General features: G+C 35.5%; 2 protein-coding genes and 1 pseudogene across 6 annotated transcripts; 1 reads left to right on the forward strand and 2 right to left on the reverse strand.

Annotated features, from left to right (window-relative positions):
* Positions 1-7,767: 7,767 nt before the first annotated feature.
* Positions 7,768-11,226, forward strand: LOC141690675 (uncharacterized). The gene is made up of 3 exons (XM_074495454.1): positions 7,768-8,556; positions 8,767-9,547; positions 11,027-11,226. The coding sequence occupies exons 1-3, from the start codon at positions 7,768-7,770 to the stop codon at positions 11,224-11,226; spliced, it is 1,770 nt and encodes a 589-aa protein (XP_074351555.1).
* A 6,463-nt stretch (positions 11,227-17,689) lies between these two features.
* Positions 17,690-20,782, reverse strand: LOC141689249 (two-component response regulator ARR9-like). 5 transcript variants are annotated; one of them, XR_012562294.1, is made up of 5 exons: positions 20,467-20,782; positions 19,107-19,359; positions 18,627-18,823; positions 18,004-18,335; positions 17,690-17,912 (listed from the first exon to the last, which is right to left on the reverse strand). XR_012562294.1 is itself a non-coding variant. In XM_074493485.1 (5 exons), exons 2-5 carry the CDS (start codon positions 19,115-19,117, stop codon positions 17,832-17,834), a joined length of 354 nt encoding a protein of 117 aa, XP_074349586.1. In that variant the 5' UTR covers positions 19,118-19,359; positions 20,467-20,781; the 3' UTR covers positions 17,690-17,831. The 5 variants fall into 5 exon arrangements, 2 of the variants coding, with proteins under 2 accessions (XP_074349586.1, XP_074349585.1); XM_074493485.1 differs by having other exon boundaries at positions 18,004-18,110; positions 18,627-18,781; positions 20,467-20,781; XM_074493484.1 differs by having other exon boundaries at positions 18,004-18,110; positions 20,467-20,781.
* A 20,467-nt stretch (positions 20,783-41,249) lies between these two features.
* LOC141690676 (uncharacterized) lies at positions 41,250-42,342 on the reverse strand (annotated as a pseudogene).
* Between the last annotated feature and the right edge of the window lie 29,747 nt (positions 42,343-72,089).

Genomic DNA, 72,089 nt, shown 5'->3' on the forward strand with positions numbered 1-72,089 from the left:
TTCCGAGTTCGGTAACGCCTTCGTTTTCAGATTTGATTATCAAGAACGCGACATGAATTCGACATTTTCTCTGTATTTTACGGGATTTACTGACTGATTATGATTATACGAATAAAATGAAATAATAAAAGGGCTATATATATTTATGGAATATTGGTTCATGTTAGATCGTTTTGGATCGATAAATTAGTTACTTAGCCGCTAAGTAACTACAAAAATGATCCGATTTGATACCCATATTGGATAATTATCCAAACCGGGCTTCTTATAAAACACTTTATACGAAAATAATGTAATAATATCCCGTCTTTCGAGAATACGGGTTTTGTTGATTCACCGAAGTGATTATCGTATCGAAAATCTTGCGTCGGGTTGCGCACGGGTCAAACTGTAATCCGGATCGAAAAAGTCAAAACACGGAAAATGTCCGGAATTACCAGATTGGGTTAGGAAGGAGTTTTCGGAAGAGTTTCGGGTTGTAAAAATGTAAAAATAGTTGAAGTTGGACGATTCCCGGCTTTATAAAATAATTTTGTAATTATTTAGAAAATAATTAATAAATTCATAAATCAATATAAAAACATATAACAATCCAAAAATTACCAGAAAAAAATCATAATTATCTATATTTTATTCTGGTCATAATAAAATTAACATACTTATACTTTATCACATATAAGCATCCACATAACAACACCAATCGTCAAATAATTCACCAAAAATCACATAATAATCATATAATAATCATTTATCGATAAAAATAATTACATGCAATATCCCGGATATTACACATATTCTATTAAATGAGTAAATAAGAATTAGTAGCAAATTTATGAATATTAATTAAAATAGAGAATTCTAGAATTATGTGGGATGTTCTAGAATTTACTAGCTACTATGGTTAACTAAACTAATCAAAGATTAACCTTAGTTAAATTGTGTATATAAATATGGGATCAACCACCCCATTTCTCTTATTCATAGCTAAATCCCTAAAATTAGTGTTATAATAATAATTAGATAGAGTGTAGTTTGGGCAAAAAAAGGAGCAATTGTGGGAAGCATTAGCATTGATTTGGTGGCATAAGATATTTTATAAGATTTTGATCATCTATTCTCTCTTAAAGGTAATGACACTCTTATTGATTATATTTTTGTTTTATTTAATTTGTGGTATTGATTTTGTAATTTAATTACTTGATTATTTGAGTTATGACACTACTTTAATCAATGTGATGCTTAGTTAATTCTACTAAAAGAAAAAGGAATTCATGAGTATGTAAATATCTAAATTATTTTGGGTTTTACAAAATAATTGATTTTGGTATTTCTTAATTGTAATTAGGGGAATTAATTTGTTTGAGTAGAATTAGTGTTTGGGCTTGGGAGATTGTCCCAACAAATGAAACCCAACCGAAGACCCATGAATATATGTATATATGTTTGTATAATTAGAAAATAAAGAGAAGTGGAATTGATTTGTTGATGTTTGTTTGCAAGGAATGAGTTTTAATTGGGGTATGATTATTGGTTGAATTATATTGGGGTATGATTGTGATTTGTGGAGGAGGGGACCAAAGCACCATCGAGATGGTGGTGGTGATCGGCAAAAGCTGAGAGGGAGAAAGGAGAGGAGAGAAAGGAGAGAAGAGAAAGAGGAGAGAAAGAGAAGAGCAAAGGAGAGAGGCTGAGAGAGAGAGAGAAAGAGAGAGAGAGAGAGAGAGAGAGAGAGAGAGAGAGAGAGAGAGAGAGAGAGAGAGAGAGAGAGAGGGGGGGGCAGGAGAGGGGGAGAGAGAGAACCCGGGAGAGAGGGAGAGAAAGAGAGGCCGAGAGAGGGGGAGAGAAAGGGAGCAAAAAAAAAGAAAGAGAGAAACTGAGAGACAGAGGAGAAGGGGGAGAAAGTTATCCGAGTTGACCGAAAAACGGGTTCGAAGTAGAAATTAGAAAATCTGACTTGGGGAAGTGATAGATCGGGGCATGGATAATAGAAATCAGTAATAAGAATTATTTTTGGAGGTGGCCGGATTTTGGCCGGACCACCGCCGGCCGGTGACGGTCGCCGACAACCTCCATGGTTGCTAGTGACGAGGGAGGAGTGAGGAAGAAGGAGGAAGAAGGAGGAGGCAGTGGTAAAACAGTCCTTGATTAATTAATTTGTTTGAGATAAAAAGAAATAGATAAATGAATAGAAATAAAGTAAAATAAAAGGAGTGATTAAATGATTTATTAGATAATCAAATAAAGAGAATAGATTGTGTGATTATTAGTTAAGAGAATTATTGAATAATTAGTAGAGGATTAAAAGATTTAATAATCCCCTTGGATTTATTAGTGGATTCTATTTTTGTAAGAAATAAAATTAATTTTTAGAATTTTAGTAAATTGGAGTAACTAAAGGATTTAACCATAATTCCATTTAGAAATAAAATGGACTAAAAGGGGTCAAATTATGTTGACAAATTAAAAATTTCCTCAACGATTTATTTAAAAACGGGATCGTCGCGTGAATATCGATACTTGAGAAAACCACTACATAATAAATAACTAGTAGTAAATAACGATTCGTTAGAACACATTTATTAATAAATCTCATTATTAACGCCTAATTGACACGTGAGTAATTATAGGTGCCGAAGTAGAATTTACAACGGGGAGATAATTATATTCCTACCCTTTATCGCTAATTAAAATAGTATCATATGGAACTCAAATATCAAATTTATGAATGGTTATTATTTAATAAATTAGAATATTTTCTTCACCAAAAAGCAATAGAATCTTTAATCAATATATTTGGAATTGAGTACACCATTAAAATTTATTTGAGTATTTTCAAATCCTAAGTAATTCCTCGTGATAAATAATGTGAGTTACGAATTTCGAGAAAAGATATTTTTAAAATATTTATAATAAAGTGATTTTTATGTGATTTATTATTTTAGAAAATACTTGAAGTTGAATTGTTTAACCCGGAAAGGTGAATTTTCACTGTTATTATTGGAGACAAGGCAAGTTTTCTCTGCTCCATTCCTATTTATGACTTATATGTCTTACTCATTAATATTGAATATTATAAATTTAAACGTTGATGACCTCATTTATGATTATTTCCTTTCGCCAATAAATTTTAATTCCATTGACGAATTCCTTACCTAGATACCCGACTGATCCTATCGTTCTGAACAATTATTTTTTTTATATCAGACGAACCTAGAGACATTATAACCATCTAAACCATTTTTGAATCTGCATAGGTTTGTCAGTCAGGTTGATTAATTGAATTCCTTTATATCTTAATCTTCTTTTTTATCAATTCATTGAACCTTCCCAAATTTGCAATTTTCAAATCAATTATTATTTGTTCTCTTTATTCGCGTACTACTTCTTGGGATTATTAATTTGATGAGAAATTCGTTTGACATGTTTATTCTTATTATTCGAGATAACTCTTTCTTATTTTCTAAACAAATGTCGATATGTCATTCATATCGATGTGACTATAATATTATCAGCGTGAAAACTGGTTCATTAACAAAACCAGACTAAGTGATGAAATTCTGAGTAGTGTGACGTGAAGATTAAATCGGGGTGTGTACATCTATACTGGTCAACGTGGTATTTAATAACCACGGTATTTATAAAGTGACAAGTCCAATGTGTGGAAATGTTGTTCGGCTTGAATGTAGCCGAGGGTTAAGATGTTAACCCTTCTTTTATGCTAGCAAGTGTGTGTTGGGTGTTCTTATGACGAGCCGTGATTGGGTGAGCGTAAGGTTCACAGGAGGAGGGTACACGATGATAGTTGATCGCATCATTGATGTACCGAGGATGGAAAATGACCAGTTAATCTTAAATTTGTTGGCACTGTGCCAAATAAGAGCTTCCTTGATAATACCGTGATGTGTTGATATCTCTTCTTGCTTTAAAATATTGCTCTTGGCACTTATTGGTACCATCAACTTAAATTTTTGTTGAGTCATTTCTACTTGTTGAGCACCTAGTTGCTCACTCTTGCTATACTTGTATTCATCCAAAATAGTGAAGAATGAAGAGGACAGAGCATCTGATTATCCAAGGCAGAGGAAAGGGAAGGAACATGTTCGTGACGACAGTCTCTAAAGGATTGCTATATATATTATCTCTATTATGTAATAATGTTTAGCTATGAACTAGGCTTGTATTAGGTTCCTGTGGTTCATGTAATAATCAGATTGTGAAGGAGACTCTATCTTGGAACTGTGGAATGGTGTTCACTATAAATGACATATTTTGGTTATGTTTGTAATAATAATATAGGTGTGTGAAGCTTGATATTGTGGCGACCCGAATCTGCGAAAGGGTGGATTTCGGGCGTCACAGAGTTGGTATCAGAGATGTAGTTATATTTACTAGGAACGCGAACCCAAGAGATATTACCGTATATGAGAGAGTATTGATAGGAGTATTTTATAACTACCAAGAGTATATGTTACAAAGCTAAGATATGGCATCAGCACGGGACTGACCCTTTTGACTTATAAGACTTTTATATGAGAAAATATCTCTTATTATTATTATTATTATTATTATTATTATTATTATTATTGTAATTCAGATGTCAGGATGTAGAACTGCTCGAGACAGATCTCCTACTCCTTTTCCGGGAGAGAGTGTTGGATCCAGTTCGGATACAGACCCTTCTGAGGCCTATATGGTGATATCTAGTGATAGTGAGGATTTATCTGTCCAGGAGATTCCAGCACCACCTAGAGCTCCACCTATTCTTATTGATTTGACTGATTCCCCACTTGGAGTTGAGGCTTTTGGTTCCCCTGTCACAATGGATCAACCCACAGATGCCATTTAGACGTTCACCATCTTGTCGGACTTGACTCCGATACCTTCACCAGTCATTATAGCTATAGAGGAGATACTTGTTGTTTTGACCCCTCGTGAGGAGGATCATTTAGCTGCCGATTTAGAGACTCACTTCCATCCAGAGTTACCAGAGATCACCCCACTGAGTATTGGTACACCAGTTATGCCTACTGTTGACCTGTATCATTTCGAGACTATGGTTACTTCTGATTTGAAGCATGTATCTACACAGACCAGGGTACCTACTAGATTACTTGCTTTTGAGCCCCTAGATATGGACATAGATCCACCTTCTCCATTATTGGCACCTTTTTCTTTTGTGATGCCAGTATGTGATGCTGCACCCCCTGCTCCTACCATTCCTGTTACCCCTACCACTATAGGCCTAGGGGGATTGACTGAGGTTTTTTTGACACTAATTGATGGTTTGAGAGGCTATCCGGTGGCTACTATTCCAGCTTTTATGTATGAGGAGCTTCGCAGATGTATGATATAGTATATGCTAGATATCGAGAGGTGTTTGCTAACCAGGATGCTTTGATGAGATTGATTGCTGAGAGATCATCTGTGCCCGCACCTGAGGCAGATTCGGCTAGGATGAGTTTTTCTCGAGAGGTTATGCATCAGACCGCTACCATTGTTATTGCTAGCTTGCAGACATCGATTACTGAGATGCCATCTACTAGTTCAGGAGCTGTGGATAGGACTACTGTTACCAGGATGATTGATCAGACCAGAGAGGAGTTCTTACAGAGGGTGGACGAGCTGTTCGGTCCACATTGATATGACCCCGTAGATATGATTTTTTCTTTTGAGGAGTGGCATATATTTATCACTTGTACATTCCTACTTCTTTTGTTGACCCAGTGCATATTTTGATGCTGCTGACCCGAGTACAGTAGAGTTGATGACTTGGAGATGATGATGATGGGATTGCACCTTCTTTTTGATATGCTGCAGTTCTGAGTTTCTGGATATATATGGATATTGACTTTTGACTTATAGATCTTTGTATAGTAGGGACTTAATACGTATTATGCTTTCATGATCATTGTACTACTGGTATTTGGACATAAGGATCAAACTGGATATTATATTATTGTATCAATCTCATAATGATTATGGGATATATCTTAGGCGATGCTATATTTGTTTACTTTTTCGCACAATATTATGTGTGCTGCATTCTGATTTAAATATGTCTTAGTGAACTTGACAAATTAAAGAACGACCAAAAATATTTTACCAAACACTACTACATCAAATGTTTTCTTTGAACAACTTTATGTCAAACATTTCCTGTAGTTGACTAAAGGTTTTATATAAACATCTTTGAAACAAGTTTCGAACCGAATTCAACCAATTCTTTATAAACTCTTTTGGAACAACCCATAATTTATGCATAAAATTTTCTATATAATTTCAACTCAACTACGCAAATTTCAAAATGATCTATTTCCATTCAAATAAATGTTTTCTTATGACAATTTTGTAAGTGAAATGATTTACACCAGTGTTTCTTTCCAAACAACGCTCGATTTTCTAAAAAAAGCCTTAAGAAATAAGTATCATTAATATATTTTCTCAAAGGAATCCGTCAAGTTCAATAATATTCATTGAGATTTAATTGGTTCCTATATTTCAATGATACTGGAGTGTCGTGACTGTTTTAGACCCTGGTGGTCCAATTTGATTAAGCTTAATATTTTCTTCTTATTAGTGAAAAGATGCCGCCTAGGAAAAGAAGGGAAAGACCCCCAAGGAACTCAAGACTAACCCCTGAGGTGGAAGAGAGTGGAAAAACTCAGCCTCAACCAGCTGATGAACAAGGTCAAAATCTAGATGAAGGACAGAATTAAAATCAGAATCCACCCCCGGTTAATAATGACCCTACTACTCTTCTACTTGCGTTTCTACAACAACAAACCCAAAATCCACCTAAACCTAGAAGGCCCCGAGCAGAGCAAACTCAGTCTACTATAACTTTTAAATCCTTCAAATCCCTGAACCGACCTGAGTTCAAGGGAACAACTGATCCCATAGAAGCTAGGATTTGGCTCCGGGAAATTGAGAAAACCTTTGAGATCGTGGGAGTGGAAGAAGACAAGAAAACCATCTTTGATGCGTTTATGTTAAAGGGTGAAGCTAATTATTGGTGGGAAGCTAAGCGAGCCATCGAAGAGAACCTGGTAATTCCGTGGGAAAGATTTACTACTTTATTTCTTGAGAAATATTTCCCCAAACAATTGGAACAACAAATGGAATTAAAGTTTTTGGAGCTGAAGCAAGGAAGCATGATTGTCGCGGAATATGAGAATATGTTTTCAGAACTCTCCAGGTTCGTACTCTACCATGTTGACACCGAAGAAAAGAGAACTAGGCATTTTTTAACTAGGTTTACGACCATGGATTCAGAATCAAGTTGCAGTACTTGAGATCTCTAACTATGCGACTTTGGTACACAAGGCTTCAATTGTAGAGAGCGGGAACGATCTGTATCTCAAGGATAAGGGAGGTGTAAAAAGAAAGTTTTCGAATAATGCTGGGAATTTTGGAAGAAAGTTTGATGGAAATAAGAACAAGAAACCATTTGTGAAAAGGGAGGATAGGAGGATGGATAGACCAAGGCTTGGACATCAAGATAATCGAGGAAACGAGGCCAAGTTTAGGACTCCTCAAACTGCGAATCAACTTCAAGGAAGACCACCACTTCCAGACTGTAAAACCTGTGAATGAAAGCATAGTGGACAATGCCGTCAGGAGAACGTTACTTGCTATGTATGCGAAAAGAAAGGACATTATGCCAGTAATTACAAGAATAAAGCCATCATTTGCCACAATTGCGGAAGAAAAGGATACTACGCACGTGAATATCGTCAAACCAGGAAGAAAAGTGAAGTACCCAGAATTATGGCACCTCCAACTCAAGACAATCGCAATTCAAGCAATGCCAAGAACACCGACATCAAATCTACGACACACACTTTCAACATGACCTTAAAAGATGTTATCACTGATAATGATGTCATCGAAGGTACGCTTTTAGTAAATTCTGCAAATGCTTGTGTGTTAATTGACTCTCGCGCTACTAGATCCTTCATATTTGAGAATTTTGTGAATAAGTTGGGATTAGAATTAACAACGCTAGAGGAAGATATGATGGTAGAAATTGCAAATCAAAAAGTTCTACCTGTTAACCGAGTATGCCCTAATTGTACGATAGAGATTCAAGGAAAACCTTTTATTGTGGATCTTATTCCTTTTAAATTGGGAGAATTTAACGTATTACTGGGAATAGATTGGTTGATGCGATACAATACTCAGATTAATTGTAGGTTAAAGAGAGTTAGCTTAAAAAGTCTAGATAATAAGAAAGTAATTCTTCCTGGTCAGAAACAAACCTATCAATTTCTCACTATGTTACAAGCCAGAAGAATGCTACGCCAAGGATGTCAAGCATATCTCGCTCACGTCATAGATACAGTAAAGTCTACTCCTAGGCTGGAAGAAATCCCTGTCGTAAAGGAATTTGAGGATGTATTTCCCGAAGACCTACCCGGATTACCCCCTGATAAAGAAATCGAATTCACAATCGATCTCGCTCCAGGAACGACACCTGTTTCTAAAACCCCATATCGAATGTCCCCCGTAGAGATGAAGAAGTTGGCTACACAACTACATGAATTTCTAGATAAAGGAGTAATTCGACCTAGTGTATCACCGTGGGGAGCACCAGTTTTATTTATGAAAAAGAAAGATGGATCTATGAGATTATGTATAGATTATCGAGAATTAAATAGGCTTACCATCAAGAATAGGTACCCTCTACCAATAATTGACGATCTATTCGACCAACTGAAAGGAGCTGCATGTTTTTCAAAGATTGATTTAAGATCTGGCTACCACCAGTTAAAGATTAAACCCGATGATGTGCCAAAGATGGCGTGTAGGACAAGGTATGGACACTATGAGTTCTTAGTGATGCCATTTGGATTAACGAATGCCCCTGCTGTTTTCATGGATTTAATGAACCGATTATTCAAGAAATATCTGGATAAGTTTGTGATAGTTTTCACCGATGATATCCTGATTTATTCTAAGTCTCGCGAGGAACACACTGAACACCTTGGACTAGTACTGGAAACTCTGAGGAAGGAAAAGCTGTATGCAAAATTATCAAAATGTGAGTTTTGGCTAGACCAAGTACAATTCTTAGGACATATCATCAGTAGTGAAGGGATTTTAGTAGATCCTGCGAAGGTTGATGCTGTAGCAAATTGGGGACGACCAAAGACGCCAACCGAAGTTAAAAGCTTTCTGGGATTAGCCAGTTACTATTGGAGATTTGTACAAGATTTCTTAAAGATAGCTACGCCCTTGACCCGACTGACACAGAAGAGTAAAAAATTTGAATGGACCTCGAAATGCGAGGAGAGCTTCCAAGAGTTAAAGAAAAGATTAACTTCTGCCCCAGTACTAACCTTACCAGACCATTCGGGAAATTTCGTGACCTATAGTGACGCATCTCTCAAGGGAATAGGTTGTGTATTAATACAAAATGGAAAAGTCATTGCCTACGCCTCGAGACAATTGAAGGATTATGAGACTAGGTATCTCACGCATGATTTGGAGCTAGCAGCGATAGTTTTTGCGCTTAAAATGTGGAGACGCTACTTGTATGGAGAAAGATGTGAAATCTATACAGATCATAAAAGCTTGAAATACATATTTACCCAGAAAGAATTAAATATGAGGCAAAGGAGATGGCTAGAACTGATCAAGAATTATGACTGTGCCATAAATTACCACCCTGGAAAGGCAAATATGGTCACAGACGCTTTAAGCAGAAAAGAAAGGTTGAAGATACTCGTGACATCTAAGGAATTGATACGAGAAATTGATAAAATGGAAATGGAGATAAAGATTCCAGTCCAAGCGAATGAAAGGAATTATGAGATACAAGTACAACCCCAAATAATGGAAAAGATTCGAAGTTGTCAAGAAGTGATCATGAAAACTAATAAGGCCAACCTGACGTGACAAGATATTTTAAGTATAACAGATAACCAAAGAGTTCGAAGAGTTGCATCAAGGATTTGGATTCCCAATGTGTCAGAATTAAAGGAAGAGATTATGAATGATGCCCACAATTCAAGATACTCTATCCACCCTGGAAGCACAAAGATGTACCAAGACATAAAGAAAAATTTCTGATAGCCCCAATATGAAAAGAGAAATTGCTGAATGGGTAGGTACGTGTTTAACGTGTCGGAAAATAAAAGTTGAACATCAGAGGCCCAGTGGCCTGTTACAATCTTTAGAGAATCCTGAATGGAAATGAAAATATATCACCATGGACTTTATAGTCCGTTTGCCAAGAACTAAGACCAATCATGACTCCATTTGGGTTATAGTTGAACGACTCACCAAATCTGCAAATTTTTTTCCAATAAATGAAAGATACATTATAGAAAAATTGGTCAACTTATATTTAAAGGAAGTCATAGTTAGACATGGAGTACCAATATCAATTATGTCCAAAAAAAAGACGCGAGATTTACATCAAGATTCTGGAAAAGTTTCCAGGAATGCTTAGGCACAAAATTAAAAATGAGTACGGCATATCATCCCCAAACAGATGGACAGAGTGAAAGAACTATACAGACAATAGAAGATATGTTAAGAGCTTGTGTCTTAGACTTCAAAGGAAATTGGGATGCGCATCTGACATTGGTAGAATTCTCTTACAACAACAGCTACCATTCAAGCATAGGAATGGCTCCATTTGAGGCACTCTATTGTTGGAAATGCAGATCTCCAATATATTGGGGAGAAATGGGAGAAAGAAAGATTTCTGGACCTGAATTAGTTCTACAGACAACTCAATCTATCAGAATTATAAAGAAAAGGTTAATAGCCTCCCAGGATAGACAAAGAACATACGCTGATTTAAAACGAAGACATAAATAATTTGAGGTTGGAGATAAAGTATTAATTAAAGTATCTCCTTGGAAGGGAGTCATGAGATTCGGAAAGAAAGGGAAACTAAGTCCTAGATACATTGGTCCATTCGAGATTTTGAAGAAAGTAGGCACCATATCTTACCAGTTAGCATTACCACTAGATCTTCAATACATACATGATGTGTTTCACATATCTCTTTTAAAAGCTTACCATCTTGATAATCGTAACATACTCGCCTACGAGCCAATTGAAGTACAATCAGATTTGACGTACGAAGAACAACTTGTTCGAATTGTGGATAGAAAGGTCCGAAAGCTGAGAAATAAGGGAATCAAGTTGGTTAAGATAATTTGGAGAAATCATTCTGTAGAAGAAGCGACTTGGGAGCCTGAAGAGGATATGTAAAAGAATTACCCCTCATTATTCTCTGATTTCGCTGATTCCGAGGACGGAATCCTTTAGGGGGGGAGAATGTAACGCCCAAGAAATTTCAGGAATTATATTGTTAATATATTCTACTTCGTTAGACAAGGGATCATTAATTTATAGATGCTTTGTATTACTATTGGGATCGACTAATAAATAACGTTGCTTTCGATTCTATTTACCGAGAATCTATTTTTATTTTTCTAGCTTTATTATTTGTTATTTAAGAAACTCGACTAAATGTTTAAGTCGTATAGCTAATTTGATATTTGACTCGTGCTATTTAATAAATCGAATTAGTTTGCTAATTATTCTAATTTTATCTTTTGTGTAGTAGAATGTGTATATATATATATTTATATATTATATTTAATTTTTATTGAATGTTCCCTTAAGTAGTAAATGATTTCTTTAAAGAATGGTAAAGTACTCTACTATTTCTTTCAAGAAATAAATAAAAGAGGAATTATTTGGTATATATTTATATTAGCAACTTTTATCATTATTTTAATTTATCTTAATTATTTTATTTTATATTTAATTACTTTTTATTCGAATTATTCGATTTTTAATAAAAAACAAATAAATATTTCTTAAATATTTTGGGACTCTACAAAATTTTATTAGAAAAAGAGTATTTGATACTTTCTTAATTTTTATAATTCCTATTCTATTAAATGAGTAAATAAAAATTAATAGCTAATTTATGAATATTAATTAAAATAGAGAATTCTAGAATTAAGTGGGATGTTCTAGAATTTACTAGCTACTATGGTTAACTAAACTAATCAAAGATTAACCTTAGTTAAATTATGTATATAAATATGGGATCAACCACACCCATTTCTCTTCTTCATAGCTAAATCCTTAAATTAGTGCTATAATAATAATTAGATAGAGTGTAGTTTGGGCAAAAACATGAGCAATTGTGGGAAGCATTAGCATTGATTTGGTGGCATAAGATATTTTATAAGATTTTGATCATCTATTCTCTCTTAAAGGTAATGACACTCTTATTGATTATATTTTTGTTTTATTTAATTTATGGTATTGATTTTGCAATTTAATTACTTGATTGTTTGAGTTACGATACTACTTTAATCAATGTTATGCTTAGTTAATGCTACTAAAAGAAAGAGGAATTCATGAGTATGTAAATATCTTAATAATTTTGGATTTTACAAATTAATTGATTTTGGTATTTCTTAATTGTAATTAGGGGGAATTAATATGTTTGAGAAGAATTAGTGTTTGGGCTTGGAAGATTGGCCCAACAAATGAAACCCAACCCAAGGCCCATGAATATATGTATATATATTTGTATAATTAGAAAATAAATAGAAGTGCAATTTATTTGTTGATGTTTGTTTCTATAGAATGAGTTGTAATTGGGGTATGATTGTTGGTTGAATTATATTGTGGTATGATTGTGATTTGTGGAGGAAGATGGTGGAACCACCACTGAGATGATGGTGGTGGTGGTGATCGGCAAAAGCCGAGAGGGAAAAATGAGAGGAGAGAGAGAAAGAAGAGAAGGGAGAGATAGGAGAGAAAGAGGGGAGAGAAAGAGAAGAGGAAAGGAGAGAGGGAGAGAGAGGAGGGGGAGAAAAAACAGAGAGAAATAGAGAAACATAGAGAGAGAGAGAGAGAGAGGAGAAGGGATAGAAAGTTATCAGAGTTGACCGGAAAACGGGTTCGAAGTAGAAATTGGAAAATCTGACTTGGGGAAGTGATAGATCGGGCAATGCGTAATAGAAATTAGTAATCGAAATTATTTTTGGAGTTGGCCGGATTTTGGCCGGACCACTGCCGGCCGGTGACCGTCGCCGGCAACCTCCATGGTTGCTGGTGACGAGGGAGGAGTGAGGAAGAAGGATGAAGAAGAGGGGCAGGGGTAAAACAGTCCTTAATTAATTAATTTGTTTGAGATAAAAATAAATAGATAAATGAATAGAAATAAAGTAAAATAAAAGGAGTGATTAAATGATTTATTAGATAATCAAATAAAGAGAATATATTATGTGATTATTAGTTAAGAGAATTATTGAACAATTAGTGGATGATTAAAAGGTTTAAAAATCCCCTTGGATTTATTAGTGGATTCTATTTTTGTAAGAAATAAAATTAATTTTTAGAATTTTAGTAAATTGGAGTAACTAAAGGATTTAACGATAATTCCATTTAGAAATAAAATGGAGTAAAAAGGGGTCAAATGTTGTTGACAAATTAAAATTTTCATTTACGATTTATTTAAAAACGGGATCGTCGCGTTAATATCGATACTTGAGAAAACCACTACGTAATAAACAACTAGTAGTAAATAGCGATTCGTTAGAACACATTTATTAATAAATCTCGTTATTATCGCCTAATTGACGCGTGAGTAATTAATGATACCGAAGTAGAATTTACAACGGGGAGATAATTATATTCCTACCCTTTATCGCTAATTAAAATAGTATCATATGGAACTCTAGTTTCAAATTTATGAATGATTATTATTTAATAAATTAGGATATTTTCTTCACCAAAAAGCAATAGAATATTTAATCAATATATTTGGAAGTGAGTAAACCATTAAAATTTATTTGAGTATTTTCAAATTCTAAGTAATTCCTTGAGATAAATAATGTGAGTTACGAATTTCGAGAAAATATATTTTTAAAATATTTATACTAAAGTGATTTTGATGTGATTTATTATTTTAGAAAATACTTGAAGTGAAATTGTTTAACCCGGAAATGTGAATTTTCACTGCTATTATTGTAGACAAGGCAAATTTTCTCTACTTCATTCCTATTTATGACTTATATGTATTATTCATTAATATTAAATATTGTGGATTTAAACGTTGATGACCTCATTTATGATTATTTCCTTTCGCTGATAAATTTTAATTCCATTGACGAATTCCTTACCTAGATTCCCGACTGTTTCTATCGTTCTGAATAGTTAATTTATTTTATATCAGACGAACCTAGAGACATTATAACCATCTAAACCATTTTTAAATCTGCATAGGTTTGTCAGTCAGGTTGATTAATTGAATTCCTTTACATCTGAATCTTCTTTTATCAATTCATTGAACCTTCCCAAATTTTCGATTTTCAAATCAATTATTATTTGTTCTCTTTATTCGCGTATTATTTCTTGGGATTATTCATTTGATGAGAACTTCGTTTGACATGGTTATTCTTATTATTCGAGATAACCCTTTCTTTTTTTTCTAAACATATGTCGATATATCATTCATATCGATGTGACAATAATATTATGAGTGTGAAAACTGGTTCATTAACAAAACCATACTAACTGATGAAATTCTGAGTAGTGTGATGTGAAGATTAAATCGGGGTATGTACATCTATACTGGTCAACGTGATATTTAATAACCACGGTATTTATAAAGTGATAAGTCCAATGTGTGGACATGTTGTTCGGCTTGAATGTAGCTGATGGTTAAGACATTAACCCTTTTTTTATGCTAGCAAGTGTGTGTTGGGCATTCTTATGACGAGCCGTGATCGGGTGAGCGTAAGATTCGCAGAAGGACGGTACACGGTGATAGTTGATCGCATCATTGATGTACCGAGGATGGAAAATGACCAGTTAATCTTAAATTCGATGCCACTGTGCCAAATAAGAGCTTCCTTGATAATACCGTGATGTGTTGATATCTCTTCTTGCTTTAAAATATTGCTCTTGGCACTTATTATTACCATCACCTTAAATTTTTGTTGAGTCATTTCTACTTGTTGAGCATCTAGTTTCTCACTCTTGCTATACTTGTATTCATCCAAAATAGTGAAGAATGAAGAGGACAGAGCATCTGCTTATCCAAGGCAGAGGAAAGGGAAGGAACATATTTGCGACGACAACCTCTAAAGGATTGCTATATATATTATCTCTATTATGTAATAATGTTTAGCTATGAAATAGGCTGTTAGTAGGTTCCTGTGGTTCATGTAATAATCAGATTGTGAAGGAGACTCGATCTTGGAACTGTGGAATGGTGTTCACTATAAATATCATATTTTGGTTATGTTTGTAATAATACAGGTGTGTGAATCTTGATATCGTGGCGACCCAAATCTGTGACAGGGTGGATTTGGGGGCGTCACAGTTCTGATTTTGTAATAGGTTGTGTTGCTCCGCTTCTCTAAGCTCTCTTTTAATAGCGCAGAGTGAATCTTGCGCCAGTTAAAACATATAGTGACGATTCCTACGCAACAACATTCGATTATTTTCCTTTCTAATATGTACCACAGCGTTAATCACTTTTCACCTAAATTATGACCAAGTAGGACTTTCCCCAGCTTCAGAATATATTGTAAGGGATTGACGAACCAGAACCCTTACACCCATAGCAATCAGGTCATCTCTCAGCCGGTCGTATTCTTCATATCGATAAGCCTATTAGCGACGTACACCGGAAAAGTACTCATTTGCATCACTAACCCTAAGACTACGACAGTCATCATCTCTTTCTATGAGCAAGCAATTGCGATTTGTGTTATATAACATTGTAGTAATGTTATGAGCCATTTTTTATATGGCTTAATATTTTATATAGGAAACTTTGTTGGGTGAATAATTGTAAAAGTAACATTATTGAGAAGCATGTGAAAATTTTGAAGATAAGATAAAGTGGATAACATGTAAAAATATGGTAGAAAATGCAGTTGACATGAAATAAAGTTATGCAATAAATGACATACATTACTGTATGGTTGGACAAGTCATGTTTTTTTCATGTTCAACATATATGTCATTATTGAAAAGCATATGTGAACTGTTATAGATGATATAATGCAGAAGAAATAATGTGCAAGTAAATAATGTCTGATTAGGAAGTCATGATTCTTACTTCATTTAAAATATTGTCAAATTAAGTGGCTTATCAAGTCTTTTTATGTTATAAATAAAGTGTGTTGTCATCATTGGCACAATGTAGTAATTGAAGAATAAGGAGTTACACACCTGTTGATATTAACCGAGAAATTGGTAGGAAATGGTTTTGTGATGACGATTTTAGGTACTCAATAGATCTGAATGAACGTAATGCAAGAAGTTCAGTAAGCACGATGCATAGGGAGTGGGAATGGCGTGTTGGATGTCTCCAAAGTTGTATAGGACCATATGTTGAGGAAGGAGTACAAATACCAAAACAGCGCGCCATACACATACAACGAGACACCCCTCAAAAGTTGGAAATATCCTTGTTCCATGCTAGAGAGGAAGAGAATCAAATGAGGATGTGCTTAAATCGTAAAGAGCTACAAACAAGAAGTAAGGAGTATGCTGAAGACAACGACCTACACACTGTAATGATGTATCATCATTTTGCCATAGGTCCTTATTATTTTTCTCATTGTTCATTGTTCGACGATGAGTAAGAGAAATACAACCATAAGTTAATAAATTTTCCTTCAACAATGAGTTTAGTATTTCTGGTTGTTAATTTTGCGTTTAGTTTTATTATTTGCTAGTGATGTGATTATCGTAATGTTGTCATGCAGTACTTTAAATATTTTTGTCAATTCTACATATTGTTATGTTTTCTTGGTCAAATTATGTATTATTTTTCGTGTACACTTCGTTCAAACTGATTCGATTACTCAACCTTTTACTTTAATTAAGAATGTACAAGGACCTATAAACTGTGAAAGTAGTATAATCAAATCAACTTGAAAATGAAAATATGTTTAAAATTAGGGTCATTTTGCCCTATAAATAGCTCATACTTTCTAAGTTGAAACCATATGTGCAAAGTGTATACATCATATTAAACGTAAAATAGATAAGGGCAAGAGGCAAGCAACACCTACAAATGTTAAGAGAGGTATGCGTCAGCTAAGTTTTGCTAAATCCGTTGAACGTGGGAAGAAAAGAAAAGATTCTGAAACCGGGAAGAAATCAAATGGAAAGGTGAACCATAAAATCTTCACTACACCATAAAATGCCTATTGTAAAATTAAAAAAATGTTGTAATACGGGGTGAATATGTTTCTCTTGCCCCAGTAATAAGCCAAGGTAACATTTTATTAAAGATATGTTTTTCAATGTTGCCTTAGGGATATAAGGTAACATCTCTAGTACCTAAGGCAACATCACATTTTATGTTACTATAGCTTGCTAATGCAACTAAAGGAGAGATCAGTTGAAACTTAATTTTATGTTACCTTATATTTTAAAATGTTTTTAAAAAGTGGGCCCCACGGTAGGACCCACTAGCTGACGGGGCAAGTGTGGGGCCCACTGGTGGGCCCCACAGTGCTGACTTGTCTTGATAACGTGGCAAGTGGGCCCATAGAACCTAATGTAACACTTTGAAAAGTTGTTGTAACATTATAACTAACCTAATGAAATATTTTAAACATACTATGGTAACAGTTTAGGAGGCTATTGTAACACTTTAGTATTAAAAAATTGAAATGCTTATTCTGTAAACTAAAGAATCCCAATTATACAATTTCATAACTGCAAAATAATGCATCCGACCCAAACATTAAAAATCCAAATACATAACCAAATTAAACGCCCAAACTAACTATAATCACTACTGGTATGTCTCTAAAAGATGACTATTTTATTTTCTTGAGCAGATCATAGCCTGTCATTCGAGGCATAAAGTAGCCTGTTATAATAAGATTCACTGCCATTTCCTGAAATCAAGAAGACCAAGTTTTAACAATCCAGAAGTGCATATAACTGAGCCCTTTTGAAGTTGCAGCTTTAAACAAATAAAATGAGTACCTGTTGATTTATTGGAGATGTAAATGCTTTGTTGGGACTGATTTGTTCATCATCTTCATGCAATCCAAGAAATTCTAAAGCTTTACTACCAGAATCAACTGTTGTAACTGCCATAAAAAATAATTAGAACCAAAAAATATGGACAAACTACCTCCTTATGATTGGGGATGCAATCAAAGTTGCAACCAAACCAGACAGATATAAAGATGAAGTAAATGCTACAAGCCCTTCATTGTTGTACTTGCAGTAGTTACTTTCATGGGAATGTTGCTTCTTTTTGTATATTGTTATAAAGAATTTCTCAAGAAATTCATCCATTGATGTAACTCCACCTGTTGAATTATCATCAAGTTGTCTATAAGACTGATTTTTTTCTGCTTGAGCAAAACTACAACAGAAGTGACACCATTTCTTCCATAAACAAACAGTGATTAAATTTATTTTTAACTTCACAAGTAGAAATTAGAAAAATCTTCATAAATTTAAATATCTATCATTTTAAGATTTGTTTTTTAGAGACAAGTCAACACACTGTTCACTTGTGTAAGATGATGCAAATAAAATCTATAGATTTGATTGATTTGATGAAAACGTGAGGAGTTAGAAGAATGAAAGGGTAGTACCTGAAATACCACTATCATAGCCGAAAATTAAACCACTAACAGCAGCAACAATGCAAGAAATGATAACATATGATGTGACTCTCCCTTGGTATTGTTCAGCTCTTTCTTTCTCCATTCCTTCCGGACTAAATGGTGTAATGGATTTGTTGTACAAACTACAAACAGTATGAGAGTGATGGCTTGATAAGACAATCAACCTGGGCCAAGAGCAAGGCCCTTATCAAGCATTTTATGTGGTCACCATCTCACTGTTCTAACAAATCTCACCAAATATATGACCCCATAACATGCATACTAATATCTAATACACAACAATGCTCCTATAATTGTTTAAACTTTTTTCCTACTTTAAAAATTAATAATTGTGAGTTGTAACACATTGCTAGACCACTGACACTCTGTGAATTACAACATACAAGCAAATATAACAATTGAGAGCAGGCAGTTAAAAGAAAAACAAGACTGGTATAATGTACTTACCAAATCTCCATCTGGCTTGAACAAGTGCAATTTTAGAATTGTGCATGAGGAATGGGATGGATCATCGGAGAAAATCTGGTTCTGGTCGGAAATCAGCATCGAAAATCGCTACGTATTCACATTCTTTAACATAATCACGTTTTAAACCTTCTTTAAGTGCACCAGCTTTGTAGCCACCCCTGGTCTCTCTAATTTTCTAGGTTATATTTAATCATTTATCTTACCACCTCTTGCATTCTTTCTCAACCATTTCCTATAACATTTATTAAACCAGTTAAAGATCTAACCTTTCTACATAGATTTGATGAATCTGGGTATTTTCATGTTATCTATTGACAAAATTTGATACACTTTCACAGTGTTTGTACTTAAAAGCCAACAGGAACATCCTAAGAAAAATAAGACAAGTATAAGCACAAGGAAAGTGTCTCATGGCTATCTGGAGCAAGTGAAAACATGAATGAGTTACAAAACAAAAGAAGAGGGGTCAGGGTCAGGTCCAGGAGCATGACAAAAAGGAGTCATGGCCCTATGGATGACCTCCTAGGATTACTGTCATGCAATGAAAACCCTCTTCACAGATGCAGCTATATAGAGTCTAATGTTTAAGGAGCAAAGGCATAGCAGTGAATTGCCATAGCAGTGACACAAAGAAAAATTCAAATTGGGGCTTTGTTTAACATATCCATAGGACTTTCTCGTTCAAATAGCAAACAAAGAGTTACAATAAGGAAGAGGGATATGTACATGAAGATTAACATGAATCTATGCAGCAACTTGAGGATGTCATATTGTCATACATGTAGACTAATATAAATTCTAGTATAATAATGTACACATGATTAACATTAAGTGTACCAAGAACCAAAAACCACACTCTGTTAACATTGGAACTTCTTCATCTCTAAAAAGAAAACAGCAAACCAGAAAATAAGTTATGACTTTCTCATATTCTAAGACGTTAAAAGATAAATGACCATTAGACGAAAACCGCAGAATTAATAACCTTTCACTTAAAAGGCCTCTCTGGAATATATTCTTCATATTGGAGCTAATATTTCTTCTTATTTCAGATTCTGTGGAGCTTACAAGGTGTAAAGAAAAATCCGATGTAACAAAAAAATAAATTTTAAGAAGTTAAAACATACCGAGAAAAATACAACCCAAATTATATGTAAATAGTTAAAACCCTAATTGAAATTTATCGAAGAAACAAAGTCCTGATTGAAGAACCAAAGTCCAGATTAAATCTAAAAAAATACAAAAACACGCAACCGCAAACATATACACAAACACACACACAAACGCACAAGCAATAGCGCAGAGGGAGAGAGGGAGAGGGAAAGAGACAAGAACTCACTACAATCTTAATTTCAGGTTGTTTGTGCTCACTCCTGATCTGTTTGCTCGAAGGGGTCACTCGGACTAGCTCATGCTGCTCGTGTTTCATTCAATATTGGAAGTGGTTCGTTCTGTGTTTGTCTTCCAGTTGTTCAAGACTCTACTCTGTAATTTCTTCGATATCTTCATGTACCTGTAATAAATTAAAGCAAATCGAAAACCCCTAATTTGAAGAACCAAAACTATTTTAAAAGCCTAGATTTGAGTAGTCGATTAAACTATAAAACCAAAGCCTCAAAACCTAATTTGAAGAAAATTCTAAGAGAGACAAAAAAGATATCTAAAAAAGGGGGGCATAGATAGAAAAATATAGAAAAAAAAATTCCTACCCAATATCCCTCGAGACAATAATTAGCCCCGATTTAAAGTAATAAAATAGAATGAATGCAACTGTTACAACCGGCATTTTCGTATAATATTAATTGTAAATTTGGTGTAATTATAAAGCCAAATGCCAATATATTCAACTATTGTATGCTTGTGTGAATGAGAATTTCTACGTCTTAAATTTTGTTATGTGGTAAATGATTATTCAAATCAAAAGTTTATTTATTTCTTTCATTTTTGATTTATAAGGAATATCTTAAACCTTGAATAAATTTCTTTTTAAAAGTTATTTTGTTCACAAATTTCAAAAGTAGTTTTATAAAATTTCTAAAAATCCAAGTTATTTTATGGTATAAATTTTATAATTTTTGAACTTGTATTTTATTTTATAAAAATAAATCTTTATAAATTTTAATTGTCATAATTAGTAAATTACATAGTTGTCCTTGCATGCAAATCCTTTCTATTCAATCCAAAAGGGCTAAAGAGACAATTACCAACCCACTAACTCTTATATTTCTAGCCAAATTCCTTCTTTACCCTTGCATGCAAAATGATCCAAGTATAAGTGGAAGGGTAGTCATGTCAATTCCTATTCCCACTCACATTTGTCAAAACAAAAACCATAAAACAAGTAAAAGCCATGATCATCTCACACTCCACTCACCACCACACTCTTTCATCCCTCCCTCATCTCTCTCACTCTCGGCCTCCTCCCCCCCTCACTCTCGGGTTTTGCCGAGATCAACCCCCTCCCCATTTTCTTTCTTTCTCAATCAATTTTCCACCTTCTACACAAGTAAATGTTACTTCCCATACCATGATCATTTATATTTCAAAGAGTTTTGAGTAGAAAGTTTAAGTTTTAAGGTTGCATGTTAAGGTTTTAGTTGAAACTCAAAGTACAACCTTGATTCTTGTGGATTTAAGGTTGTTTTTGAGACGACTACAAGGAATGGAGAAGTGCCAAGTCTTGAGAAGGAAACTCTTGATATTAAACGGCCATTCCCTTCTATTTCATTCGGCCATGACCATAGGGGAGCCGAATGAATGGTCCTTGAGACCATTCTTGTTGCTTTGTTCAATTTTTGCATGTTTATGTGATAATGACTTGAATTTTGTAGTGAAAAATTTGATGAAACCCCTTGCATGCTAAGTGATCATCTAGATATAGCTCATGCTAGGCTTGCATGTAAATTTCTTGGTAAAACATATTTAGAAAACATGTTATTTGGCTTGCAAAACTTGAAGACATGTATACATGTGGATTTCACTTAGAATGTTATAAGATTTTGATCATTTGGAAAGATTTTATTAGTTAACTTTAATTTCAGTAGGAATAATGTGTTAATATTGATTAATGCTTCTTGATGCATGGTAATAAGTCGTGTATATCTTTTATAAAATGCATAACTTGTTGTTTCAAAACTTGATGATTTGTGAGTTATGAAATGTGGTTTCTTTTGTTTTGCCATGATTGCACCTTAGGTAAGGATGATCTCCACCAAGATTATTTTGAGTATAAGGGAGTTAGTTTAGTAGATTACCATGTTTAAGTCTTGGTTTGGGTATTGGGTTGTTGGTGGTTGAGTTGTCAAGTCAAAACCTTGGAGAAAGGAGAGTTATAATTTCTGCAAAAAATCAGTTTAGTACCCTGAGGTTTAGAGTGAGTTTTGACCATGTCATTGATGTGCACTTTGAGACCCAAGCCACTAGAAGTTAGTATTGGGAGTATATAAAAGGTTTTATGTGTTGGTTGGAGGTTTGCATGTCATTTGGTTAGGTGCACAAGTAGAATAACAAAATCTGTCCAGCAGGGGACAGTTTTGTTGCAACTTAGAAATAGGGAGATTTGACCATGTCATAGGTAGGCCCGCATTAGGCACTATTGGGACTTAGTTAGAGGGAGTGTCAGAGAAGTTTTTCCAGCCATGTTTCATAGGATATGATTTAGAACCATGTGTCACAAGTTAATTCAAGTCAGGGTGTTTTCTGCCCAAGAAAACAGGGGAACCATGGACTTTGAGCTTAGGCCCAAGAAGGCCCAAGCCAGGCCCTTGAGCCACATCAAGTTTGGGAGATGCCCTTAGGTCAGGAGAGTCTTGTGTAAGAGTTTTGAAGGAAAACCTATAGTTTAAGGGTGTCAAATGTACTCAAGAAACCATAGAGGTCATTCTGAAATTTGCACCAGTGAACACTTTCACTTAGCACATAGTTTTAGAACACTTAGGAGTGAGATTTAGGTTGACCACCATAGTTGTAAGATAGTATAAGGTCAGTAGAATAAAAGGCACAAGTGAGGATCAATAGGTCTTGGATAGTTTAGTAAAGGCACATCGAGTTAGGAAGCCAAAATTAGAAGACTTTGTCTAGTTTAGCGACCAAGTGACTTAAGTTGGGGGATCGAGATCATCCAAGCCTAGTGTTGCATTATGGTCTGTATGGTGTTATTTGGTATTAATATATGATATTTGATTATGTGGCTATGTGTGTGCAACTATAAATTAAAGGTGAATATAAATTAAGTGCATATAGGCCTAATTGCCATCCGTGTTTAAATTCAGGTTGTAAATCGGTTAAGTTGGTGAGAATATATTATAATGAGGATTATTGTTATTTATGTAGGATCTCGAGACGAGGGAAAACTTGCCATAAAGGTCGAGTGAAGCTCCAGTTGCTGCTACCATTCAGACCAGACCAGCCTTTCTCAAGGCAAGTGATTCAACTTGTCCTTCATATTCACTGCTAATAGTTCATAAATTGCTGCAACTATCCTGTGTCATTTGATATATTAAATCAAGCATATCTTATGTTTATTTTTGAATTATATAGAGATGCCATGAACCCTCGAGTACGTATTGCAAAGTAGTCTTATCATGATAGTATATTAAAGTAATTCGAATGCCATGATAAAAGAAAGGGTAGTTATAACTCTTGGTTGATTCTCTTGATTAACATGCTGATGATTCCTAAGTATTGATATCTCATCCTGATACTTGAACCCCTATAGAACCTTACCTTGAACCCCGAAAGTCAGATACTTATCAAAGTGATTCCTCATTGATTGATACCCCTCTTTCTTATCCTAAAGCTTGACAATTCTGATATATCCTGAGCTAAAGATCATTTTTGCATACCTTAACACCCTTAGTATTCATGAAGCTTACCTTCTTGATGATCCAGCACTTGAACCTTGATAAGAAACCATTGCTTTAAGCCCAATTTGGCATTACCCTTCATGATATCCAATAGCCTCACTAAATCCCCTTGTCCAAACTTTGATATATGAAAACCATTCAGTTACCCTAATAGAGTATAGTTTGGTGATTCATGGCCCTGAGATTTAGTACCATTTCCCCGTGTTTCGAGTTGATCTATAATTCCTTGATAAAAATGTTTACTATAAAAAGAGATATTGTTATAATTCGGCATCAGTTTTTGAAATAAATAAAATATGGTTTTTCAGTCCCAAAGGGGGATAAATGTTTTCTTTGAATGGTGGATCTGGACTGAGACGTGAGTCATTTCCATACTTATATTAGGCTTAAAAGTTGCCTAGGGATTCCCATTAATGTTTTAGAACCCAGCGAGGTTCGGGATTACTTCGCGGCTGATCACCGGCTGTAATCCGTAGCGTCATAAAATGATTTTGATTAAAAGTATGATTTTGAAATTGTTTTGATACAAACAAAATGATGCCACCACCCAAAAGTCTTATCTCTCGATATCATTGGTTATATCCTCTCACTGTCATTCCTTGATATATATTTCGATTTATGTTTGGTATCGTATTGTTTAGCACTTGTTGAGCATTTGGCTCACTCCTTGCTTTACCCTGATATTTCAGCTAGCAGCTATGGTTAGATTCAAGCAGACTGCCCGTAAGACCTGTGATGTTGATGCTTATGTTTGAGCTCAGGTAGAATAAGTGATAGTAGTTTTGTGTGAGGACTCGCTATTTTTAAAAATCAGATGTAATAGATGGTAGTGTTGGGCTGTTCCAAACCCTAAACTGTAAGATCTTGGATTTGGTTATGTTTACTTCTTTTAAAATGTTCTAATAGTTATATTTAAACTATTGGTAAAGTTGGGGTGTGACAGGTTTTGGTATCAGAGCTACGGTTTAGAGTCCCTGGACAACCCAAATAGGTTATAGGATATGTGTGTAGGTTATAGATATTATGCGAGAGAGTAGGTTAAGTAAATTTATTATTAATACTCCTCTTATTGGTTTGCCAGCAAAGGGCACATTCCTCGTCATCTTCTGGTTCAGACGACACTATTGCTTTCACCGTGTATGCTGAGTTGAGGCGCGAGTTTGACATGCTTCAGGGAAAGTATGACCGACTGATAGACCGACTGAAGAATGTGTACCCGGACAGCCGAAACTATGAAGGGAAGCCCAAGGAGAAGATGACTGCGAGACTTGAGACCTTGGTTCAGTACGTCAACACTAAGCTTGAGGAGATGCCAACGCACCGGGACCGCACCAGCCAGTATGTCATTCAGATGGTGGCGAATGAGCTCCAGAGCATTGTGAAGATGCTTCGAGAGGAAAAGACTACCAAGCTCCGTTCAGATGGAGTGGAGCCTTAGTTCTTTCCATTTACTTTTCATGATGTTGTACTATCAGACTCCGTAGAATTCCCAGTTGTTTCCGTTATTTCCTTTAAATAAGCCTGTTATTCCTCGAATCAGACTTTGTTCTAATCCTATGTATGGTGACCTTTAAATTTCAATAATTATACTCTATCGTTCCATTTGCTCTCAACTGTTATTATACGCTTTTATATGCATCACCATATCTGCTTAATTTGAAACTTGACCTCACATGTAAATAAGAATTCCATGCGATACCCTCGAATTGTTCATATCTGTTTTGACATAAATCTTATTTCAGGATCATGCCTCCCAAAAAGAAGAACCCAACAACCACATCCACCACAGACCCAAATATTCTTCGACTACTGGAAACTTTGCAACAGCAAACCAATGCTATAGCTCAACAACAACTAACTCTTCAACAACGAATTAAAAACTAAGATAACCATGAACCACACCAACCACCTGAACCACCAGTGCCACCTAGACAAATTGTCACTTTCAAGGCTTTTCAAAATGTGAATCCACCTGCATTTCATGATACCACTGATCCAGTAATAGCTAACACATGGATCAAGGAGATGGAAAGGGCTTTTGAGTTGGTATAGTTAGGAGACGATCAGAAGACGCCGTATGCTACTTACTTCTTGAAGGGCGAAGTCATCTATTGGTGGGAATCAGTAAAAGCTATGGAAGCAACTCAACAGGTTTCTTGGGAGAGATTTAAGAAGTTATTTATGGACAAGTATTACCCTAAGTACATGCAGAATCAGATGGAGCTTAAATTTTTGGAGCTGAAGCAAGGGAACATGACTGTACTGGAGTATGAGAAGAAGTTCACTGAGTTGTCAAGGTTTGTGACAAAGTATACCAGCACCGAGGAGGAAAAAGCGAAAAAATTTCAGCAAGGATTGGAGCCTTGGATCAGAGATAGAGTGGCTATGTTTGAGCTTGAAACTTATGCGGGAGTAGTTCAGAAAGCTGCTCTGATTGAGAATAATGGGATGCAGTCAAGGAAGGAAAGAGATAACAAGAAGAGGAAGGTTCCATTTTATGGAGAAAAGTCTGAAACTGGAAGTTCACAAGATCGGAATGTAAAGAGGATTGGATTCCAGAAGGGCGGAAATTTTCAAAAGAAGGGAAATTTGGGTAAAAGGCAAGAATCGAAGGGGAACAATCAGGCGAGCCAAGGGCAAGTTGGAGAAAATAAGTTCCCGAGACCGGAATGCAAGCACTGTGGAAGAAGGCACCCTGGATTATGTAATAAGCTGAGCATGACATGCTATAGGTGCAATCAGAAGGGACATTTGGCGAATGAGTGCAAGATGCCGAAGCCAGGAGTTACATGTTACAAGTGTGGGAAGACTGGACACATAGCTAGGGAGTGCAAGGCAACCGGACCAGTCAAAGCTCTGATGAACTTGGCAAGTACCAGTGCGAGCGTGCCAGTTGAGGTATTGGCATTACCTCCACCACCTACACCAACCCCGCAAGCAACAACAAGGACATTTGATCTGAAGATGAAGGATGCTGTTCAGAATTCTGAGGTGATAGCAGGTACACTTTTACTTAATAATGTCAAAGCTAAAGTATTTATTGATTCGGGAGCAACAAGATCTTTCATATCAGAATCTTTTGTTGATAAGCTTCAATGTGATAAAATGATTATGAGTGAGGTAGTAAATGTGGTAATTGCGAACCAAGAGAAAATTCATGTGAATCAATTCTGTCCTAAGTGTGAGATTGATATTACGGGGTATAAGTTTTCAGCCGACTTGATACTCTTCAAATTGGGAGAGTTTGACATAATTTTAGGCATGGATTGGTTAGGAGAAAATAGCGCTCAGATTAATTGTAAGACCAAGAAAGTGTATTTAAAGACGAAGAGTGGAGAGAAGGTAGTATTTAAGGGGCAGAGGCAAGAACAACTATTTCTTACAATCGTTCAGGCTAAGAAGCTACTTAGAAAAGGTTGTGAGTCGTTCCTAGTGTATGTAGTGGATTCAGAAAAGGGCAACCCCAACATAGAAGATATCCCTGTAGTTAACGAGTTTCTCGATGTGTTTCCAGACGAACTACCAGGCTTACCACCAGATCGACAAATCAAGTTCGAGATCAACCTTGCTCCAGGCACGGAACCAGTTTCAAATGCCCCATATAGGATGACACCAGCAGAAATGAAAGAGTTGGCGAGCCAGCTACATGAATTGTAAGATAAAGGAGTGTTACGGCCAAGTACGTCGCCATGGGGAGAACCTGTTCTGTTTGTCAAGAAGAAAGATGGGAGTATGCGTCTATGCATAGATTATTGAGAGTTGAATAAGGTAACGATCAAGAACCGCTACCCGCTACCAAGAATAGATGACCTTTTTGATCAGCTAAAAGGAGCAAAATGCTTTTCAAAGATCGATTTGAGATCGGGATACCATCAATTAAAGATCAAAGAAGAAGATATTCCCAAGAAAGCATTTAGGACCATATATAGGCATTATGAATTCCTAGTAATGCCGTTTGGATTGACCAACGCCCCGGCCGTATTTATGGATCTGATGAATCGAGTATTTAAGAAGTATTTGGACAAGTTTGTCGTGGTATTCATTGATGACATCCTTATTTATTTTAATTCGGAAGAAGAACATAAACAGAACCTCTGGATAGCATTGGAAATACTTCGTCAAGAGAAGTTGTATGCCAAGTTTACCAAATATGAGTTTTGGTCAAAGGAAGTTCAATTTTTGGGGCATGTCATTGGAAATGAAGGAGTTAAAGTGGATCAGGCAAAGATTGAGGCAGTTATGAGTTGGGAGAGGCCAAAGACTCCTACGGAAGTGCGAAGTTTTCTAGGGTTGGCAGGATACTATAGAAGGTTCGTCAAGGATTTTTCGAAAATCGCCACGCCATTGACCAAGTTAACCAGAAAGAATCAAAAGTTTGAATGGAGTGCAGAATGTGAGGATAGCTTTCAAGAGTTGAAGCAGAGGTTGGTAACAGCTCCGGTGTTAGTACTTCCAGATGACCAAGGAACTTTTGTGATATTCAGCGACGCTTCACATAAGGGATTGGGTTGTGTGTTAATGCAACACAGTAAGGTGATCGCTTATGCATCAAGACAGTTGAAACCGCATGAGTTGAAGTACCCGACGCATGACTTGGAACTAGCCGCCATAGTGTTCGCACTTAAGATTTGGAGACATTACCTCTACGGAGAAAAATGTGAAATCTACACGGATCACAAGAGTTTAAAGTACATTTTCACTCAGAAGGAGCTCAATATAAGGCATAAGAGATGGCTGGAATTGATCAAGGACTATGATTGCTCGATAAATTACCATCCTGGAAAGGTGAATGTTGTGGCTGATACTCTAAGTAGGAAGGAGAGATTGAATATGATGACAACATCAAAGGAATTATCTGAAGAAATCAAGAGATTTGAACTGGAACTTTGTGATTGTGGAAAAGTTGAAGAATTTTGTCGTGCAATGACTTTTCAGCCAACACTAGTGGAAAAGATAAAGAAATGTCAAGGAGAAGTAATGGAGAAAGAGAAGAATCAGTTATAAGGAGAGGAGATTAATACTCAAAGGGATGAGCAAGGGATACTAAGGTTTTCTTCCAGAATATGGATTCCTCATGTACCTGAATTAAAGAATGAGATCCTACACGAAGCCCACAATTCGAAATTTTCAATCCACCCGGGAAGTACCAAGATGTATCGGGACTTGAAGAAAAACTTTTGGTGGCCAAATATGAAGCAAGACGTAGCGGAATGGGTTGCGAAGTGTTATACTTGTCAGAAAGTGAAGGCAGAACATCAGCGACCAAGCGGATTAATTCAGCCCCTAAAGATTCCAGAATGGAAATGGGAAACTATCGCTATGGACTTTATAGTAGGACTACCGCGAACGAAATCCGGGCATGACGTTATATGGGTTATAGTTGACCGTCTTACAAAGTCAGCGCATTTCCTTCCAATTAACGAGAAGTCGTCATTAGACAAATTGGTTCATCTGTATGTGCGCGAAATCGTACTAAGGCATGGAGTACCTGTATCAATAGTTTCAGACAGAGATCCCCGATTTAACTCGAGATTTTGGAAGCAATTTCAAGAATGTCTTGGCACGAAATTGAATATGAGCACGGCATACCACCCGCAGACTGATGGACAAAGCGAAAGGAAAATTCAAACAATCGAAGACATGTTGCGCAGTTGTGCAATCGATTCTGCAGGAAGTTGGGACGACCACTTGCCGTTGATTGAATTCTCTTACAATAATAGCTATCATTCTAGTATCGGTACGCCACCATACGAAGCTTTGTACGGGATGAAGTAGGAGAAGGAAAGATTCTCGGCTCGAAATTGGTACAACAGTTGCATGACTCAGTCAAGTTAATTTAGAAAAGGTTGTTTGCTGCTCAAGATAGACAGAGGAAGTATGCGGATCCAGCGCGTAAAGATGTTCAATTCCAAATTGGCAAAGCTGTTTTGTTAAAGGTGTCACCTAGAAAAGGTTTGTCTAGATTTGGCAAGAAAGGGATGTTAGGACCTAGATACATAGGTCCTTTTGAAATTTTGAGTCAAGTGGGGAAGGTGGCCTACGAGTTGGCCTTACCACCTCAGTATCAGCATGTGCATAATGTGTTCCATGTGTCATTGCTTAAGAAGTACAATCCTGACACTAGCCATGTGATAGAATATGAACCAGTAGAAATTCAGGCAGACCTGTCATTTGTGGAGCAACCGATCAAAATACTCGACTGGCAAGAGAAGAGTCTTAGAAATAAGTCAGTAAAGTTAGTAAAAGTACTTTGGAGGAACCCTAAGGTCGAAGAATTGACTTGGGAGTTAGAGTCTGATATGCGCTCCCGGTATCCTCATCTGTTCTCTTAGATTCTGGGGACAGAATCCCTTAAGGGGGAGAGGGTGTTACAATCGGCATTTTCGTATAATATTAATTGTAAATTTGGTGTAATTATAAAGCCGAATGCCAATATATTCAACTATTGTATGCTTGTGTGAATGAGAATTTCTGCGTCTTAAATTTTGTTATGTGGTAAATGATTATTCAAATCAAAAGTTTATTTATTTCTTTCATTTTTGATTTATAAGGAATATCTTAAACCTTGAATAAATTTCTTTTTAAAAGTTATTTTGTTCACAAATTTCAAAAGTAGTTTTATAAAATTTCTAAAAATCCAAGTTATTTTATGGTATAAATTTTATAATTTTTGAACTTGTATTTTATTTTATAAAAATAAATCTTTATAAATGTTAATTGTCATAATTAGCAAATTACATAGTTGTCCTTGCATGCAAATCCTTTCTATTCAATCCAAAAGGGCTAAAGAAACAATTACCACCCCACTAACTCTTATATTTCTAGCCAAATTCCTTCTTTACCCTTGCATGCAAAATGATCCAAGTATAAGTGGAAGGGTAGTCATGTCAATTCCTATTCCCACTCACATTTGTCAAAACAAAAACCATAAAACAAGTAAAAGCCATGGTCATCTCACACTCCACTCACCACCACACTCTTTCTTCCCTCCCTCATCTCTCTCACTCTCGGCCTCCTCCCCCCTCACTCTCGGGTTTTGCCGAGATCAACCCCCTCCCCATTTTCTTTCTTTCTCAATCAAGTTTCCGCCTTCTACACAAGTAAATGTTACTTCCCATACCATGATCATTTATATTTCAAAGAGTTTTGAGTAGAAAGTTTAAGTTTTAAGGTTGCATGTTAAGGTTTTAGTTGAAACTCAAAGTACAACCTTGATTCTTGTGGATTTAAGGTTGTTTTTTAGAGGACTACAAGGAATGGAGAAGTGCCAAGTTTTGAGAAGGAAACTCTTGATATTAAACGGCCATTCCCTTCCATTTCATTCGGTCATGACCATAGGGGAGCCGAATGAATGGTCCTTGAGACCATTCTTGTTGCTTTGTTCAATTTTTGCATGTTTATGTGATAATGGCTTGAATTTTGTAGTGAAAAATTTGATGAAACCCCTTGCATGCTAAGTGATCATCTAGATATAGCTCATTCTAGGCTTGCATGTAAATTTCCTGGTAAAACATATTTAGAAAACATGTTGTTTGGCTTGCAAAACTCGAAGACATGCATACATGTGGATTTCACTTAGAATGTTATAAGATTTAGATCATTTGGAAAGATTTTATTAGTAAGCTATAATTTCAGTAGGAATAATGTGTTAATATTGATTAATGCTTCTTGATGCATGGTAATAAATCGTGTATATCTTTTATAAAATGAATAACTTGTTATTTCAAAACTTGATGATTTGTGAGTTGTGAAATGTGGTTTCTTTTGTTTTGCCATGATTGCACTTTAGGTAAGGATGATCTCTACCAAGATTATTTTGAGTATAAGGGAGTTAGTTTAGTAGATCACCATATTTAAGTCTTGGTTTGGGTATTGGGTTGTTGGTGGTTGAGTTGTCAAGTCAAAACCTTGGAGAAAGGAGAGATATAATTTCTGCAGAAAATCAGTTTAGTACCCTGAGGTTTAGAGTGAGTTTTGACCATGTCATTGATGTGCACTTTGAGACCCAAGCCACTAGAAGTTAGTATTGGGAGTATATAAAAGGTTTTATGTGTTGGTTGGAGGTTTGCATGTCATTTGGTTAGGTGCACAAGTAAAATAACAAAATCTGTCCAGCAGGGGACAGTTTTGTTGCAACTTAGAAATAGGGAGATTTGACCATGTCATGGGTAGGCCCGCATTAGGCACTATTGGGACTTAGTTAGAGGGAGTGTCAGAGAAGTTTTTCCAGCCATATTTCATAGGATATGATTTAGAACCATGTGTCACAAGTTAATTCAAGTCAGGGTGTTTTCTGCCCAAGAAAATAGGGGAACCATGGACTTTGAGCTTAGGCCCAAGAAGGCCCAAGCCAGGCCCTTGAGCCACATCAAGTTTGGGAGATGCCCTTAGGTCCTGAGCGTCTTGTGAAAGAGTTTTGAAGGAAAACCTATAGTTTAAGGGTGTCAAATGCACTTAAGAAACCATAGATGTCCTTCTGAAATTTGTACCAGTGAACACTTTCACTTAGCACATAGTTTTAGAACACTTAGGAGTGGGATTTAGGTTGACCACCATAGTTGTAAGATAGTATAAGGTCAGTAGAATAAAAGGCACAAGTGAGGGTCAATAGGTCTTGGATAGTTTAGTAAATGCACATCGAGTTAGGAAGCCAAAATTAGAAGACTTTGTCTAGTTTAGCGACCAAGTGACTTAAGTTGGGGGATCGAGATCATCCAAGCCTAGTGTTGCATTATGGTGTATATGGTGTTATTTGGTATTAATATATGATATGTGATTATGTGGCTATGTGTTTGCAACTATAAATTAAAGGAGAATATAAATTAAGTGCATATAGGCCTAAGTGCCATCCGTGTTTAAATTCGGGTTGTAAATCGGTTAAGTTGGTGAGAATATATTATAATGAGGATTATTATTATTTATGTAGGATCTCGAGACGAGGGAAAACTTGCCATAAAGGTCGAGTGGAGCTCCAGTTGCTGCTACCAGTCAGACCAGACCAGCCTTTCTCAAGGCAAGTGATTCAACTTGTCCTTCATATTCACTGCTAATAGTTCATAAATTGCTGCAACTATCCTGTGTCATTTGATATATTAAATCAAGCGTATATTATGTTTATCTTTGAATTATATAGAGATGCCATGAACCCTCGAGTACGTATTGCAAAGTAGTCTTATCATGATAGTATATTAAAGTAATTCGAATGCCATGATAAAAGAAAGGGTAGTTATAACTCTTGGTTGATTCTCTTGATTAACATGCTGATGATTCCTAAGTATTGATATCTCATCCTGATACTTGAACCCCTATAGAACCTTACCTTGAACCCTGAAAGTCAGATACTTATCAAAGTGATTCCTCATTGATTGATACCCCTCTTTCTTATCCTAAAGCTTGACAATTCTGATATATGCTGAGCTAAAGATCATTTCTGCATACCTTAACACCCTTAGTATTCATGAAGCTTACCTTCTTGATGATCCAGCACTTGAACCTTGATAAGAAACCATTGCTTTAAGCCCAATTTGGCATTACCCTTCATGATATCCAATAGCCTCACTAAATCCCCTTGTCCAAACTTTGATATATGAAAACCATTCAGTTACCCTAATAGAGTATAGTTTTGTGATTCATGGCCCTGAGATTTAGTACCATTTCCCCGTGTTTCAAGTTGATCTATAATTCCTTGATAAAAATGTTTACTGTAAAAAGAGATATTGTTATAATTCGGCATCAGTTTTTGAAATAAATAAAATGTGGGTTTTCAGTCCCAAAGGGGGATAAATGTTTTCTTTGAATGGTGGATCTGGACTGAGACGCGAGTCCTTTCCACACTTATATTAGGCTTAAAAGTTGCCTAGGGATTCCCATTAATGTTTTAGAACCCAGCGAGGTTTGGGATTACTTCACGGCTGATCACCGGCTGTAATCCGTAGTGTCATAAAATGATTTTGATTAAAAGTACGATTTTGAAATTGTTTTGATATAAACAAAATGATGTCACCACCCAAAAGTCTTATCTCTCGATATCATTGGTTATGTCCTCTCACTGTCATTCCTTAATATATATTTCGATTTATGTTTGGTATCGTATTGTTTAGCACTTGTTGAGCTTTTGGCTCACTCCTTGCTTTACCCTGATATTTCAGCTAGCAGCTATGGTTAGATTCAAGCAGACCGCCCGTAAGACCTGTGATGCTGATGCTTATATTCGAGCTCAGGTAGAATAAGTGATAGTAGTTTTGTGTGAGGACTCGCTATTTTTAAAAATCAGATGTAATAGATGGTAGTGTTGGGCTGTTCCAAACCCTAAACTGTAAGATCTTGGATTTGGTTATGTTTACTTCTTTTAAAATGTTCTAATAGTTATATTTAAACTATTGGTAAAGTTGGGGTGTGACATCAACCTAAATTAAACACATGTATTTTGAAGAAGACCCAATTTGAAGAAACTAAAAGTGTTGTGGATATGTTGTGAACTTGATGATTTCATTAACAAAACACCTTGGTAGATTTTACTTAGTGAAAAATGTAGCACTCGACGGATAAGGAATATAGTCCCGACGGATGACTCAATATAGTCCCGACGGATGCTGATTTATTATCCATCGAGTGAGTAGCTTGTGTAACAATAAGTCTGTAGCACATTTCTGCATACACATTATTTAGATTCTGTAGTAGTACTCAAGTCATGTTGACTTTAATGAGATATGCAGAATAGGTTGATTAAATGTACATAGATGATGTCTTGTAATTCTGTGTAAATGAAATGAAGTCAAGTGCCAGATTGCTACCCGACGGATAAACAACAATGCCACTCGACGGATGATCAACTAGGCAACCCGACGGATGATCATGAACCCGACGGATAAAGAATTCAAATATCTGTTGACAGTGACAACACAGTCACATGCGTCAAATATATGCAAATGGAATGTGGAAGCCTATTTAACTGGGTTTTAGAGAACAAAGAAGCATTGCCATTTCCATGCTATTATGAAGACATTCAAATATGCTGGAATAGAGTAATGAAGCAGCATAGTATTAGACTTGATAGGTTTTATTTTATTGTCTTGTCTTATTACTTTGTAATCTTGGTGATATAAAAACCAAGAAGTAGCAAATAGAACAATAAGAACACTAAGCAAGAATTTCTCAGAGAAACATTTGTAAGTTGTATTCTTAGCATTTCTCTGCAAACTTAGTTGTTCATATTTGTAAGTAGCTGTGAGCAAATCTTGCTACACAGAGGTCTCTTGATATAATATATATATATATGTGGTGGATACAGTCAAATCCACCAGAAAGTTTTCAAGGACTTGTGTTTTTAATTACGTGTGTATTGATTCATTCCAAGTTATTATTCCGCAGTTTGCAAATCAATTCACATAGTTATATATTATTAAGATAGAACATTTTATATCTTTGTGAAAAAGTTTCAAGAATTTCATTCAACCCCCCTTCTGTAATTCTTGTTGCATTGTTAGGGACTAACAAAAAGCGTATGAAAAAGAGAGGGGAGAGAGAGAGGGAGGAGAAAGAGAGAGTTGTACAGATGAGATTGAAACAATGAGACAGGTTAGTGAAAAAGATTAAAAGCGATCCATGGCAAAAAACGAGCGGGTTTTTTGCCGCTCTAAAATTTCATCTCTACCACAATTCATTAGTGGGCTGCATTTTATATTTATTAGTTTTCAATTTTTTTATTTTCAAAATTTTAAATTTAATTAATAAATATTTTAACTAATATTTAAAAGTACTAACTCACTTATCTAATAAGTTTTTATTTACTTTAAAATGTAGTTATTACTTTTATACATTTATGTTTTCACTCAAAATTAATATTTAATTTTATTGAAGTAAAATAAAGATTACATAAATTTAATAAAATAAAATCTTTTATACTATTAAAAAATAAATTGACTTATGTTGAAAACGCCTATTTTTAAGAAAAATAAATTAATTACTTTGATACAGTTTAGAAATTTCTGAATTCAAAATAATATTTAATTTTCTTTCTGCAAAAAAATATATATTTGTTTATTAATAATGTAAGGTAACATTATTCATGCATGTTGTAATGTTTAACACTTTCCATCTAAGGTAACACCAAGTTTGCAGTTAAGGTAACACCAAAACAGCAATGTTGTAGTAGGCTAAAAATAACATATCTAAGGTAACATAATTAAGCAACGTCCATGATGAGGGTGTTGCGATAGGCCATTTATGGTGTAGTGCTTGGACGCAATAAAAGCTGATAAAAAGAAGATTGAATGGGCTTATAATGATATGTCCCTCACCAAGGCGGAACGTATCTGTCAGGTAGATGAAGTTTACAAAAAATATGACAAAATGGAAATTAACCTTATCGAATAAGAAGATAGCTTAATAACAAGGTACGTTAAAGCTCATGAGCAATATCTATAGATTGGAGAAGAAGAGAATGAAAAACAGATCGAGGCTGAGAATGATGAGTCTGATCAATATGTTGTTAACCTTGCTGATTTTTAAAAATTAATGTAATTGTTTGGTCATGCTGTAATTATTTTTCATGTTCCCATTTTATGTAATACAAAATGTGCAATTTCTATGTTTGAATTTTGAGGCATAATTAGAACAAGGCAGCGTACTGTTTATTTCATTTAAGTGATTTATAAAGCATAATGTAATTATAACTCAACATGAAACAGAAACATATAAACAATATTAAAATTGTGAATCACAGGAACCTTAAATATGAAGACATGATATACCCAAAGAATCAAAAGATGCAAATGACTCTCTAATTCCACAATCAAGTCATGGGAAGAAGTTCATCAATATGTTCAAGCCTCCATGAAGAATAAGACATCAAGGGACTTCCAGTATCAGTTACATAGTTTGATTTAAAGTATTTAAGGTCAAGGGTTCAGTGTTTAAAGTAATGGATAATCAACCAAGATGTATCAGTTCAGAATTGTCAAGGAAATTGAATTAAATCATTTCATGCTAGTTTCTTGTCAACCAGACCAGTGCACCAAGCCTCAGCATATCAGAAAGGGTTTGATTTGATTATATAGAAGGAACTTTAAATAGTGATACAGTTATTGGAACCTAGATTTTCTCTAAGGAAAGAATACCTTCTAGGGTTACAGGGTCGCAAGTAAGGATCCTAGGAAATTTGGTTAAGTCATAATTCACCTCTGTGACACCAAGGTCGTAAGTAAAGGCTAAATGGTGAAATGACTAAGGCAAGGTCGCAAGTAAAGGCTAAATGGTGAAATGACTAAGGCAAACACCCTAGTCGCAAGTAACTCTATAGGGAACACCCTGTTCGCAAGTAAGTCTACAGGGATTCTACTAGTCGCGAGTAACTTGCAAGTGAATACCTCTAAGGCAAGGTCGCCAGTATCTTGTACAATAATGGTTCTGTTCGCAAGTATCTTACACTAGGAAATTTCTAAGGGCGCAAGTAACTTCACAGGGTCGCAAGTATCTGCTTACAAGGTCGGAAGTATCTTACTTAAAGAAAAATCAAAGGCGCAAGTAACTTTACATACAGGGTCGCAAGTAACTGTACTTGGTTTGATTTTATTGATACAATGCAGAATAAACAAGAAAAACAAGTGGTGTGAATAAAGACACCTGTCCAATTATTTGTGAAGACAATAAAAGCTGAAATTGAATGTTTATTCAGTTGGTTATCTTCTTCAGTTAAATAGAAAGTGTTTACGGGAGCTCCATTAAAGAACCTCGTTTATTAATCTTGTAAACATAGAGTTGTGCTGCTGAATTTATTGTAGCTAATCAATTTTTTGATTAGATTGTAGCAACCTCAAGGATTATATTAATAAAATAATATATTCCTCAAATTATTTTTGTGTCTATTTTGATTCCGTACTTATGACGAAGAACTTGTAAACGAATCGAAAAAAATTATAGGTATCATATTCAACCCCCCTTCTACGATACTTTGGGACTAAAAATTGGTATCAGAGCTTGTTGATTGATATAGAAATCAAGATCTGGAGAAATAAACAAGTTCTTGAAAAATTTCTTAAAAGTTTTTAATTTTCAAAAATTCTCATTTATTGATATTTTTGAACTTTAAATAATTTTAATTCCGCAAGATGGTGAATAACTAAAGAATTGGAAGTATCAAGGTTCCCCCATTCGATAGTGATAATTACAACCTATAGAAGAAAAAGATGATGTTGTTTATGAAAGCTTCGAATCCACTTTATATTGGGATATTACTGAATGGCCCTTATGTCCTGATGGCAATAGTTGCTGAATCCACACTACAACTGGTTTAAGAATTCCTTCCTCGTCTACTCCCAGGAATCCGTCTAAATATACGGAGACTGACAAGCAGTTGATAAATCTGGACACAAGCCTTCAACTCATAATTATGGAATCGACCGATAATGATATGAGTCATCAACTTCTAGGAAGTAACAGTGCAAAGGATATGTGGGATAAAATTGAGCTTTTGATGGAAGGTACAGAAGAAGTCAAAGAGAACATGATGGATATTATGACTACTCAGTATGAGGCATTCAAACTTCAACCTGGAGAAACACTATCTTCATTCTTTGAGAGATATACAAGATTGTTAAGCGAATTAAAGCTTCAAGGGAAAGTTTATCCTATACGAGAGTCTAACAGGAAAAGTTTATGCTGATGCTCCCTGTTCATCTGGAACAAAAGAACACATAAATCAGGGAAAGAGCTGATTTTATTACCATGTCCCTGGATGTAATCTATGGAAAGCTAAGAACCCATGAACTGGAGCAAGAGCAGAAAGCTATTATCTATGGACCTGGCTCTATCGACAGTAAGAGTATGACACTTGCAAAAACCACTGTATTTGTAGTTCGTGAACCTGAAACCCAAGAAGTCAAGGTTGCACCCTCCTCAACAATCAAGGAAATTATCATAGCTGAAATTGCTCATGGTGAGCCAGAGGATGAAAGTGAGTTTTACACTCAGGAAGAACTTAAACAGTTGGAAAACAAATCTATGGCATACATGGCTGCAAATTTATTCATGTTAGATTCAGAAGGAAACCCAATTATAAACCAAGGGGTTCATCAGGGAGATTTCAGAAAGGGAACTACTCATCAGGGTCAAGCTTTAGAGGAGGCTAAAAGTCAAGTTGGGTAGATAAGAGCAAAACAATATGTTATAACTGCAATGAGTTGGGCACTTTACATCTGATTTCCGAAAGCCCAAAGCAGCAAAAAGAAATGATTCCTATGAAAAGAAGAAAACTTATAAAGATCTGAGGAGGAAGAATGAGAAGCTGAAACAAAAGTTGAATGCTTATGTGGTTAAGGAAAAGGGAAGAGCGTACATTACTGAAGGAAAAAGCTAGGATGATGTTGATTCAGATGAAGAGGAAGAGTATGTTAATATGGCTCTTATGGAAGACTCTACAGATGAATCACCACAATCATCTCAGGTTCCTGAACTTACCACTATAGATATGTCTGTGTCTGAATACAAATCTACTATGCATGAACTTACCTTAGAATTGTATAATGTTCATACAAGCATGCTTGCATATATACTTGAAAATGATAAATTAGTTCTTAAAGCTGAGAGTTTAACCTCTAGAAATGAAGAACTAGAATTGCTTGTAGTTGTCTTAGAAGACCTTAAACAAAAGAATGAATATCTAGAGAATAAGGTTAAGTGCAACAGAGACATATAAGCCATTATTAGAACCCAAATTGCTGACCTAGAAAAGAAGTTACAGGTGTTTAAGAATCACTATGCCATAAGTGGGCTATTGTAATGCCTAAATGGTGTTACAATAGGCCCCAAAATCGTTACAATAGGTCTATTGTAACACCAGGGGGCGTTACGTATACGAGCATTACAATAGACACCCTAATATAACACTTCATTGATCTATTGTAACAGATAGGAAAACATTACAATAGACACCTATTGTAACACTAACAGGCCCAAATGTAATGCAAAATGAGTGATACAATAGTTTGATCAAGATTGCATAAGTGGGACCACTGGTGCCATATGGACCCCACCTATGGGTCCCATATTACCTATCGTAACAGTAGATTTTATCTATTGTAACACCAGTTTTTAGTTAGGCAACACTGGAATATGTGTATTATACCAGTCTTTGTATCGATTATAACACTAGTAATATATGTGATGTAACATTATATGTAGACAAATATTGCACCAGAACAAACAAATATAACAGTTATTATAAATTTTTTGAAATATAAGGCATGTTTTGAGAACAATCCATAATCAACAAAAACATCAAAGTTGCATACATAAATACATAAGAGTCTCAGCTCTGCAAACCAAACAACTACATAATAGTAAATTCTCCAAACCATCCCCAATGCCAACGACGACCAAAGTACTATAACATAACATCTAGGAAAAAACTACTCTTCGACTATTATTGGATATGAAATTATACAGAATAAACTGGGAGAGAATCACTTTTTGCCCTTCCACACTTTCCTGATCTGGATACAAAATAACCAGGCAGAAAGATACTTGTTCTCCCTCATTCACCATTCCTTGCTCCTGTATACAAGTCATATCAAATTTCATAAGAATCAATAGAAGTTGATTTGGTATTAAAATGGCATAGTTGGAAGTTAATTTAGGATATGACATGAGGAATCAGTCACTTTTAAATTTAAAAAACCAGAGCCTCCATTGACAGGCTTACGTTTGAGTATGTGAGAATCAACCTTAGTTGATTTAGTGAATGTTGTTACTGCACTCATAGATTTGAAAACTAATAATACATAATAAGGTAAAAGGGTTCTTTTGCTGATGATTTTAATACATAACGCTCTGCTAAGAATCTAGTTCAAGTTCATGAGTTCATCTTATGTTCTTATCTCTCAGCAATATTTATTACTACAATGTTCACCTTAGAATTTTAGAGCAAACAATTATATTCTGTAGTTTCAGCGATAATAAATAAACAACAAAAAAATGTCAACTAATAGCATAGTAGCACGTGGCTCAATACAAGATTATGATCGGAACATATAAAAAAACATGAAACATTCAAACGGATGTAAAAAATTGAATACATACATCAATATTCAGAATTGTAGAATATTTACTGAATGGAGCAAAAAAATGTAGACAACACACTTAAATAAAGAGGCAAGAAAAATTAAGTAAGGTTCAGACCTTGGTCTTGGTTTCACAATGAACATTAAGTTGCTGCAATATAATATCAAGAAAACCTAAAGATCTAATTAACCAAGGTATATCAATGAATATTCAGAATCACAAAAAGAATTGTTATGTCGGCAGTCAAAGTCACGTAAGTGAGGTATGGTCCGCCGCCCATTCTTTCCAGTAAGAATATCACCGCAAATAAAATCAGATATTAAACCATAATTATGAGTAATTTAGAGAAAATAATTCAATTGAATTGTATATGTAAAAAGATATTAAAGGGTGAGAAAAGTCTAACAATAGCAGCTAAATTAAGGTTAGAGTCCTTGTGACCCAGCTCTTTGATGAGCTCTCTCATCTGAAGAAATGGACTGGACATCTCTGTTAATTCTATTGATGCAACCATCTCTGATCCACACTAATCAATGCCAAAATTGTTACACTATCATGTTACTACAATCTGTTTTGTACAAACTATGAAAGTCCAGATTATAACAAGGAAAATGTGTAATGAAATCTAACGAAGCAAATATATCATGCTACTTAAGAATGGTCAGTAGAATAGAAGAGATACTCGGGAAAAAAAGTAAGTATGTAAATTACCATTTTGTAGGCAAGGCCTCCTCCCAGTCCGACAATGCTGACTAAATGGTGACGGAGTTATCGAGTTTAATTTGGTTGTCGAATAGGCAACATATTAGATCATATATCAGATATGCCATGCTAATCGCCAATGTTTGCGCCTGCATTTCCCATATACATACTTTACAAATCCTTTCTATATCTGTCTATCTTTCATAAAAAGCTAAGATTAACCAAACAACATTAATTTTTTCCATAACATATGAGTTACTACAAGCAGGCAACATAAACCCGCACTCTAGAAAAATTTACACATACCGTGAAGTATACGAGATCTTAGTCAAAATCAGTTTGTCAAGCAAGAAAGGAGTTACCTGGAGAGTAGTAGGCTGAGAAGCTAAAGGGCAAACAGGGCATCTCCAATCTTGAACAGAGAGAACCGACAGAGTTACAACTAAACAAGCATGAAGTGTAGAAACTATGCGGTTGCAGAAATCAAAAGAACGCTTATGAAATATCTTTCTTGTTAATAAAAATAAACTCGACCATAAGATCATTCCATATACAATCCAATTTACTATGTGTTCTTCATCTCCTCCCATTTATAAATATCTATAAACTATACAATACCAGGCCTTTTCAAGAATGCATTTGGAGAAGCAAACAATATATCAGGTTGCTTTGACCCATATGAAAATATTTTACCTATTTATGTTTGATGACGATTCTATGTACAACCTAACTAAATGTATAGTCCCATTTTGAGCTGCTTATAAAGTTTAACATGTTTGAAACTTGCTACTCCAAAGCAATTATTTATCTAAACTTTTAAAGTCATGGACAATAGACCATCAAACTAAAGTGTGAGAATTGACCATAGGTGTTTACACTATTTATACATGCCAGTAAAAATCATTTAAGTTAAAACTACCTTAACTGACTATAAATTCTCATTTGGCAGGTTATGGTGGTAACTATAAAAAAATCAAAAGTGAAACCCCAATATAATATAACATAAGATACGACCAACCTATGTTAGATATGATCATCCTATTATGACCCACATCATGATGATATGTGAAGGAGTAAACTAAAAAAATGTTTTGTTTTAATATCTTTATAGGAAGATTAGTAACGGAATCAAGCCAAGTAATTTGCCCTGTGAATAAATGTAAAATATTAGCTTCAAGCTTTGCTTTGAAATGCAATATTTTGGCATGACAATTATAATATCAAGTAGACCATCAGTAAAGAATAGTAAATGCAATAAGCACCTGGAATAGTAGGACAGATTAAAGCATATGTATTGAGTTCAATGGATAAAGCATTGGCAACCGTAAAGGTGATCCTTCGGACTTTACGTTTCTTAAATATGCGCTTCCTCAGTTGCCTTGTGCAAATCAGATGAAAAAATGACAAGAACAAAAGACAGAGAAGAATCCAGAAGGGACTTTTCCCAGGAGATAGACAAGCAATCAATTACACTATAAGGTTAACTCTACCTCCTCCACCAAGCAGATTGTTTCATCACTATGCAGCAATCCGCAAAGTTCATTTCAAACTTCTTGTAATAACCCCAAATTTTGGAATTTTTGAAACCCTTATGAATAGTGTTTTGCTGATTATGCTGAATAAGAAAACTTTTCATGCCACACTATGTAGGAGTTCTTTTATTGATCTTCTGGGATATTATTAGTACTCTATGTGGTATATAAGTGTATGTAAAGATCGTCGGAATCCAAATCCGAACACTTTGATTTTTCCCGAAAATCCACCAGATATCGAAAGAATTGAGTATAAGGTAACAGGATAAAAAGGATTTAAATTCAAGGATTTTAAGAGAGGATCATAAAAGGAATATAATATATTGAGAAGGGTTAAGGGAACCCAAATAATAAGATCCCGGGTATGATCCCTCAAACGATAAACGAAAACGAAAGTTAAGCGAACCGTATAACAGATCAGCGGTCATTAGCCAAGTAATTAGAAGCTAATCAAAGAGATTAGTGGGGATGATGTCATCAAACCAATAAGAGGAGGACAAAGGTGGGAGGATGACATCACTTGGTGACATAAGCATGACCAAAGCAAGTGTGTTGTTGGTTGATTTAGAACCACACAAAAGTTACCATGGTAAAAGGTAAGAAAACAAATCAAAAGCAACCAACCAAGCCAAAACATTTCATTTTCATCAAAAAACACAAAACACCTCCATTTTCAATAAGAGCTCTCGGCTTTTCTTCTTTTTCAAAGAGGAAAATTCTAAAATTCAAGATCCAAGCCTTGTTAATTAGTGAGTTTTGTTTAGTTTAAGCTTGGATAAGGACTTTAAGGGTGATTCCAAGCCATTCTCTTGATTCTCCACTCTCCAAGGAAGGTTATCGGACCCACTCTAAGCTTAAGTCTATCCGGGAGCACTCAGGCAAGTTTTCTACCCGTATAAACTGTTGTTGTGATGTATATGTGTATATGCATGATCTTGTGATAAATGCATATTTGTTATTAGCAAATTCTTGCGATATATTGGAGCATGTGATATGGTATATATGTATGCCTGTTTCGTATTCTTGATTTATATATGTGTTGGTTCAAATGCTTATTAGTTGCATAATACATATGCTGGAGATAAGAGGTATTTGCATATACCCTTAGTATAGGGGACCCAAAGGTGAACTTTTTTCTAAAACCGGGAGTCGATGCTCCCGAGTATAATATATATATATATATATATATATATTTATATATATATATATATGAATAGTTTTTAAAACTATGAATCAAATAAGGTTTATTCGATAACCTTATTTTATTAATGAATATTATTTTGAATATTCATTCGAGGGCTTATGACCCCGTTTATTTTATTAATGAATATTATTTTGAATATTCATTCGAGGGCTTATGACCCCGTTTATTTTATTATTAAATATTATTTTGAATATTCATTCGAGGGCTTATGACTCCGTTTATATTATTAATGAATATTATTATTTGAATATTCATTCGAGGACTTATGACTCCGATTATTTACTAATTATTATTCTTTATTTTATTAAAGAATAATGTTTCGATAATTAAACTTATTTTCGATTATTCAAATAAAGATAGTACTTTCGTATAAGTATATCTTTGGTTATTTAATATTCATTTCAAGGAAGAGTTTTAAAACTTCTACTTCGATTATTTTTATAAGGATTATCTTTATGAGAATATTATTTAAATAATAATATTCAGATATTTCTAATATACTGGGACTGATTTATTTTAATAAATCAGCAGTACTCCAAACATTCTAAAAAATGTTTTCGAGTCTTCAAACTGATTTCTAAATACTCGCTCAAAACCTGGGGGATCCGCCTCTGTGGTGTATTTTACATTCGCAACGTGGTTGCTGTTTTGAGAAAACAATTTGATTACTTGCCCAACGTTCGGGAAGTAAGTCCCTCTAATTGAGTCGGCATAAGCGACAGGCCGGGGTACGGTGTATCAAAGTGTAAGTGGCTGGGTGGCAGTCCATCAACGCGTAAGAGGCCGGGTGACGGTCCAGCACAAGGTCCTTATGTGGCCAGGGTGATGACCGGTGGGGGATTCATCCATCTACTAGTAGAAAAGGTTACTTATTGGTATCTTTGCCTGATCAGCAAGATATCAGGTTTATGCCAAGGTTTTCTCCTTTCCGAAATTCATTGGATATTGCAACTCTATTTATAATTTTCATAACAGAGGTTTTCAAGGAGTGTATGAAATGTATATATATATAGGTGTATATATATATCGGGACTTAATGAAGTATCTCGTAACTTCATTATTTATAATGATATTTCAAGGATTGAATCTATTCAAATCTTATCTTGTAGTCTCATCTGGGTGATGAACTTTTGAAACTGATTATAACTTGAACGGTGGTAGTTCAAGTAGTATTCGGATATAAGTATATTGGAGTATCTGGTAACTTCATCTTTTAAACTTATATCTAGTAAATGATTATCTTGTGCATGTCAAAGATTTTCGGAAAAACGTTGAGACAAGGTTAGATATATGAGATCACCTTGCAACGATATTTTATACAGTTATAAATGGGAACTCTGTGTATATTATACATGTCATAGGATTTCCAAGATTGTGAAAAGTATATATGTACATATATACTGAATATTTTGCGACTTGGTCGCGGTAAGATATCAAACTTGGTTCATTTCTTCTTGACCAAGACTTTCATGAGTACTATGAGAATGCTCATATATTGTAAATCATTATACATATTATTTTGGTGGGCTTGTTGCTCACCCTTGCTTTCTTCTTTCATCACACAACATCAGATAGACAAGATGAACATGACCAAGCTTTCAATTCGCAAGCGGTTAGAAAATGTTTCGCAGTTTGCTGGAAGCGTTGATGCCGCCGTAGCTGAGGTAGGAGCTACCAATAGGCTAGGTTTTCAACTATTGATGAACCAGATTTTTGTATATTTATGAATTGTAATAATGGCAAAGAAATGTAAATTTATTCAGAAACCCTTTTAAGGTGTATTGGCATATAATTGTGGAATAAAATGACTTGTGATTATTTTTGGATATTCATCTCTAAGACTATAACTTGTGGTGTGTGTTTATGGTGGGGTCACAGTACAGAATAGTTGATTATTTATTAAGATTGGGTGTTATTAAGGGAAATGGAACTCGTGACAACCCGGATCCCCGACCCCGGATTTGGGGGTGTTACAGAAATGGTATCAGAGCCAAGCGTTATAAACCTCAGAGATGATATGACGTTAAAATAATAAGTTCACTAAGATAATAAGAACTCTTGCCAAGTTCATAGTCGGGCTACCTAACATAGTACTGACAGTTAAAACCCTTATGGGAACCCTTAAAAATATCATGATAGAAGCGTAGTTCGTTATCGTAGATGGTAGCGGGACTCTGAACCCTGAGGTTGAGGAGCAACAACGCGATGATGTTTTATTAGTTATTGGAGATCAGATTGTGGATCCAATAGAGCGTCCTAACGCATGACCGGATGATGTTCATATTGAGGATGTAGTGGTTGAGGATGTTGTCCTAGATGGGATTGTTGCTGAGGAGGACCTCGTGGAGGATCCTAACAAGAATGAATAAAGGACCATTGAGGAATTGATGACCATGGTTAGGGAAACTACCAGAGGTAGGATTGGCCGGTCACTACCGGAGGTTCGTTCAAGTTTGTAAAGATAGTAGCCCCTTTAATGCGACTTACTCGTAAGACTGAGAAGTTTGAATAGACAGAGAAATACGAGAAAAGCTTTTAACAACTGAAGCAAAGGTTGGTGACAGCCCCTATGTTGGTATTGCCGGATGAAAAAAGGAGATTTTATGATTTGTATTGACGCTTTGCCTAAGGAATTAGGGTGCTCTTATACAGCACAACAAGGTGCTCGCGTACGCGTCAAGACAATTAAGGGAATATAAAAATTCGATATCCTCACCCATGAGCTTGGGCTCGTGGCAATAGTTTTGCCCTAAAGATTGGAGGCACTACTTGTATGGAGAGAAGTGCGAGATTTACCTAAGCCATAAGTGCTCTAGTGCATTTTCATGTAGAAAGAGCTCAACATACGCCAGAGGAGGCGGTTAGAGCTAATCAAGAATATTGATTGGGAGATTTTTTATCATTCGAGGAAAGCCAATGTGGTGGCTGATGCCCTTAGTAAAAAGGAGAGACTCAAGATGATAATGTCTTTGAGAGAGTTTATAAGAGGTTTTGAGAAAATGGAAATAGAAGTGAAGGTAACCGGAACCGGTACCGAAAAGCTGTTTGAGATTGCAATACAACCCGAATTATTGGAAAAGAACATATTGTGCCAGAAAAAGTGATGAATGAAGGCAGAGAGCCAACAAATAGATAAGAGATTAATACCGAGAAAGATGATAAGGGAATAATGAGGTATTCCTACAGAATTTGGGTTCCAAATGTTCAAGAGTTTAAAGATAAGATCTTAGATGAAAGCTAGTTTGAGGAATAAGATTTAGAGCAAACCCTGAACGTGATAGTCAGGGAGGTCGCCATCAAGATAGAAGGAACCCATAACATGATGAAGTGGAAAATGAGGATTTAAAATATGTAGGATGACCCCGATTATGGGGAGGAGGAGGAAATGTTCAGACTAAGGAAACAGAAGTCGAGTAAGGAAAGGAGACCCGAGACGGTACTCCTATATGAAAATTTATGGACCTTTCTAGATAGAACTTAGACTATTATCCCCAACCACCACCCTGAGGAAACAATGCGGTGAGAAATTCTTTCAGGACCTTTAAGTCGCTAAGCTCTCAGAGTTCCAAGGAACAAGCTGACCCAGTCGAGGCAAGAGCCTAGCTAAAGGAAATATAGGAATCATTTGAGATTCTAAATGATTGACGAATCACAAAAGACTATTTTTGTCACTTACCCACCTAAGAGAGAGGCCACCCGCTGGTGAAAGTCCAAGGAAGGCACGGAGCCAGAGGTTACAATAAACTGATTAAAGTTCAGTCAATTGTTTTCAGGAAAGTACTTCCCAAGGTTATGGAGATAGTGTAAAAGATTTAGAGCCAGAACAAAGGCGGACGAGTATGATGAATTATGAATCTAAGTTGTAAAAGTTGTCAAGATTCGTTCTGAGGACACGAATCCCGAATGACGGGATGTTTGAAATCAATGCTTATGTTGTGTTGGTTCATGAAATAATGATAAGAGAAAGGAAAATAAAAAGGAATTGAAGTGGAAAGGAATATAAAGGCAATAGAGTTTGAGGAATGATAAGGGAGTTGGGTATGAGTAAACCCTAAAGACTCGTAGCAATAGAAATAGAGAAGTATGTAATCGTCAGGATGAGGGTGATTCACCATGAGTTAAAATTGATGGTTGAAGGCATAAGAGATATATATTTTATTCCCTGTAAGTTGGGAGGATTCGAGGAAACCTTGAGATAGTTCGAAGGATAAATAATGAGACGTGGATCGACTAAGGAGATAAGAAAGTAAGAAATTAGGAAAATTGGATGAAGGTAGTGACCTTCAAGAATGTGAAGTGTAAGACCGGTGGCTTGATACCCAGAAAGGGAGACGCCAGGTATGAGAGATATCCCAACATTGAGATGACTGTTGAGATAAACAACAAAAGTAAATACGGAATTATTAAGAAGAAGTTCACGTTGAACACGACCAATATCTTCCAGAACATCCTTGTTATCATTACCAAATTAGGCAAGAAAAGCGGATAACTGTTGTTATCTTTTGGAGGCCATATTGATTGACCTCATTTTGAATACAGATGTTATTATGAAATTAGGCATATACTATCGAGGTGGGAATGATTGAATAAGACACCCTTATCAGGGATATATGACTTGATTTATCAATGGAAGGATGCATGTACCTTTTTAAAGGTGGAATTAAGGATAGAACATCGGTAACTTAAAATGAATCCTAGGGAAATGCATAAGGGTTGGCATTTCACCCTTAATAGGGATAGTATGAGTTTTGACAGTATGAATTGGAAAGGATTAAGGTAATAACAACCTTTAAGGATCAGTGGGGAAATTTTTAAGAAGTATATAGACAATTGTTCTAGTATTAGTAAATGGTATTTTGATATGCCCTGTATCTAGGGAATACAGGAGGAACGATTCAAGGATAACCTTAGAGGTTTTACAAGGAGAAAGGTAATATTCAAAATTCTCAAGAATAGGAATATTGATAAAGGAAATATGATGTAATTATAATGATGCCAAGTGGGGCACGTGTTAAACCACGAGAAAGTATAGATTGAACCCAACGAAGGTCAAGAATGGTGAAAACAAGAAGGACCCAAGATTAGAGACGTCCTAAGTATGATCGAGAGTCAGTCGTGACAGTGATTAACCTCTAAAGACTGAGGCATTAACTTATGGAAAAATGGTGATATTTTTTTTACTCATTAGATTTTAAGGAAAATATCTTCACATAAGCTGTGGTTGAAATAAGGTAGAAAATTTATTTGGAGGTGGTTAAAATGACATTGACTGTAAGGAAATTTTACCATCAGGAAAGGCCAAAGAGGTGGCCGACACTTTAAATGTAAGAGGATAATTATAGGCGCTCGTGCGAGAGGAATACAGTGATGATGGTTGAAGCCGGGAAGGTTGTATTACGGTTCGGAAGATTGACATTCCTTCTGATGACTGTGCAATACTCAACCGCAATAGTAGTTAGGTAAAGGTTTAATTCGTGTAATCGCCATTAGCGGGCTATCTATCTTAGAAGGTCCTATCTTGAGAATAAGCCAGGACCATATTTCAAAAAGGACCAAACAAACCTTTGAGTTAAGTCTTCTATTGAAGGCATATGATTAAGAATGGTATTAACCTGCTATCGTTGCTTTGATTGAAACTCTTCTGCAATTTTATCTGCTTCATGTCATGTATGTATGCTAGGATCATGAGTGTTCTTCATGAATCATGAATGGTAATTATGTTACCTCCTTAGGAGAATTCTATACGACATGTATGGACTCCGTATGGTTAGATATTAAGATTTCATGGAAAGTGAATTACGACAGTAGGTTAGTGGTGGACCATAGTAATGCAGCAATGATTCTGCGAGTAATGAGTCGATTACAACCATGAGAGTTGTATTGGAATGGATGTTGAGATTGAGTACCACTAATCGGGTCGTGGTGGTGTATAAGTTATTATTGATAGACTAATTAAGTAGATTATCTACCTATTAAATATTTATTCCTTCTTATCAATAGAGAGTCGTATTACTATACGAGGAAGGTTGCGGTGCAAGCATAGAATTCTAGTAACGATGATGTATAAAATGAGATTCCAGATTCGATTTTCGATGTCGAGGGAGTTTCGAAGGTGATTATGTATAAGCTCGAGCAAGAGCATGGGTCCATAGAATGATGGATGGAATAGTAAATATTTAAGCATGTGAAATGCGATGCTATTATACTTGATGTGGATTTATATACATATATGTTTTGTTCTCCTATGTTAAACCTCTATAGTTCAGAGGTAGGTTCCAAGCCAGATATTTTGTGGCAGTATATTTTTCATATATACAATTCTCTTCAATTCATTCTTTTCTCTTCTTTTCATTTCATATAAACTGAGAAGAACAACCTTCCAGAAGGGGAGGTATTGCCGAAAGACTATCTATCTGTGTGATAGAAGCCAAGTAGGATACCATCTATTGTTTAATTGCTTGTCAAGTACTAAAGGCTGCCCACCTTCTGTACTAACTATGCAATGTAACAAGTGTTCATGATCATAGTGATCTCTCAATAAGTTCTTTTACTTCTATATGAAGGACCAAGCTTTCGAAGATGGAGGCAACTAGAGAGGAAGTGGTACCAAGTATGGTGGTATTCCGATTCTAACGCGTTCGTGATACTAAGGTTGACGCGATTATCAAAAGGTTATAGAATGCTAACGAGCAAAGGTGTAACCAGTATAATATTAGGAACGGAAAATAGTAACGATTACCAACTGGAAAAGAGTGGGTATTGAGAATCAAAAGCTATAACGCTAGAAGCTATGAAGAGAGTCTATGCGATAGACTTGAAAGAATTTAGAATGATCACTTAGCACGTATCGAGTTTTCTTACAATGATAGATGATATGTCAATTTCGAGATGTCGCCTTATGAGATCCTTGAGGGAAGATAATGTCGATCTCCCTTATGATAGGATGAAGTTGTAGAGCACGAGATGCTCGGACCCGCAGTAGTCCAAGGGACCAGGGATATAATAGATCTAATCAGAGGACGGCTGGTATTAGCCCAAGATGGACACACGAAGTATGTTGATTGACACGAAATGACAAAGAGTAGGAAGTAGGGGACCTAGTAATGTTAAAGGTATTCCTTGGAAAGGATTGATGAGGTTCAAAAAGAAAGGAAAGCTAAGCCTACGAATTGTTGGACCCTTTTAGGTATTAAGACGTATTGGGAAGTTAGCATATGAGCTAGCCCTACCCCCGAACATGTAGCAAGTTCATAACGTGTTCCACGTATCAATATTAAGAAAATGTAATCCGGATGCCAGACAAATAGGGGCATATGAGCGCATAGACATGCAACCAGACATAACCTATATGGAGCAACCAGGAAGAGTTATAGATCAAAAATGGACAAATGCTTAGGAGAAGAGTTATCAAACTAGTCAGAGTTTGATGGTAGAACCACAATGTGGAAAAATTATGTAAGAGTTAGAAAGTGCAATGCTAAGAAAGTATCCCTACTCATTTCTATCTGATTCCGGGACGGAATCCTTTTAAGGAGGGGAGACTGTAATAACCCCAAATTTTGGAATTTTTGAAACCCTTATGAATAGTGTTTTGCTGATTACGCTGAATAAGAAAACTTTTCATGCCACACTATGTAGAGGTTCTTTTATTGATCTTCTGGGATATTATTAGTACTCTATGTGGTATATAAGTGTATGTAAAGATCGTCAGAATCCAAATCTGAACACTTTGATTTTTCCTGAAAATCCACCAGATATCAAAAGAATTGAGTATAAGGTAACAGGATAAAAAGGATTTAAATTCAAGGATTTTAAGAGAGGATCATAAAAGGAATATAATGTATTGAGAAAGGTTAAGGGAACCCAAGTAATAAGATCCCGGGTGTGATCCCTCAAACGATAAACGAAAACGAAAGTTAAGCGAACCGTATAACAGATCAGCGGTCATTAGCCAAGTAATTAGAAGCTAATCAAAGAGATTAGTGGGGATGATGTCATCAAACCAATAAGAGGAGTACAAAGGTGGGAGGATGACATCACTTGGTGACATAAGCATGACCAAAGCAAGTGTGTTGTTGGTTGATTTAGAACCACACAAAAGTTACCATGGTAAAAGGTAAGAAAACAAATCAAAAGCAACCAACCAAGCCAAAACATTTCATTTTCATCAAAAAACACAAAACACCTCCATTTTCAAGAAGAGCTCTCGGCTTTTCTTCTTTTTCAAAGAGGAAAATTCTAAAATTCAAGATCCAAGCCTTGTTAATTAGTGAGTTTTGTTTAGTTTAAGCTTGGATAAGGACTTTAAGGGTGATTCCAAGCCATTCTCTTGATTCTCCACTCTTCAAGGAAGGTTATCGGACCCACTCTAAGCTTAAGTCTATCCGGGAGCACTCAGGCAAGTTTTCTACCCGTATAAACTATTGTTGTGATGTATATGTGTATATGCATGATCTTGTGATAAATGCATATTTGTTATTAGCAAATTCTTGCGATATATTGGAGCATGTGATATGGTATATATGCATGCCTGTTTCGTATTCTTGATTTATATATTTGTTGGTTCAAATGCTTATTAGTTGCATAATACATATGCTGGAGATAAGAGGTATTTGCATATACCCTTAGTATAGGGGACCCAAAGGTGAACTTTTTTCTAAAACCGGGAGTCGATGCTCCCGAGTATAATATATATATATTTATATATATATGAATAGTTTTTAAAACTATGAATCAAATAAGGTTTATTCGATAACCTTATTTTATTAATGAATATTATTTTGAATATTCATTCGAGGGCTTATGACCCCGTTTATTTTATTAATGAATATTATTTTGAATATTCATTTGAGGGCTTATGACCCCGTTTATTTTATTATTAAATATTATTTTGAATATTCATTCGAGGGCTTATGACTCCGTTTATATTATTATTGAATATTATTATTTGAATATTCATTCGAGGACTTATGACTCCGATTATTTACTAATTATTATTCTTTATTTTATTAAAGAATAATGTTTCGATAATTAAACTTATTTTCGATTATTCAAATAAAGATAGTACTTTCGTATAAGTATATCTTTGGTTATTTAATATTCATTTCAAGTATGAGTTTTAAAACTTCTACTTCGATTATTTTTATAAGGATTATCTTTATGAGAATATTATTTAAATAATAATATTCAGATATTTCTAATATATTGGGACTGATTTATTTTAATAAATCAGCAGTACTCCAAACATTTTAAAAATGTTTTCGAGTCTTCAAAATGATTTCTAAAAGTTAGGGCGGATCCCAAAACTCATTCTTTTATATTTAAGACCCTCCTTTCGAAGGGGATTTAAATACTCGCTCAAAATCTGGGGGATCCGGCTCTGTGGTGTATTTTACATTCACAACGTGGTTGTTGTTTTGAGAAAACAATTTGATTACTTGCCCAACGTTCGGGAAGTAAGTCCCTCTAATTGAGTCGGCATAAGCGACAGGCCGGGGTACGGTCTATCAAAGTGTAAGTGGCTGGGTGGCAGTCCATCAACGCGTAAGAGGCCGGGTGGCGGTCCAGCACAAGGTCCTTATGTGGCCAGGGTGATGACCGGTGGGGAATTCATCCATCTACTAGTAGAAAAGGTTACTTATTGGTATCTTTGCCTGATCAGCAAGATATCAGATTTATGCCAAGGTTTTCTCCTTTCCAAAATTCATTAAATATTGCAACTCTGTTTATAATTTTCATAACAGAGGTTTTTAAGGAGTGTATGAAATTTATATATATATAGGTGTATATATATATCGGGACTTAATGAAGTATCTCGTAACTTCATTATTTATAATGATATTTCAAGGATTGAATCTATTCAAATTTTATCTTGTAGTCTCATCTGGGTGATGAACTTTTGAAACTGATTATAACTTGAACGGTGGTAGTTCAAGTAGTATTCGGATATAAGTATATTGGAGTATCTGGTAACTTCATCTTTTAAACTTATATCAAGTAAATGATTATCTTGTGCATGTCAAAGATTTTCGGAAAAATGTTGAGACAAGGTTAGATATATGAGATCACCTTGCAACGATATTTTATACAGTTATAAACGGGAAATCTGTGTATATTATACATGTCAGAGGATTTCCAAGATTGTGAAAAGTATATATGTACATATATACTGAATATTTTGCGACTTGGTCACGGTAAGATATCAAACTTGGTTCATTTCTTCTTGACCAAGACTTTCATGAGTACTATGAGAATGCTCATATATTGTAAATCATTATACATATTATTTTGGTGGGCTTGTTGCTCACCCTTGCTTTCTTCTTTCATCACACAACATCAGATAGACAAGATGAACAGGACCAAGCTTTCAATTCGCAAGCGGTTAGAAAATGTTTCGTAGTTTGCTGGAAGCGTTGATGCCGCCGTAGCTGAGGTAGGAGCTACCAATAGGCTTGGTTTTCAACTATTGATGAACCAGATTTATGTATACTTATGAATTGTAATAATGGCAAAGAAATGTAAATTTATTCAGAAACCCTTTTAAGGTGTATTGGCATATAATTGTGGAATAAAATGACTTGTGATTATTTTTGGATATTCATCTCTGAGACTATAACTTGTGGTGTGTGTTTATGGTGGGGTCACAGTACAGAATAGTTGATTATTTATTAAGATTGGGTGTTATTAAGGGAAATGGAACTCGTGACAACCCGGATCCCCGACCCCGGATTTGGGGGTGTTACACTTCTGTTAAGTTTATTTCAGCCATAAATTTACCCAAGTCTAATCTCATAAATGTACACCATATATCAACCCCATTATATAAATCCTGATATGTAATTCTTCCCCCATTTATCTATAATTTTCTATAAATCTGTGCCCTCATTTTTCACTACTTCTTGTTTTGACTAATTCGTTTTGACTAATTCTTGTTTTCTATTTAGTTGACTCAATCTTAAATAATTTTTCTACTAAACAACGGGAACGGGCAGCCTTCTTGTTGTTGAGCCAGAATATATACAAAGGGAAGTGCTTACTTGGGTCAACAGAATCTGAGCCTTCAAGTTTGTAAACATCCGCACAACATCTGAGCCTTTAAGTATCACCTGGTTGTATACTTTAGACTAAATCAGATAACATGGAATACCTACCAGTAAGAAAAGAATTGAGAAGCAAAACACCCTGAAATATTTATCGAAACACAAATTACATTTGACAATGTTGCAAAAAGTGCAAATAGCAAGTAATGTCTTATTATATTCTGATAAAAAAACAAGGGGTGGAATAGAATTTTGTGTGTATATGTATGTATAAAAAAACAAGAGAAGAAGAGAGGGACAAAGACAATACAAAGGGGTGCTAGCAAACAATATACAAGAGAGAGATAGTACCTGAGAGGCAATTTATTTGTCGAATTGATGTTGGAATGGGGCGACTCTTTCAACTTCGTCACTCTCTGTTATAAATTCGAAGATCTGAAGAAGCCCTGCACACATCAATAGAGAGCGAATAGTTGAAGTTCAGGTAAATATAAGCCCTAACTGAATTCAAAAATGAAGAAACCCATATTTTGAACTCAAATTCAAAGCCCCAATTTCAAATATCAACCTCATCCCATGAATTAATTGAGATCCTAAACATACGACGAGGTTGTAGAGACAGTGCGATGAGATTGCAGAGAGGCGTCGTGTAGTGTAGTGGTCGGTGAGGTTTGAGAGAGAGAGAGAAAAAAAAAGAGTGAGCGAGAAATAATGTTGGGGAGAGAGAGTCTTGAGGACTGAGTTTTGTTTAACTCCAATCAGTCATTTAGGTGGGAAAAATGCCGCCCAATAATTCACCTAGTAAAATGTATATTATTTTATAAATTTTTTTCTTTTTACTTTTAATTTTAATTATTAAAATATTATTTATTAAATAGAAACATACAAATAATTTCAGATAAATAGGAAAATTAAAAAAGTCTTTGAATTTATATATAAGAAATTCTAGACTTAAATCATATGATATATTATATTGATCATTTACTAGTAAATCAGAATATAATTTATACTAATTTATGATAATATTTCTATTTTAATATTTCCAAAATTTTAAAAAGTATCTAATGTAACACCAGTTGTTGGTGTTATATGTTGTGCAACACCGTAAATTTACCGCAACACTAGCTTTATAGCTATTGTAACATTGCAAGAGAGATGTTACAATAGGCCAAAAATCTCTTAGCTAATATAACGCTCCTTGTAACACTTGCATTACAGTAGCCCACTTATGGCGTAGTTGTTGGATTTTAATCGTAGCGGAGGCATGGTAAAACACTTTTACACATACAAAATCCAAATAAAAGCATATAAATCGTGGTAAAAACATATGGATCGATTATTAAAGGTTAGTAATCGATCCATATGTTTTTACCATGATTTATATGCTTTTATTTGGATTTTGTATGTGTAAAAGTGTTTTACCATGCCTCCGCTGCGATTAAAATCCAACATTGGTATCAGAGCTTAGGTTGTATGCATATAGATCTGTGGTAAAAATTTCAGAATTTTATGTGCTTGTATGAATTAATTATGATTTTTACAAGTTATATAATGGATTAATTTTGTCTGATGAGAAATCATTTCTCATAATAATTTTGAATGTTGATCTGGGTTCTACAAGTGTTGTAGATCGTCTGGGTATTTTTCTCATAATTTTATGATGTATAGATTTTTTATTATGAATTTTTGAAGTTGTTTTGATTAAATTCGTAATTAAATAAGTAAATATATGTATATATAGTATATATATATATATATATATGTTTGTATCGGCTGCTTTTATCTGCTGTAAGTCTGTGTTGTGTGTTCTGCACGGAGAAAAGAAAAGAAGCAAAGGTACAGAGTACAGTACGGCGGCACGGTGACCAAGGGAAAAAAAACGGCAGAAGTTACAGGCGGCAGCTGCAGGCGCGTGTAGCGCACGCGCGCAGGGGGGGGGGGTGTCGCGCATTCCAGGAATACGTTACACCCTGTGGCGCATTCACGGAATGCGTTACACCTTTTAATTGGTTAAAAGGGTTGTAACGCATCACCGGAATGCGTTACAGGGCTTGTAACACGTTCCTGTAATGCGTTACAGCCCGACTGTCCACATTAAAATTGATTTTCTGGGAGTTTCGTAACTCCGTTTTAGGCGTGCAATATACCATTGGATTCGTTTTTCCAAGACGGATCTAATGGAGTGATCAATTTTAGTTTATATAAAAGTTTTGAACTTTTTATATTTCTGAAAGTGTTTTAAAGCTGTTTTTAACTGTTTTAACTGCTTTTAAATGCTTCATGTGATACATAGAGATGTATAATGCTTAGACCAATATGCTAGATGATGTTACATGCCTACCTTGATATTTATTCATGTTGATATATGTGATATATGCTTAGTTTATCATGCGATGATAGATTTAGGTGAACTTAAATGAACATAAGGCGTTTGTTAGACAACCTAGTATAGTGAAAGTGTTTCATAACCTTAATAATAATATTATGAATACAATCATGAGATTCTTGTGTTTATGAAACACGTAATTGAATATGAATTTTTGATATGAGAGAAAGGATGATTCTGTCAATAACAGATTTCTATCTGTAAGAAAGGGTTATTAAGTGACGCCTCTTGACAATGCTCCACCCGATCTGGGAATCATCTGATTATTGATTATTGATTTGAAATATTTAATTTAAAAGGAAGAATCTCTTTATAATATGATTATGACTGTAACGTAATATAATCCCTCTAAAATTAAATAATATCAAGTAGTAATTGGCCAATGACACAACGGGCTTGTGTCGGTCAAAGCCTTCCAACATGGTAGAAAGTAGTTCTTATTTTTAAATCATTGTCGTTTCGTGCTACAGCCGAGGGCTTTGATTTCGAAATAAGAAATACTTGTCCATTACATAGAGATGTGTACATTGAATAAGAATCTAAAGGTCGTTACGTGCCACAGTCGTGGGCCTTTGGGGACTGATTCAATTGTACGGAATGTTGGGTTAGACTTGACTTAGAATATTGAGTTTGTCGTGCCACAGCCGTGACTCAATTATTCAAGAGGCTAAAGTTTTATTAGGGAATAACATTAGATGTAATTGACAAGAGTTTTCTGCCTATTGAACATTACATGGCGGTTCGTGCTACAGCCGGGGTTGTGTAATGGAATGTAGGATCCCTATTCCCACTAGCATTATGAATGCTTAATTTTTCACGTAGGGGGTTGAATAAATTAGATAAACTAGTGGGAGCCACTTATGAATAAAGACCTGATCCATATAGTGTTTTTAAAATGAAATCGAATATTTGCTAAGTGTTGTTATGTGTTTATCATTTACAGATTTACTTTGTACGTCATGTCTTCTGCACTATCACTCAGGAGCATACTAGATGCTCACAAATTGACTGGTCCTAATTATGCTGTCTGGCTTCGAAACTTGAGAATTGTTCTCAGGATTGAGAAGCTGGAATACGTGATTGACTCACCTAAGCCTACTGAACCTGCTAGCGATGCGCATAATGATGAACATGTTGTGTATCGTAAGTGGATAGATGATACAAATGTTGCTCAATGCATCATGCTAGCTTCCATGAACATTGAGCTACAGAAGCAACATGAGCATATGGATGCTCATACTATCCTCATGCATCTACAAGAGTTGTATGATGTGGCGGGGAGGACAGCTCGATATGAGATATCGCAGGAGCTGTTCGGTTGTAGGATGTCTGAGGGATCATCTGTGAATAACCATGTACTTAAGATGATCAATTTGATTGAACGTCTTGGACAACTTGGTTTTGCCATGGATGGGGAGCTGAGCCAAGACTTAGTCTTGCAATCGCTTCCGAGTTCGTTCTCGCAGTTTGTTGTGAACTTTCACATGAATAAGTTGGATGTCAGCCTGCCTGAACTCCACAACATGTTGAAGACTGCGGAATCGAATTTTCCCCCTAAGAAGAGTTCTGTTCTTCTAATTGGTGAAGGTTCCAATCCTAAGAAAAGGAAGAGGAACCCTTCCAAGAAGAAGAAAGTAGGTCAGAAAATGCCGGTTCCACCAAAAGCTGAAGACCCCAAGAGCAAAGTTGTTTGCTTTCACTGTAACAAGGTGGGGCACTGGAAGAGGAACTGCAAGGTTTACCTTGCAGAATTGAAGAAGAAGAAGGGTAGTGAGACTACCGCTTCTGATTCAGGTATGTTCATGATAGAAGTGAATATGTCATTAAATCAAATTTCTACTTGGGTATTAGATACCGCCTGTGGTTCTCATATCTGTAATTTATTGCAGGGACTAAGGAGAAGTAGGACTCTTGAGGAAGAGGAGGTGATTCTACTGATGGGAAATGGAGCAAGAGCTGCTGCTGAAGATGTAGAATCATTTCATTTACATATGCCTACGGGCAAGACTATTGTTTTAAATAATTGTTATTTTGTTCCCTCGATTGTGAGGAATATTATTCCCATGTTAGACTTGGCTGGATTTTCATTTATTATTGAGAATAATGAATGTTCTATTCTTAGAGATAATAGTCTTTATGGATGTGGTACCTTAAATAATGGTCTGTATAAATGTGACATAATTTACTTCAGATTGAACAAACTAATAAAAGAAAAGGGATGATGAAAATCTCACTTCATTGTGGCACTGCAGTCTCCATTTAGTAGACATGGAGAGAGGGATGCAAATTTGCTAGGAATGGTACACACAGATGTATGTGGACCAATGTCTAACCAAGCCATGGGTGGATTTTCATACTCATTACTTTCATAGATGATAGATCTAGATTCGGATATGTGTTTGATGAAACACAAGTCTGAATCCTTTGAAAAGTTCAAAGAGTATAAGTATGAAGTGGAGAAACATCCAAACATAGTATTATAACTCTTCGATCAGATCGAGGTGGTGAATACTTTAATGGAGTGTTTCTAGATTATCTCAAAGTAAATGGTATAGTCTCTCAGTGGACTCCTCCAGATTGGTATCTGAAAGGAGAAATCGAACTTTGTTAGACATAGTTCGGTCCATGATGAGCTATGCAAATCTTTCAGTATTCCTATGGGGTTACGCATTGGAAACCTCAGCATATTTACTGAATAAGGTGCTTTCCAAATTTGTTCCTCAAACTCCGTATGAGATATGGAAAGAAAGGAAACCGAGTCTTAAACACGTTAAGATTTGGGGATGTCCAGCTTATGTCAAATAAGTTGACCCGGATAAGCTGGAATATCGATCCGTAAAATGTAGTTTTGTGGGATATCCTAAAGAGACTTTAGGGTATTACTTTTACACCGATCATCGGGTGTTTGTATCCAGACATGCTACCTTCTTGGAAAAGGAGTTTATCCTTGAAGGAAACAGTGGGAGCAAAATTGAACTTGATGAAGTTCAAGAAGCACAAACTACTACGGATCAAGTGGAAACACCTGTTCTGACTGAACAACCTTTTGTGGAACAGCCCATTCATAGGTCAGGGAGAGTGTCTCGCCAACCTGAGAGGTAATATGGCCTTGTCATTGAGAATGACAATGAGTTGTCGATCATTGATGATGACGACCCTGTGACCTATAATGAGGCTATGAGTAGTGTTGACTCAGAGAAATGGCATAGTACCATGAAATCCAGAATGGAATCTATGTATACGGTATATAAAAGATAGATTATAGCAGATGGCCAGGTGGAGACCTATAAGGCCAGGCTTGTGGCAAAAGGATTCAAACAAAGGCAATGGATTGACTTTGATGAAACCTTTTACCTGTAGCCCTGTTAAAATCAGTTCGGAATTTGGTTGTGAATGCTGCTTACTACGACTATCAGATCTGTCAAATAGCCAGATGGTTTTCTTTCCAAGAGAAATGAAAACCTAGTGTGTAAGCTGCTACGAACCATATGTGGTTTAAAGCAAGCTTCTCGAAAGATGGAACATTCATTTTGATGAGATAATCAAAGAGTTTAATTTTATCAAAAACGTAGATGAACCATGCGTCTACAAAAGGGTTAGTGGGAGCGCGATAACATTTCTTATATTGTAGCGAAATAGAGTTGACACACATAACAACATAGCAGACCCACTCACAAAGCTACTTTCTGAAAGTCACTTTGATCGTCATAAAGACTAGATGGGTATTAGATACCAGAGTGATTGGCTTTAGTACAAGTGGGAGATTGAAAGGAATATGTCCTAAGTCCAATCATGTATTAGGATTTAGGAATAACTTCCTGTGTAATCTGTTTTGATTTCATTGATATTAATAAAAGACTTGTTTTGTTTTTATTACGGGCTTTATCTATTTAAGTGTTTAAATAAGATATACCATAGTTTAGAGTAAAGCTTTTTATGGATTATGATGAGATCATAATAGTGAGACCTAAATGATGATAACTCTAAACTTAAATAGTTCCCGGTCGTAGGATTACTAACTGGTAATTAATAATCCGCAGAGATCGGTACATACTATGCTTGCTTCATTATGAAGGATGTCTGTTCTCATAGACATTTGTGTGGTGACACTATAGCTAGTATGTAGGTGCTTATTATAGAATAAGTTCACTGAACATGACTCGCACAGCTGAACAACTGATAGAGTTCACTCACGTGTCAGCAGTTGTTCACATAGTGATAGTTGTACAAGTATCCTTAGACTTGAGGTCATCATAGTCATCTTGTGTACACTGAACTATGCTTTGGTTTAGTTCTTAGTCTCCAGGGACAATTATTAGGGCTCTACTGGGTATAGGAATTTGTACACGAAGATAGTGTATGATTAATAAAGGATCTACCCCTTCCAGTGAAGGAAGCGAATGTTCAAGGCTGATCCACTTATGCTAGTTCAGGAATCTCTGGCCAGAGTAAATGAAATTAGAAAGGAGTTTCTAATTTGCATAGAACTAAGCATAGTAAATGGTAAGCAAGTGATTAAATTAGATAGGCTTGACACGAGATCCATGCCTTGTATTTAATCGGGACATTGTAGGGTAGAAGGAGTTTATTGTACGGTAACTATTCACTGAATAGGTTCTCGGTATTCTAAGCAGTGAATTCGTATTATCCGGATAGTCGCGATATGCTGAGAAGTATCCCTCACGATGTAGAATAAATATGATTAATTAATTAATCATATTTAATAAATTAGAGAATTTATATAAATAATGATAAAATATTTTTATTATTATTTATTTCTACTACCGGCTTAATATTGAACCTACAGGGTCACACCATAAAAAGAGAATAATTTAATGGTGGAGAAATTAATTAATAATGGCTGATAATTATTTATTTATGAAATAAATAATTAATTGGCAAATTTAATAATTGATTAAATGAGATTTAATTGATTATAAATTAATTAAGAAAAGTTCTTAATATTATTAATTAAGAATTTAATTTTTGAAAATTAAATCAAGAGAGAGAATTATTTCTAAAGTGTTTAGAAAAAGGATTAATAATTAAAAGGTGTTTTAATTATTAATGAGAATAATAAATGGGATAATAATAATAATATTTATGGGAAAATTTCAGCTAAAAATTTTGCCTATAAATATACTATTATAAACCCTATTTTTATTCTAACCCCAAAATTTTTATAAAACCTAATTCTCTCCACCTCCTCCTTAACGTCATTTTCTTAGTGGATACCGGTGGAGTGCTTCACGTTTGAGGAGCAGCTGCTAAGGATCTCCGATCGTTGCTTTTAGATTTCATTATTAAAGGTTAGTAATCGATCCATATGTTTTTTACCACGATTTATATGCATTCTCTAATTTATTAAATATGATTAATTAATTAATCATATTTATTCTACATCGTGAGGGATACTTCTCAGCATATCGCGACTATCCAGATAATACGAATTCACTGCTTAGAATACCGAGAACCTATTCAGTGAATAGTTACCGTACAATAAACTCCTTCTACCCTACAATGTCCCGATTAAATACAAGGCATGGATCTCGTGTCAAGCCTATCTAATTTAATTACTTGCTTACCATTTACTATGTTTAGTTCTATGCAAATTAGAAACTCCTTTCTAATTTCATTTACTCTGGCCAGAGATTCCTGAACTAGCATAAGTGGATCAGCCTTGAACATTCGCTTCCTTCACTGGAAGGGGTAGATCCTTTGTTGATCATACACTATCTTCGTGTACAAATTCCTATACCCAGTAGAGCCCTAATAATTGTCCCTGGAGACTAAGAACTAAACCAAAGCATAGTTCAGTGTACACAAGATGACTATGATGACCTCAAGTCTAAGGATACTTGTACAACTATCACTATGTGAACAACTACTGACACGTGAGTGAACTCCATCAGTTGTTCAGCTGTGCGAGTCATGTTCAGTGAACTTATTATATAATAAGCACCTACATACTAGCTATAGTATCACCAGACAAATGTCTATGAGAGCAGACATCCTTCATAATGAAGCAAGCATAGTATGTACCGATCTCTGCGGATTATTAATTACCAGTTAGTAATCCTACGACCAGGAACTATTTAAGTTTAGAGTTATCATCTTTTAGGTCTCACTATTATGATCTCATCATAATCCATAAAAAGCTTTACTCTAAACTATGGTATATCTTATTTAAACACTTAAATAGATAAAGCCCATAATAAAAACAAAACAAGTCTTTTATTAATATCAATGAAATCAAAACAGATTACACAGGAAGTTATTCCTAAATCCTAATACATGATTGGACTTAGGACATATTCCTTTCAGTAGTGAATGCAGCATTGACTCAGAAGGAGATAATAGATAGTCAAAGATTTAAATCTAAGACTTCAATAGGACTTGACTATTCTAAGCTGAACAGTAAGAAGTATAGTGGTGCATCTGAGATAAACATGTTTGTCTCAAAGAAGGTACCATATGTTATTAAGGATGATGTATCTCCGTTGTTCACTGAGTCTGTTTCAGAACCTTTGGATGAAGTATGTTTGCTAATCAATGAGGAATTGATTGCTGAAGATAGAGAGAATGAGAAGGTAGAGAAATCCCATAAGACTCATAAGGCTCCAGCTAGTAAAGCTAAATCCGTAGCTAACCTAGGTAATAAGGTGGATAGGAAAGAACCTGATACACTTAAGAAACCAGACCCAATAGTTAACTCTAAGACTTTTGAGAGTGCTAAGGTTAATGCTAAGAAAAACATAATTGGCAAGGTAGGTGTAAATAAGAAATATGATTTTGCATCTTCCTCATCTGCATCTAGAAAGTTATGTAATAATTGCAATTCTACTGCACACATTACACATGTATGACAAAAGCTAAAGTAGAATCTGCTGTAACTTCTAGTGTGCTGCCATGCCTAACATGTCTAGTTTTCATGAGCCCTGTGGCATAGTTTGATGTATGACATGTGCATTTGTTACCATGTCTGAATATTTCAAAGTTTTTCATGCAACTGCTAGCACTTGCATTAACACTAAGACAAGCATGAGTAATGAGCACACACAGGCCAAGACTGTAGTACCTCCTATCTCTAAGTCTGATAACACTGTTAAGACTAACACTGAGAAGGAGTCATTCAAAGTGAAAGCAAAGCATGTTAAGGTTTCATTTGTTGATTCTGTTTCTACTCCTAAACCTTCAGTACCCAAGAAAGCTTGGGTACCAAAGTCTTCTTAATAAATCTGTATTTGCAGGGTAAGGTGAGAAAGGAAAAGATCATGTGGATTCTGGACAGTGGTTGTTCTAGGCATATGACAGGAGAAAAGTCCCTGCTCACAGGTGTGGTTGAGAAAGCTGTCCCTATAGTTACCTTTTGAGATGAAAACAAAGGATTTACTAAGCGATATGGCAATTTGGAAATTGGGAATGTCATCATTGAAAACATCTCTCTTGTGGAAGGATTGAAGCATAATCTTCTGAGTGTCGGTCAGTTTTGTGACTAAGGATACAATGTTGACTTCAGACTAGAAAGATGTTTGATCACTCACATGAAGGATGATAAGTTTGCTCTACAGGGAGTAAGGAAAGGTAATCTGTCCGTAGCTGACTTGAAGTTTACCTGTGATGGAGTAATGAGATGTTTCTATCGCAAAACTATAGCAGAACAAAGTTGGTTATGGCATAAAAAGCTCTCACACTTGAACTTCAAGACAATGAATTCTCTAGTTAAGAGAGAATTGGTGAGAGGACTACCACATATAGAATTCTGTCAAGATGGACTCTATAAAGCATGTGAAAAAGGGAATCAAAGAAAGCATCACACAGAAGCAAGGAAATGACAAGCATAACTGAACCTCTTCAGTTAATTTACATGGACTTATTTGGACCAGTGAATGTGTTGTCTCTATCAAGGAAAAGATATGCTTTAGTGATAGTCGATGATTACTCCAAGTACACATGGGTGTTGTTTTTGCAATCTAAGGATGAAGCACATCAGTTGATAGTGGATCATTTAAAGAAGATTGAGTTGGAAGCGAAATTACCTTTCAGAAAGATCAGATCTGACAATTGGACATAATTCAAGAATGCATTTCTAAATGAATTCTGTATAGAGAAAGGTATTTCGAGACAGTACTCATCCCCAAGAACTCCACAACAAAATGGAGTAGTAGAAAGGAAGAATTGAACCTTGGTTGAAGTAGCAAGGACTATGCTAAGTGAATCAATGCTCCCTACCTACTTCTGGGCGGAAGCTATCAACGCAGCGTGTTACACTCAAAATCGTACCCTGATTAATAAAGATCATGACAAGACTCCTTATAAGATTATGGCTGACAAGAAACCAACACTGAAATACTTTCATGTGTTTGGAGCTAAATGTTTTGTACTAAAAGAAGAAAATGAGCATCTGGGAAAGTTTGATGCTAAAGCTGAAGAAGGCATTTTTCTTGGATATTCTCTGAAATCTAAAGCTTACAAGGTTTATATGTCTACTGATCAGAAGGTGATTGAAAGCCTTAATGTAACATTCGACGACACCAAGTTGGCAAACCTGTAAAGAGAAAAGGATTCTGAATCTATGGAATTTGAAAATCTGTCAGATGATCTTTTGGATATAGAAAAACCTGATATTTCTAGAGCTATACCTACAGTACATGGCAATGCTGATTCTGGATCAAGTGGTGGTAATGGTGGAAACAATGATTATGATAATCATATAGGAACACCTTCAAGAAATACTACACAAAGATCAGAATCATCAAGTCATGGTGGCAGCAACTCAGGGGGAGCAGGAAGAGGATCTATATTTCACTCAACATCATGTTGAACAAGGGGAAACATCAAGATCTTATATGCCTCGATAAAGAGTTTGGAACAGAGACCATCTTTTTGAATTGATCATTGGTATTCCTGAGATAGGAGTGAGAACGGGACATACCACTCATAATGAATGTCACTCTTCAGGATTTCTTTCAGAAATGGAACCTAAGTAAGTGGATGAGGCACTTGAAGATCCAGATTGGGTTATTGCTATGCAAGAGAAACTCAATCAGTTTGAGAGGCAGAAGGTATGGAAGCTGGTACCCCGACCAAAGGACAAGTCAATGATAGGCATTAAATGGGTATTTTGAAACAAATTAGATGAAGATGGCACTGTAATGAGAAATAAGGCCAGACTGGTACCTAAAGCTACTCTCAAGAAGAGGGTATAAATTATGATGAAACCTATGCACCAATAGCTAGGCTTGAGGCAATCAGGATATTTCTGGCATTCACAGTATATTCAGATTTCAAGGTTTATTAAATGGATGTGAAGAGTGCATTCCTGAATGGGGAGTTAGAAGAAGAAGTGTATGTAGAACAACCTCCAGGTTTTGAAGATCCAAATCTGCCTAATTTTGTATACTTTCTATTAAAAGCTCTCTATGGTCTTAAGCAAGCTCCAAGGACTTGGTATGACACTCTCTCTGAGTTTTTACTTGAAAATGGTTTTACTAGAGGTGTTATAGATAAAACTCCATTTCACAAAATGCATAAACTTGATATGATATTAGTTCAAGTATATGTTGACGATATTATATTTGGTTCTACTAATGACGATCTTTGCAAGAGATTTTCTAAGCTAATGCAGTATAAGTATGAAATGAGCATGATGGGAGAGTTGAACTACTTTCTTGGATTACAAGTGAGTCAAAGGAAAGATGTTATATTCATCTGTCAATCCAAGTATATCAGAGAACTTCTCCAGAAGTACAATCTGAAAGATTTAACTCCGGCAAAGACTCCAATGCCAACAACCACTAAGCTTGATCAGGACAAAACTGGTAAGAAAGTTGACATCACAAGCTACAGAGGTACGATAGGCTCATTACTTTATCTCACAGCAAGTAGGCCAGATATCATGTTTGCAACATGTTTGTGTGCTAGATTTCAAGCTGACCCAAAAGAGCCTCATCTTATAGCTGTTAAGAGGATATTTAGGTAGCTTAAAGGGACTCCAAATCTTGGTATTTGGTATCTTAAAGGTACAGGTTTTAACTAGTTGGCTATACAGATCCAGATTTTGCAGGTTGTAAGATTGACCGGAAAAGTACCTCAGGAAGCTGTCAGTTTCTTGGAAGAAGGTTGGTATCCTGGCATAGCAAAAAGCAGCACTCAGTATCCACATCAATTGCTGAAGCTAAATACATAGCTTCTAGAAGCTGTTGTGCCCAAATCTTGTGGATGAGGAACCAACTCCGGGATTATGGTCTGTTGGTATCTAAGATTTCAATATTATTTGAAAATACAAGTGCAATAGTAATCTCAAACAACCCAGTTCAGCACTCAAGAACAAAGCATATTGATATCAGGTATCACTTTATCAGAGAGCATGTCATAAATGGCACTGTGGAATTATATTTTGTACCCACAGAGGATCAAATTGCAGACATCTTCACAAAATCACTTGATGAAAATACTTTCTCTAAGTTGGTTAGTGAACTTGGGATGTTAAATCATTAAAATTAATAAATTAGGAATCAGTAACTGCAATTTGTCTCAAATAAATCCACTTGTTATTTAATGTAAATATTCTAAGGATATGTGGATTTATGTGTCATTACTCATTTCTCGTATTTCAAATATTTGTGTGATTGTATCTAATTGATAAATATTTTAACACACTTATATTGATAAATTGCTTGAAAATAATCTAATCATTATTGGTTAAATTATGAAAAAAGTTTTGTAGCATAATTTTGATATAACTATTTGAAAATTTATCAGTTCAATGATAAAAATTTAAGATATAATAAGTCAAAGTTGTGATTTATTAGTTTTACTGAACTTTAAATAATTTGATATTTAAAAGAGTTATCTAATATTAATTGGAAATTAGAAGCATAATTTATTCCATGAAAATATAATTTTATCAGTTAATGATAATTATTGTATTTTTATTAAAATTAAATTGTGTTTGACAAAGTTAAATGCCTAAGTCAGTTACTTGCGACCTTAGGATAACCAAGGTAGCAAGTAAATACTTGAACATTTTTTTAAGTATTAATCTTTGTCACTAGGGGCTCCATCCGCAAGTAATAACTTGGATTTTTTTTCTAAGGTCAGTTACTTGCGAAGTGAGACCCTTGAGTAGCTTGGTCGGAAGTAAAGTGTTAAGCAATATGACTATCTCAGATACTTGCGACCTTGCACCATGGGAGCGTAAGTAAATCACTAACACTTTATCCATCTTTTTACTTGCGACTGTGGAGCGTAAGTAACTTACATAAACTTCATTATCTAATTACTTGCGACTGCTTTCACAGTGTATATAAGTTACTTGCGCATTGTATTATACAGTAGTCGCAACTAACTCCCTTGAGTTATTCTGTGATTAATATGTAGTATATATCAGCATAATTCAATTCATTTACACAGATATATACACGATTACACACAGACGCAAGTAAGGGCGAAAACTGGAGTAATTTTTTAATCGATTGAATCGTACAGAAACTCTGTCCAAATTTCAAACAAATTGCAGATTCTTGGAGCCCACAATCCACTCTTTTTTTTTACTGTAAAAACTTGTGATTTCACCGATTAAGTTTAGAGATCGAAGATTGTGGTTTTCTTGAACACAAGGGACTGTTTGGCTAAGTTTAAAATTGATAAATTGATTAATTAATTCAAATTGTCTTAGTTTAATATTGCACAATTGTTCAGTATTAATTTGTGCATTGCATTAGTTGTGAGTTATTATTTTTAAGTGTACGATAAATTTGTTTTACGGTTAAAATTTTATTCTCATTTTTTAACTAAAATGGCGGATAATATTACGTTACTTAAAATAAATTATGTCTCGGTTATAAATTGTAATCCAGCTCGCATAGGCTATTTTGAAAATTGGATTCGATATTTAAATGAGCACTCAATTGTGCACTATGCCTGAACTACTAATGTACAATTAAATGTTGAGCTCCTCAGACTCGTTTACACCATACCTCTGGATACATCAGATGAAGATCAACTAAGCTTCATGTTCCCTATTGAAGATGAAATGATACTAATCACTGAGGATAATTTCAATCAACATCTTCACTTTCCTCTAAATGATTTTGATGATCTGCCAAGAGACTCTGAAGTTTATAGCTTCTTCAGGGGAATAAGGAGCATCATGCCAGATAACGAGTATCTAAAGCATTTTAACAAAAGTCACCTACCCAAGCCTTGGAACTTATTTTTCAACATTTTGTCCTTCTGCGTATCTCCCAAGACTGGTGGATTTCATGGACTGACACATTTCATGAGGCTAGTTGGAGTGGCTATTGCTCAGAATATTCGCATCAATTTTGGACGTTTGTTCATGAAAGAGATAATGAAGAATCAAGCATAAAAACATGATTACATCTTATATGGCAGGTTACTTCAGATTGTTCTCAACGCTAAGTTCACAGAAGGTCAGAAGGCCTTGGTTCCTAGTAATAACATGATAAGTTCTCCAGTTGTGTCTTCCAAAATGGTGGGTAGGTTGTACAGACATAATCCTTATTCCAACAACAACTCCATTCATGTGACAGACTTCATGAAAGAGTACTTTGACTCCCTTAATGAAGGACCTGATTCTGAGAATGAAGATGATCATGAACCCAATAATCCAGAACCTAATGCTGCAAATGAGGATGATGAAGAGGGAAAGGGTGAACATGAAGAAGATCTGCAGCCTAACCCTGAAGCTCAACCAATGGATGTTGATCAAGAACCTGTCATTTGTGTACAGATAAAAGAGGTTTCTCAACCTGAAGCTACTGAACATCAAGAGGAAGCTGAGCCAACTCAAACAGAAACAAATGTTTACAGGACATACCTCGCAGGTATGAATGAATCTTTCATGAGTACTACTTTTGATGATTTAGTAGATATAGATTCACTTAATCTTGTTGAATTCCACACACAACTTGCTCAAGAACAATTACTATCAGGAGGAAATGAGTTTATTTTCCCGCAAATTCATAACCACCCTCTAGAGCCAACAAACACATCTCAAAATCTCCTAGCCCAATCCCTGGAGTTTAATGATCCGATGAGTGTAGAGGGAGTAACTGCACATGATGCAGCAAATAAGGAAGGTACCTTGGATGAACCCACAGCTCTGTCTCCAAAGAAGCAAAGCAGTTACCCCCCTGAGATAACTATAACCTCCCATGTATCTTCCCAAAAGGATATAATGGTTGAAAAGGAACATAAACAGTTAGTGGATTCATCTTCTAAACAAGGTGGGTCTATTGAAATTCTCCTATCAGCCAATGAATCCTGTGACGAGTCAAACACTTTATCCAATACTCAAGCTCTTGAAGTAAATAAGTCAATTAGAAGAGCATTATTTGGTGAGGGAGTATTGACGGAAACAGAGAATTCAACCATATTATGGTTAGAATATCATGTTCAAGGTCCTTCAATGGATCAACTGCCTTCACATGTGTTAGGAGAGAGTGTTGTAATCACTGCCAAATCTAGCACATCATTTACCTCCCCATGACTAATAAACCTGGATGCATCTGCGGATAGGGGATCTGATATAGGTGCGGATCGACAACCTATTAGCGATGAACCAGATTCACCTGGTGAGCCTACGGGGAAAGTGTCTTCACCAACACTTGAGGAAGCTGAGGAACAGATGCCACATATGACGGACTCAGTGATTCTCCCAGAGATTCCAACTCTGGACCAGTCATCCTAGGATGACATGCAACCTGTCTTGTACAAGGATCGGGAATCGCGAACTCCCATTGCACCACTGCTGACCTCCTTAAGGATGGCTCCAGTGTTTTCTGCAGGTACATCTTCTGGATCTTGGAGCTATAAGCAGAGTGTATCTGTGAGGGTGAGTGAAACACAAATCCCTAAATTGAGTGACAGAGTGTTGAGTGATACACTGCGAGAAGCCCATGAGACACCTACCTCCCAAACAGGACCTATAGACATGTCTCAGTATGTCACAAAATCTTACCTTAAAGTGCAGTTAGCATTTAAAGACAACTATCACAAAGAATAACTCGCTCTCAAGGATCTATATATCAAGAATGAACTGTCTGTAATGGATCATCAGATTGCCCATCTTTCCAAATAAATTGACCTTCAACAAGCATAATTTGCTAGTTTACGGGAATTCGTGGAACAATCTCTCTCTCATTCTGGA

This window comes from Apium graveolens, chromosome 10 (assembly GCF_009905375.1).
Source record: "Apium graveolens cultivar Ventura chromosome 10, ASM990537v1, whole genome shotgun sequence".
NCBI classification, from domain to species: Eukaryota; Viridiplantae; Streptophyta; class Magnoliopsida; order Apiales; family Apiaceae; genus Apium; species Apium graveolens.

Excerpts from the sequence above, each read along its gene's own strand:
- LOC141689249 (XM_074493484.1), bottom strand. Across the intron at positions 18,111-18,626 it reads CTATGATAGTGGTATTTCAG|TTACAACAGTTGATTCTGGT; the intron begins GTACTACCCTTT and ends TTTTTATGGCAG. Across the intron at positions 17,913-18,003 it reads CATCTCCAATAAATCAACAG|GAAATGGCAGTGAATCTTAT; the intron begins GTACTCATTTTA and ends TCTTGATTTCAG.
- LOC141690675 (XM_074495454.1), top strand. The coding sequence starts at position 7,768 with ATGGCACCTCCAACTCAAGACAATCGCAATTCAAGCAATGCCAAGAAC. Across the intron at positions 8,557-8,766 it reads ATGAATTTCTAGATAAAGGA|TTAAAGATTAAACCCGATGA; the intron begins GTAATTCGACCT and ends GGCTACCACCAG. Across the intron at positions 9,548-11,026 it reads CTACTTGTATGGAGAAAGAT|CTTACCATCTTGATAATCGT; the intron begins GTGAAATCTATA and ends CTCTTTTAAAAG.